Source organism: Andrena cerasifolii, chromosome 8, assembly GCF_050908995.1.
Source record: "Andrena cerasifolii isolate SP2316 chromosome 8, iyAndCera1_principal, whole genome shotgun sequence".
Lineage (NCBI taxonomy): Eukaryota > Metazoa > Arthropoda > Insecta > Hymenoptera > Andrenidae > Andrena > Andrena cerasifolii.
In genome coordinates, this window is record NC_135125.1 from 3,221,941 (window position 1) to 3,273,995 (window position 52,055).

The 52,055-nt window shown below is 38.0% G+C and overlaps 3 protein-coding genes and 1 long non-coding RNA gene across 6 annotated transcripts; 3 read left to right on the forward strand and 1 right to left on the reverse strand.

The window, feature by feature from the left end:
* The first annotated feature begins 10,759 nt into the window (after window positions 1-10,759).
* On the forward strand, window positions 10,760-15,918 carry LOC143372287 (uncharacterized). Its single transcript, XR_013086264.1, has 2 exons — window positions 10,760-13,927; window positions 14,871-15,918. It is a non-coding gene; the product is annotated as an uncharacterized LOC143372287 (long non-coding RNA).
* Window positions 15,919-19,371: 3,453 nt separating this feature from the next.
* LOC143372041 (uncharacterized) lies at window positions 19,372-23,666 on the reverse strand. Its single transcript, XM_076817845.1, has 2 exons — window positions 23,167-23,666; window positions 19,372-21,075 (listed from the first exon to the last, which is right to left on the reverse strand). Exons 1-2 carry the CDS (start codon window positions 23,539-23,541, stop codon window positions 20,599-20,601), a joined length of 852 nt encoding a protein of 283 aa, XP_076673960.1. The 5' UTR covers window positions 23,542-23,666; the 3' UTR covers window positions 19,372-20,598.
* Window positions 23,667-29,038: 5,372 nt separating this feature from the next.
* LOC143372273 (uncharacterized) lies at window positions 29,039-34,161 on the forward strand. Its single transcript, XM_076818326.1, has 19 exons — window positions 29,039-29,218; window positions 29,343-29,545; window positions 29,647-29,811; window positions 29,879-30,131; window positions 30,203-30,336; window positions 30,402-30,671; window positions 30,748-30,872; window positions 30,937-31,034; window positions 31,108-31,238; window positions 31,312-31,564; window positions 31,700-31,899; window positions 32,037-32,195; window positions 32,262-32,523; window positions 32,594-32,721; window positions 32,779-33,048; window positions 33,123-33,247; window positions 33,304-33,401; window positions 33,475-33,605; window positions 33,680-34,161. Exons 1-19 carry the CDS (start codon window positions 29,128-29,130, stop codon window positions 33,821-33,823), a joined length of 3,240 nt encoding a protein of 1,079 aa, XP_076674441.1. The 5' UTR covers window positions 29,039-29,127; the 3' UTR covers window positions 33,824-34,161.
* A 3,561-nt stretch (window positions 34,162-37,722) lies between these two features.
* LOC143372179 (uncharacterized) lies at window positions 37,723-41,211 on the forward strand. 3 transcript variants are annotated; one of them, XM_076818153.1, is made up of 3 exons: window positions 37,723-37,862; window positions 38,882-38,944; window positions 39,079-41,211. In XM_076818153.1, the coding sequence occupies exons 1-3, from the start codon at window positions 37,847-37,849 to the stop codon at window positions 40,935-40,937; spliced, it is 1,938 nt and encodes a 645-aa protein (XP_076674268.1). In that variant the 5' UTR covers window positions 37,723-37,846; the 3' UTR covers window positions 40,938-41,211. The 3 variants fall into 3 exon arrangements, with proteins under 3 accessions (XP_076674268.1, XP_076674267.1, XP_076674269.1); XM_076818154.1 differs by lacking the exon at window positions 37,723-37,862 and adding an exon at window positions 38,005-38,324; XM_076818152.1 differs by lacking the exon at window positions 37,723-37,862 and having other exon boundaries at window positions 38,000-38,944.
* The last annotated feature ends 10,844 nt before the right edge of the window (window positions 41,212-52,055 follow it).

Genomic DNA, 52,055 nt, shown 5'->3' on the forward strand with positions numbered 1-52,055 from the left:
TGCAGACATGACTATATTTCCAAATTTTTTTTACAGTTGTGTTTGCTTAATCAAAAGACAACTATCCCGCACCCAGGCCAACTGAAATTTCAAATTTAAATTTTCGCCTATATAGTATGATTATATAATCATTTTTAGGAGAAAAAGGAATCTGCAGACATGACTATATTTCCAAAAAAAAATTACTGTTGTGTTTAGTTAATCAAAAGACAACTATCCCGCACCCAGGCCAACTGAAATTTCAAATTTAAATTTTCGCCTATATAGTATGATTATATAAACATTTTTAGGAGAAAAAGGAATCTGCAGACATGACTATATTTCCAAAAAAAAATTACTGTTGTGTTTGGTTAATCAAAAGACAACTATCCCGCACCCAGGCCAACTGAAAATTCAAATTTAATTTTTCGCCTATATAGTATGATTATATAATCATTTTTAGAAGAAAAAGGAACCTCCAGACATGACTATTTTTCCAAAATTTTTTTACAGTTGTGTTTGGTTAATCAAAAGACAACTATCCCGCACCCAGGCCAACTGAAAATTCAAATTTAAATTTTCGCCTATACAGTATGATTATATAATCATTTTTAGGAGAAAAAGGAACCTGCAGACATGACTATATTTCCAAAAAAAATTTACTGTTGTGTTTGGTTAATCAAAAGACAACTATCCCGCACCCAGGCCAACTGAAAATTTAAATTTAAATTTTCGCCTATATAGTATGATTATATAGCCATTTTTAGGAGCAAAAGGAACCTGCAGACATGACTATATTTCCAAATTTTTTTTACAGTTGTGTTTGCTTAATCAAAAGACAACTATCCCGCACCCAGGCCAACTGAAATTTCAAATTTAAATTTTCGCCTATATAGTATGATTATATAATCATTTTTAGGAGAAAAAGGAATCTGCAGACATGACTATATTTCCAAAAAAAAATTACTGTTGTGTTTGGTTAATCAAAAGACAACTATCCCGCACCCAGGCCAACTGAAAATTCAAATTTAATTTTTCGCCTTATATAGTATCGCTCCGCCCTAATATGGTTGGCGAAGAATTGTTGATACTGGTCTCATGTGATAACAATTTCGTGGTTTTTTGGTTCTGATTAACATTAATCCTGCATCGAATTGCGTGCAAATTTCCTAAATAATTGTTTCACAGATAAATCATCATGCGAAAAAACTAGGGACGAAATATGGCAAGTGAGCTATGATCACGATTCCATTCCTTCATTTATATGGGTTTGTTATAATTTCCTCAACATTTCTAGGGTAAATAATTACATAGGCCTACGATGAAAAGTCTTTTTCAATATTTTAGCTGTTTTTAAATTTTTTTTTGGGCGCTGAATTCGAAAAACATGATAAAAATTTCGTACCACGTGTCATAAAGCAAGTTGTGGAAAAAGTGTACGTAGTGGACCAAAGCTTCATGAGTTTGTCATATGGAAGTCCAAATTCCTATAAAAGCAGCATACATTTTTAAAAAAGTTTTAAAATCCCTCAATTTTGCAGGCCTTGTGTAATTAGTTTCTGATTCCTTGAACATACAAAATTATAATATGAAATAACGTTTCTGTTCCGATGACTTTCAAAATATACTATTTTCTACCGTTGCCCTTGCATTAGACACCTGGTGTTACACTCGAATAGCATTTGTGAAAGAAACGGACTTACGACGAAACATCGCGAACCCAAAAATTCAAAAAATTCTGAAACTTTGTGAATATGTAGGGACTTTCCTCCTGATTCCACCGCAATTCTTCTTTGCTGCCCAAATTCACTCTAAGGGGGGTTTAATTTGCCCCTGAAAATCCGGTTATTTTCCGATTTCGTGTCATAACTCGTGAACTGTAAAATAATTTTTTTTAGCAAATAATAGATCTAATTAACCGAAGTAACTTTTGTCTTAAACCTTTTTTTCCATCTCTTACAGCTTTTCCATCTCTGAAAATAGCCGAATTTTCAGGGGTTAATTTCACCCCCTTCTAGCGAATTTGGGCAGCAAACAAAAATTGCGTTGTAATCAGGAGGAAATCCCCTACATATTCACAAAGTTTCAGAAATTTTCGGGTTCGGGATCTTGGCTTGTCAGACCCTCACAAGGACCACTATACGATTTTCTAGGAAGAAATCAGCACGAAGAAGTTCCCAACCAGACTAAGGAGCAAAAATGATACAGCAAATACCGATATGGCATGATTGAATTCATCCTGTAAAGCCAATTGTGCAGTTGCTTTGTTTGCAAGGTTTCGCTAATACGAGAACTCCCCAAATGTCGCTTTGCCTCTTGTAACTCTAACGATAAGGATTGACTCATACAGGATAAATCGATACTTATTCCAAGACATCCTGTCCCGCGGTATAATGCATGTTTCATATGATACGTCAAAAGCATATCTATCCCGCTGTGCGGTAGGGTGTTCTGTGCCTGTGTGTCTCCCCCTTTTCTTTTCCATGCTTCCGTGCAGCGTTGTTGACTGGCGATCGATGTCAAATGATTCGTATACAGGGCAGCGCACTAAGCCACTATAATTTACAAATACTATAGGCAACATCACAACAGATCACGTATATTATGGCGGGCAAAGCTCATGCGGAACGCGTAACTTCTCCAGCACACGCAATTATGCCTCTCATTTACCTCTGGCGTGTTTCATACTCCATTAGAGTTGTTGAAACTGTTCCTGATCAAGCATTACTGTTTACTTAAACAATAAATGCTACAAGATTCACAATGCAAATACTATAATCGGGTATTGCTGTGAAGTCACTGACAACAGTACGGCAAATTCGGCGGATAGAACTATTCACCCTTTCAGCGCTGATATTCAAACGCTCAGCGTACGTCGTGTGCGGAAATGCTCCAGTCGTGTTTGTTTGCCATGCTCACTGAACGCCTATAGGCGTTCTACGCACGGACTGCATACACTGTGTTTAGTAGAGTTTCTTAATTTTTTACTTTTTGTGGGTTTCAACGGTACTGTTGTATCTCGCACAGTTCAGGTTGTCTTCGCGATCGGTTTCATATGATAGAACAAATATAGCGTTCTGTTTAAAAAATTAAAAGTCACCGTCGGGGGTCGAAATATGTGGCAAATTTAAATAATTGATGTGACCAGTCGTGTTGCTTATAAAGGGTAGTGAAACATTTTCCTGCTTCATGTTTTTAAATGTATATTTGCCATTTGCGAGGAATACACCGGGTAGCAGTAACGCGAACACCCTGTATATGGGTTCATAGCGCTGAAAGAGTTAATGTAAAATTTGACACCAAAGAAAACATAAACACACAATGACCAATACGATATACAGAGGTAAACAAAAGCACGTACGAGGCTTCAATTTATTCTGAACGGGACTAATTTAGGGGCAAGGTAGTATGTACACAAAGATAAAGGAGGAAAACATTCTATCAAATAATACATTTCTCATTTTATTGAAAGAGTTAGCTAAATTGAATTAATATTTAAATTTTCGAACTGTGTAATATCCAAATAGATTGTTTCGCGGAAGACTACTTTCGTAAAAACGATTTGAATATTTTCCTATTTAGTGTTCAGATTAATTAGCAGTAACAAATACAGGGTGCGCCATCTTTTTTGTCGGTATGTGAATATTGAATAACTTTTTAAAAAAAAACAACCGATTTCCATATATGAGGTATTTTTATTTAATTTGGTATTTTACAATTTATTTGGACTAGTTTTTGAATACAACATCAATCAAGTGGCCGCCTTTATTGGCCAAAGCAAAATGTGCCCTTTTTGCTGCGTTGTCCATCACTTTTTTGAGCATCTCGAGCGGTATAGCGATGATTTCGGCACGAATGTTTGCCTTTCAAATAACCTCACTTTGCTTTTCAAATAACCTCACAAAAAGAAGTCCGGAGGTGTCAAATCTGGAGATCTGGGTGGCTAGTCAAAGTCGCCTTTTTTTGACACCACACGTCCAGGGAATTTTCGTTGCAGAAACTGCATTGTTTTATTTGCAGTGTGGCATGGCGCGCCGTCTTGTTGAAACCAGTAACCGTTCAGATCTTTTTCACACATTTGTGGGCAGACATAATGAGCCAACATCCACCGTTATCAATTCCCATCGACTGTTTCGCCTTCTCTGAAGAAAAACGGCCCAATGATGGTTTTGGCGCAAATGCCGGCCCAAGCAGTCACTTTTTGGTCGTGCAATGGTGTTTCATGGATCTCGTGTGGATTCTCCGTTCCCCAAATGCGGCAATTTTGCTTGTTAACGGCGCCAGAGAGTGTGAAATGGGCCTCGTCAGTCATCCAAATTTGCTTCCAAAAATCAGGTTCAGCGTCAACCATTCGAGCGAATGTTTGGCCGTATTTCAAGCGACGTGGACGGTCTGTCGGCAATATTCTTTGAGTCAATTGCACTTTATACGGAAACAAATGCAAATCATCCTTCAAAATGCGCCGCAAGGTGGCTCCACTGACGCCAAAATGCTGAGCGTGACGATACGACACATGTGGGTTCTCGGCAACACTCTCTCTTACCGCTTCAACCAGTTCATTGGAACGTGTTGGGCATTGATGAACAGCATGTCGACGATCTCCCACTGTCCCGTGCTCAAGAATATTCGACAGCAAACGACGAATAGTGTTGTCAGACGGTGCTTCTTGGCCACGATATTTTCGACGATATGCACGTTGAGTTAACACAACTGAACGACTATTTTCAATGTACAGCGTCACTATTTCGGCGCGTTGTTTCGGTGTGAAGCGATTCATGGTTAAAATTGTACTGAATTGACGTTTCAAAAACGTGTTTGCTCAAGTCAATCCGTTGATAAATGTTAAAGTTATTCAATGTTTACATACCGACATAAAAGATGGCGCACCTTGTAGAAGTTGCAAAAAGCCCCGAAATCGCTGTTAGTTTGAATTTGATCATTTTAGTTGAGTTCGCTATACGGGGTGTATCATAAAATCGCGAAAAAAGTTTATATACATGTGTACCGCATCTGACCTTGTTCCTGGGGAATCACCATTTTTGTATTACACTAATGTGCATCTGCTTATTTTTATAGATAGTACACAAAATGGCCATCTTCCGCCTGAACGCAAGCCAGCAGTTGTGGAGTTGTAGAGTTTCTAAAAAAATACGACACATGCGACGTGCGACATAAAATGGGACTTCGTCCAATAGTTCACTCAATTGATTACTTAAAAAATTTACAGGAAATTGACTTGTTAATTTTCCATTTTAAAAAAAACGGGTCCAATTACAAAAAAAAAATGTACAAACGGTTTAGTACAGGGTTGACTAACTGGTGGCTCGCGAGCCACCGGGGGAACCTCCGCCTAGCTACCACGCTGAACGACCCCCCTCCATACCTCCCAGAGTCTGACGATCGCAGTCGATTCCTCCTTCTTTGCTTCTCTTTTTGACTGCGACCGTCAGTGTGTGGGAGGTATGGAGGGGGCCGTTTAGCGTGGCAGCAAGGCGGCGGTGCCCACGGTGGCTCGCGAGCCACCAGTTAGTCAACCCTGGTTTAGTAGATTGAGTTATACATACTATACAGTTCTATTTGTCTTTAAGCGGTTACATTCACCTAGAGGTCCAGCAACAGCATACAAGTTCAGGAATTTTTTGGGGGAAAAGTATAAGCGAAAATCATACACAATGCTTTTCTACTAAAAGATACATTTTTTAACTATATTATTCTAAATTTTCATGAGATATTATTATTAACTAAAGGAGATATCGGCTTGGATGTGAGATGCGTTTTTTTAAGCATTAGTTGGTGGACATTCCCTAGGCCAAACGATGCATGTGAAAGCAATAATTCAAATAGATTTTAAAAATAAATAACTTTCAGAAGTACCTGAAGTTCTCATATTTTTAAATTTTGCTTTCAATTTTGCAATAATGGAAATACTTGCAAAATAGTCTTGAAAAAAAGAAATATTTTTCCACGAAATTCGATATTTCAATTTCAAACGGTCGTCCCTTTTTACTAAAATACAATATTAAAATTCGGAGACCGTCAAGTACTTCTGTAAGTTATTTATTTTTAAAATCTATTTGAATTTTTGCTTTCAGATGCATCGTTTAGCCTAGGGAATGCTCACCAACTAATGCTTAAAAAAACGCGTCTCATATCCAAGCCGATATCTCCTTTAGTTAATAATAATATCCCATGAAAATTTAGAATAATATAGTTAAAAGATGTAGCTTTTAGTAAAAAAAAACATTGTGTATGATTTTCACTTATACTTTTCCCCAAAATACTAAAATATAAAAATGGCTATAACACTGGAACAAGGTCAAACACAGCACATGTTTACATGAACTTTTTCCCATTATTCTTATGTCCCCCGTCCACCACTGAAGTGGGTCCTATATGCTATGATACACCCTACATGTACAATTATTAACAAATCCATTTTCGAACAATTAATATCGTTGGTATACGTGTTTGATTAAAAAATTAGAACTGTTACTTTTTGACCCGTCGGGTACCCAGGTACCTGCCCTATTATCATTTCTAGTTGGCCCATAGTATTCCCAATTTGGGAATTAGTTGGCCATCGAAATGCCAACAATAAATGCTACTAGGGTGGACATTACCCAGAATAACTTCAAGCAATTGAATATAGTATTGTCTGTGATTGTCTGTGGTATAGTCTGATGTTAGCCGAAAATAATCGAACAATACCACATCCAATGGCTTGAAGTTGTTCCGGGTAGCCGGGTCCTATTGACCTATAAAAATACCTGGAGAGTAAACAGGGCAATGGCAGCCGGTCCGAGAAAGAGGGAAGATAACGGGTGAACCTATCTCTGTCTTACAACATACATACACAACACAGATAGTACAGATAGAGAGGGAAAATACGAAAAAGAAGGTTAGGTTCACCCGTTATCTTCTGTTTCCCTCGGACCGCTGTCGCCTCTACTTCTTCCCACTGCTCTTCATTCTCCAGGTATTTTATAGCCCAAAGGACGGGTCAAAAAGTAATAACTCTATTCAAAATGTTGCGAACAAAGCGCACAACCAGCGGCCATGGCCGTGATGGACACACCGGTTCTCGTAAGATCACCGAAGTTAAACATCACGGGGCGGCGCACTGGGGAAAGATGGGTGACCACCACCTGTCTTTCCCGGTGCGCCGCTGCTGCTGGGCCCCGAAGGAGAGAGGAGGGGAAAAGGAATGACTAAAAAAATGAAAATGTTTGTTGGGCAATATAAGCAAAATGCTTGAAATGCCATCCTGTATAAATAACACAGGAAAAACAAAATACAAATAATACAAATACAAAGCGCGCAACATTCAAGGCGTCCGTCAAACGAACGTGATACTACCACCTACACTTCACGTTTAAAGTCGTATAGTTTAAGAAAAAAGTTTCTATCAGTGCTCAAACACAACAATCGACCAAAGTCTCAATACGTATAACACATCCTGTTACACAAAATGGCAATGACTTCGAGAACACTCTTACGTGAATCGTTCGACTTTTCGTTTAAAACTCAAGCAACGACTGAACGAAAATATATTCCTTAAACGTGAACGTTAAATAATCCTGCTAATTTTCAAACTCTCTTTTCTGATACTAAATTTTTAGAAATCATTCGCCATTGCGTGCACTCCATGTCTGCAGTTATGTTTATTATTTGTGTTGTTAATTAAAAGATTTGCCTTTGCGTACAAAAACTTACGCAATAATCACGCAATCGTCACCTTCTGTAAACATTCAGTTGCTTGGAAAAAATTTACAGAATTGTATTTTCCGCCAACATTGTCAGACAAAATTGTGAAACAGATAATATTGTACGATCAATGTTTCTACTAGTCATCCATGGAATTTCAGATTTTTGTCAAGAATTAATGAAGAATTGAGAGGGTAAAACGGTAATAAGGAGAGTTCGGAGTTTGCGCGATTATTATCACTTGTCGAGGCTCATTATTACGCGGGCACAATAGATTGTGAAATATGTGCGACAGATTCAAGTACTTGTCCAGATTACCTCGGATATGGAAAATCGAGAGCTTGTCAACTATACAGTTCAGTAGTGAAATTTAATTCAGATTTTTTATCAGTATATAATCATCTATTAGATTGGACCAATCAGTACGATAAGAAAGGGGCCATAATTCCATTATACCAACGTTGAATTTTTGCAATATTAAAGTATTTATTGCGTAAAAATATTATTCCATGTGATCGAAAATAAAATGTTATTACGTTGACGATATACTATTTAAGTAACCCTCTCAGATTTAATAAAAATTCGATGCAACTAAATTTTTATTTAAACATTACAAAAGTTTTGCCTTCGAATGCAGCTGATTTTGGTTTAAGCCGTACATAAAATAATACTTTAATTTTTCAGTGTCAATGATTTTTCTGTCACATGCTCTCAATTATTGTTGTCTACTTCGATAATAGAGGAAATATAAAGCTCTCAAATTTCAGGGACCAAATAACTCGTTATGAAGATGCAGCAACTAATTTACTAGCTTCAACCTTACATACATATTTTTTAACCATTTCTAGAGAAACCATATTGCCCTTTTTTTCTTTGTTCATCTTTGAACAATTTCATTATCGCCTTGATAATAATATTAGTACGAATAAAGGGCAAAAAATAGCAAAGCGATTTTTTCGAATCGATTATATTTTTTACTGATATCATCGTTTATGTACTAATGCACCCTCAAGTTACTTACTTATAAATATATTAGAATATCATACATTATATATCACATACAACATTAAATTAACAGAATATCATAAACGTCGAATTGAAATAGAAATTATTTTTTCAGAATTAACAATCCCTAACGATTCCGAATATCTGACATCCGTGTAAAAATTACAAGTATAATTCGTATGTATTGCAAGTTTAAGAGTATCTCTTGCAATGATTTCGTGTTGCTCGAAGTATTTGCCAGAACAGCAAAAACAAGAACGTTGTAGGTACTGGCAATTATGTACTGCAATACGTTCAAGTATGTAACAAGTTTATATTTGAACACTTGTAATCTTTTAGTTGTTGAATCATCTAAAAATATTCAGGTATCTACGAGAAATAATTATTTAAATAGACAGAAAAATATATACAGTGGTTCACAGCCATAATCGTACATTCTTTAAAATCGCATAACTTTTTTAAAATTAATCCAAACGATTTGTGTTTTTTTAGAAGGTACAAGGATTAGTTTGCTAAGTGAGGTGATTCGTCGTTTTGAAAAAAATGCACTTGGTCGAAATAGCAGAAAAAAAATAGAAAAGGTCGTTTTTTCAACTTTTTTTTATGAGCCTGTAATGAAAATTCAAAAAACCCGTTTGTAAATTGAAGTGAGTAGTATACGTGTCTAAAATTTCATGAAAATCGCTTAGAAACGCTTAAAGATCGCAGAATAAGGTCGAGAATAGCTGATTTTGGGAATTTCCGTGATAAAAAAAAGTTGAAAAAACGACCTTTTCTATTTTTTTTTGCTATTCCAACCAAGTGCATTTTTTTCAAACCGACGAATCACGTCACTTAGCAAACTAATCCTTCTAGCTTCTAAAAAAACTCAAGTCGTTTGGATTAATTTTAAAAAAGTTATGCGATGTTAAAGAGTGTACGATTACGGCTACGAGCCACTGTAGTTATGAATTAAGCAGCAACTGCTTATAATTATTTGAGAATAGCAATTATTTGTATCGTTTCTCATTTCCATCATCAGAGAGCACACAACACGCGGGTTGCAAAGCTTTCAATTCCTATGTGGCAAGTGTCCAACTACAAATACTGTCGTACATAGTAATCGGAGTTCAGTATGCGACTAAGTAGTAGGCGACGTATGTACGTAACGACGTATTACACCATCCAGACAAGCGAATCGATAATACAACCTTAGCTCTTACGATCACCACAGTTCTCGTACATTTTCATCGTTCGCTGATTGATCCAATGCGAGCCCCAACCACATCCTTGCATATGTTTCTGCTGAAACAGCCGTCTAAATATTCATAATGAATGTAACGTGTTATGACGACAATGAAATCAGAGCACGAACAATTATTCCAACTTCCTGTAATTCAACGAGATTGGAAGACGATGGCTTAATTCTTTGCTCGATCGAGAGCCTTGAAATGTGTCCAATTACTCAGGGTTGCCAGGCGGCCCAGTACGCTGTACTGGCATGTATGACGTCACTTGGCTCGGATTGGCTTAGCGTTGGTATGATGTCACGGCGTCACCAATCAGATATAAGTGTTCCGCTTCTCCTACTCCGTACGACCAAAGCGAAGATATGTACGACGTCATATGCGCCTGCACACCGCCATTTATCCACCTACGCCTGGCAACCCTGCAGTTACTCGAGCACGATGCTCGTACGACCGATTATTTCAATTAATTGGTATTAATGTAACGGAAGAGAGAGAGGCAGAATGAAACAAATAACTAGGTAATGGTTTAAAAAAAAGGTGATTTTTAGCCACAATACTGTTTTTTTTCTTGTTTAAGAAGATTGTTGTCTCCCTTCTGAAACAAGAAAAAAAATTAGTATTGTGGCTAACAATCTTGTTGTCTCCCTCCTTAAACAAGAAAAAAAAACAGTATAATAAATTTAATTAACCATACGCCTCTGTAATTTTTCCTTATCTAAGGAAATTTTCCTTATCTAAGATAATTTTTCCTTATCTAAGGAAATTTTCCTTATCTAAGGTAATTTTTCCTTATCTAAGGAAATTTTCCTTATCTAAGGTAATTTTTCCTTATCTAAGGAAATTTTCCTTATCTAAGGTAATTTTTCCTTATCTACTTGTTAATAATTAATCTAACATCTTTTACTACTGATCTACTAATAGTCTCATAATTTTTTAATAAATTTCATTAAACATACGCCTCTGTAATTTTTCCTTAGATAAGGAATATTAAAAAATTATGAGACTATTAGTAGATCAGTAGTAAAAGATGTTAGATTAATTATTAACAAGTATGACTTTCCGTACAATGAGAAATATTTCTGGATAAGGGATCATAAGATAACGAACGTCGCATAAAGAATAGCTATTGGCAAGCTCGATACTGTCGAGCAGAAAATTAAGCGATATGTAACACAATTTGTGAAATTAACGAAGACTTATATACCCATATTCATATGCGACTATAAATCGTGCGTAAATCGTTGTAAAAATTTAATCAATAGCCGGACAAATGATAATATTTTTATTGTTATATGTACAGAAATATCAAATCTGCGTGAAAAGATGCTTAAACGTGAGTTGTATTGCTAACGCAGGGCTCATGCTGACATCAATTTATCGATGGGTCAAGAACCTTATTTAATTAAGCACTTCGGCTAATTCGTGCAAACAACGAACCAATAAAAAAAGGCAACGATGTATCGTAATTCGTTTTCCGACATGCTGTGAAAATGATTATATGAAATACGGCCAATTATCCTACAACTCTGTAAGATTGCGTCTCACTTACTCTGTGAAATTACAAATTTCCAAAAGACACAATTACGGTTCCTTTAATTAGTACATTTTCTCAAATGTGCGTGGAGATATTCACTGTCACGACGCTTTCCGCACTCTATGCGCCGAATTCCATTCTGTTTTAATACATGATGTTATCGTTAACGCCGTTGCTCAATGTTATTAATGTTGTTACCATCGTTAATGAGCTTCGTACACTTTTCTTTTCCACTGCGCAAATCAACATAATATTTCGCGTACACAATGTCCAAAACTGATACAACGAAAGTATGCATTGTAAACTCTATGGGTAACGGTCAGTATCAAAATTTCACCATTTGTAAATAATCAGCACATGACTCCTGGACTAAGAACGTGTAGCAGCATGAGACCTGTGGCGAATCAAGAAGAATTCCGCAATCTTTAATAATTATAGCTATAACAAAGAGACCAAATATGTAAAGATGAGTTCATATTCTCTTACAAAGAATCAATCTTAAGAAATCCCCAATTATGCGATTTTTGTAAGGAACAAAAGGTAGAGGCGTGTTTTAAATCGACTGTAGTATTTATGTACATACATATACGTATAGGTTTACTTAGGCAACAGCTCTGATCCTATTGATCTAACCCAGATCACTGTTTTATTAAACGACCATTTGATCGACGACGCTCGTACCGAGTTGCGTAAATTTTCTATTCATTATCTGCAAATTCACGTAGAAACTAAGTGCGTGAGAATGTGCGTCACACGGTTATAGGATAGATTAATACTTGCAAGAGTTAGCGCATAAGTTAACGAGCTGCGAAATTACGTGTGTATCAAAGCGACGACGTCGAGTATTGGAGGGATTAAAATTTGATTGTTCATCTTGCTGTATTGCTTATTAAAAAAACGGCGGAACAAACGAAATAGGTAGGTAATTAAGTTACAAGAATGTATGTGGAAATTGAATGTAATCCTTAACATATTATACATAATTACGAGAATATAAATTTGTAATAGAATCATGAATAGACGAAGTTTTCGTTTCTTGGTGAATTAAAAGATAAGCTTACATGAATGAATGGATAAAATTGAATGAGCTTTAACCCTTTCATATATATATATATATATATATATCCTACGTATAAGCATATGATTTTACTAATGACGTCATTCAAGGGCGGATCCAGAGGGGGGTGATCACCCCCCCCCTCCTCCCAAGAGTAATAAAATAGAAAAATATTATGACATTGTGTATTATTCTGTATAAATAATTAATGTGAATTTAATTATTTAGGCTATAGTATCAGATAGAGATATTAAAATATAAGTTACAAGCAAATTTTCAATCCTGTAAAAGAGGGTTCAAAAATGTACTAAATGTACTTTTACATATTTCGCCCCCTCCAAGGAAGGCTCCTGAATCCGCCACTGACGTCATTACGTAATAGCTATAATAACGAACATTACTTTCGTTGTCAATTAAAAATAATTTAAGTGTTATATTTTCCATCGAATTGAACAACCTACTGATAATGAACAGTACATTTATAGTACATACGTATGAAAAGAACGATAATGATTCTGATATAATTTCAATGAACGATGTAAATAGATGGCGTAACTTATATAACAATTCTCAATTGCTTTCCGTACATATAAGTAACTATTTAAAGTATATTTAAAGGACATGAAAAATATACAATTTATATTATTATATAAATACGTGAATATGAACATATAGATTAAAAAGAAATGATAAAATCATTGAAAGGGTTAATGCAACTTGAAATAAATGTTATCTGTGATTTACTCAGACCAAATTATGGATATTTCCAATTTTAATGAGAAATTGTTCTCTGTATTGTTCGAGAACATTTAATTTTTAAACATATCCAGTCAAACCCACGTTTGGACGATCAGTTAAGGTGGGTACCCACTTGCTACGTATCCTCGTATCGTATCGCCGTCGCGTGGGAGTCTGGACTGGCAGTATTCCACCGCCGCGTATCAAAATTTAATGCAAAGATACGCAACGGCATCAGTGATGATGCGGGAAAAAGTCACACACCGTTGCACCGTATCGTATCACTGGATGACACGCAATGGCGATAATATACGAGGATACGTAACAAGTGGATATCCATCTTTACAAGTATACAACACAGGCATCTGTGACACGACCGCATTGCAAGCAAAAAAAGCGGAAATACTAAGCGGAGATTACGACAGTGAGGAGGCACGCATATGTATGTAAACATAAGAAAGAGCAGAAATCTATATGCTGGGTGTCCCACGCAACTGGGCCAAACCATAACCTTAAAACGGTAGAAGGTGGAACAACTTTCGTTGGGCAAAATTAAATGGTTTCGAATAGTGGATCGCGTGGTTCGTGTGTTTGCTCCGGAGGTGGAGGCGTTTCAGAGATTTCACGGTCACAAATATTTTTTTATTTGTTATAAGTACACCAATTGATACATATAAAAGAGTATCCCTGATAGCCAGATCTGGGCAGCAGAATCTGACGTCAGAACTGCAGCAGTCTGTGTCCGCATCAGGGGGACCAAGCCGTCTTTGTTTGGCTGAAGTTTTCCCGTTTAGTTAGCACCGCATTGGTAGGAGACGCTAGGTACATCACACACACATACCTACGTGTATCAGTGAGCACGACACACAACCTTTCGACGTTGGTGAAATGTTACCATGACGACCGTCGTCATTTAGAAATGTTTGGCGCAGACACGAGGAAGTGTCCTCACTTTCCCTGGTTTACCCTTTCTAATGCCGTCTGACCATGGATTGTCGCGTCAGTGACGCGTATGCAGCAGATAGAAGGATATACAAAGAAATTGAATATATTTTCTTTTCCTAAGAAAAGAAGAAATATTCAATTTCAATGTTTATCCTTCTATCTGCTGCATACGTGTCGCTGGCGCGACGATCCGTGGACAGGTTTTAAAATAAACGGTGCATTACACGTATACACATACACATACGTCCCGATTCACACCAATTCACACCTTCACAGTTTAGTACGCACCTCATTGGTAGGAGGCGCTACAAACTCTGCTTCAACTTTCGTAAGAGGGAAGCTTGGCCCCCCTGGTCCGCATTTGGCTGCGTTCTGATGTGCAGAGCCTGAGGTGCAGTGCCTGATGTCAGATGGACAGCAGATCGACAACAGATTTCGCCCTCTGCTAGGCACAGCAACAGCGCCATCTGTAGGCAATTGCTTGGTAATTCTGGACCTCAGATGGCGCTGTTGCTGTGCCTAGCAGACGGCGAAATCTGCTGTCGATCTGCTGTCGATCTGCTGTCCATCTGACATCAGGCACTGCACCTCAGGCTCTTCACATCAGAACGCAACCAAATGCGGACACAGACTGCTGCAGTTCTGACGTCAGATTCTGCTGCCCAGATCTGGCTATCAGGGATGAAGGTACTTATGCCGGGAATTAATTTAGTACAGAAGAGTGTATAGAAGGAAAAGGGTAATTATGCATTATGCTTCACCTTGACATATGTTGTCAAGGACACGACCCTGAGTAACTTTGCCTTATAACTTAATCGGACGGTCCCTTACAGTTTTTGAGATATACTTGTGCATATGTAGTGTGGGTCCCAAATATAAAATTTTAGTTTCGGATATTTATTAGCTTCCGAGATATTAATAAAAAATTGTTGTTAATTATTTTCTTACAAACTATTTTAAACTACATGCACATAGCTGCGAGGCCCCCGTTAGGTGGCCCCCTCCCAATCTGTTCACAAACCTATACCAATATCTCGGAAACGATCAACGCAGGTATACCTGATTCCGAGTAAATACCAAAATATTTATATGAATTGTATCTCGAAAACTGAAGCCGAGCGGCAGTAACAAGTATAGAGAAAAGTTGTTCAGAATGATGACCTTGACAACATATTTCAATGTCATAAAAATTGGCGAAGTGTGCACTTTGTGAATCTGCTTTTTCTAATAACTTTTTAATAAACAATGACCACCGATTAAGTTACAGGGAACAGTTGTTCAAAAGGATGACCTTGATGACATATGTCAAGCTCAAGGTCATCGAAGTCGCCTCCCCTATACTGCACGATTATCTTAATGCTTGATTATAGAAAATACAAAAATACAGCCATTCGTTTTTAAAATAATGTATAGTCTTCGTCCTTGAAATCTTTAAAACCCCTCCACCTCCGGAGGAAACACATGAACCACGTGATGCACCATTAGAAACCATTTAATATTGCCTAATGAAATGTTTTCTACCTTCTACCGTTTTGAAGCTATGACTTGTTCCAGTTGCATGGGACACCCTGTATTATATCTTCAAATCTTTGTAATTTCTCTTCTTATAGGTGGCGCGAGCGAAACTATTCGTTTTATCCGATAAATTATGTTATACATACTGTACTGATTTCATTTGTGGTAATTAAAAGTAAAAATCGAAAAAAATATAAATTTATAAATACCAATCTCGATGTATTTATTTATGCCCTTGATGTATCTATTTTTAGAATGCCATGTTACGAGCCGAGGCTGAGGGCAATGAGTTTGGCGGCTGCGAGGCCGAGGATTGAGTTTGTTAGTAGCGAACGAACCGGGGTCTGGTATTCCCGGGAGCCGCTATTGGGAAATAGTGTGAGAGCGCCATCTACTAAAGTAAGCTCTGTAATCGGGTCAATCGCGTTACAGCACTGGTGTCACACAAGTATTGAAACGGTGCAATAATGTTTTTGTCATTAAATAGTCTGTTAAATTTTACAAAATCGATCATCAAACAGTCGAAATTCCCAATACTGCCAATTATATGTGACAGCTAACCCGATTAGACTGTTTTAATTTTCGTCACCAGATTGCGTAGCGGAAATAAGAAAATGCCAAGAAGGAGCCCTGATAGCCAGATCTAGGCAGCAGAATCTGACGTCAGAACTGCAGCAGTCTGTGTCCGCATTTGGCTGCGTTCTGATGTGCAGAGCCTGAAGTGCAGTGCCTGATGTCAGATGGACAGCAGATCGACAGCAGATCGACAGCAGATTTCGCCGTCTGCTAGGCACAGCAACAGCGCCATCTGAGGTCCAGAATTACCAAGCAATTGCCTACAGATGGCGCTGTTGCTGTGCCTAGCAGACGGTGAAATCTGCTGTCGATCTGCTGTCCATCTGACATCAGGCACTGCACCTCAGGCTCTGCACATCAGAACGCAGCCAAATGCGGACACAGACTGCTGCAGTTCTGACGTCAGATTCTGCTGTCCAGATCTGGCTATCAGGGAGGTTGGTTGTCGTGAACGAACCGGGGTCTGGTATCCCCGGGAGCCATTAGGAAGGTAAGTTTCACGGACGAACCTGGGTCTGGTATCCCCGGGAGCCATTAGGAAGGTAAGTTTCACGGACGATATATTAACCCTTTCGCTACTACAGGCGACCATAGTCGCCCTCCACAAAACGCCATGTACATACGACGGGCGACTATACTCGCTCGCTACAAGACCCATGTACATATACCGGGCGACTATAGTCGCTCTCTACAAGACCCATGTACATATACCGGGCGACTATAGTCGCTCTCGAGAAAACTCTTTTACTTTCTCAATCTCTTCAACACTCAATGACGTTCCGTGATCCATAGTAATACAATAGTAATAATAATACAAAATATATTGGTTATAAGACTTTCAGTTCGAACTGTAGAGCTATTTTTGGACGATTGTAGCTTCACTTACTGGAGATAATTGTTAACTGAGTGTCATTAAACAAGTGAAAATACGTTTATGCAGAATGTATAAATATCTTGTTTTAAAGAAAAGTCCCTTTTCTTCCAAAAGCATGTCAAGGTGGCTTTGGTCAGGCGTAAGACATAAACCTAAACGCCGAAAACTGTCCACGCGCAATGCGTTCACTTTTGGCGCGAGGTCCCGTTCAGTGAGGGTGCTCCGGCGGAGCAGGCCGCCGTAGCGAAAGGGTTACAGGCCTTGAACGGACGAAAAATATAGGAAAAAAGTGATTTCAGACTTCAAGTATCGTTATTTTCTCAAAAAGTGTCATTTTTTGTCATTTTTTCTGGTAAGTCCACTAGCGAGTTTCATGCCCTTTAATAACCTGGCATTGTTTTTTATTTCGGACCAATGGTTTAGATCCTATAGGTTCCACCGTTTTGGATGAATTTTTTGACGCCTCGACTTTAACAACTCCCCAGTGCCGTCTACAATGATTAATTATAAAACAAAAAAAATATTTCTGTAGCTTAAGACATCCTTAATACAATTTAGAAAGTCCCATTAAATTACACGTAGTAGTTTTCCTTCAATTAATTCCTAAAGATCACCTATTTTATGGGCTCTAGCCCGGAACATCCCCTTAATAGGAATTAAAATTCAATTCCATATTTAAATGATTTTATTTAGCTTCACTCCTCTCTTCGTTTGATTGTCTGTTTCATTCAAATTTTGTAACTCAATTTTAACCCACTTCCATCAATTGAATAGATTTGAAACTTTGCACGTGTACATAGTTATTGACACTACTAAATTTAAAAAAAAAAAACACTCGAGGGGGTAAAAAATTGCATCCCCTACGAAATCAGCCTCTCGCGTTCTTCTCGAAAACGACAAAAACTCGCTGCGTGGCCTAATAGCACATTCGGCAACCTGCACTAGTGCGCACTGCGTGCGAACTCCTTCGCTTCCAATTGGCTAAAATTCGCACTCAGTGCACACCAGTGCGACCGTCCGAATTCGCTATAATAGTATCACGATTTCCATAAATACACAATTTATCGAGAAATGGTCAAGTACAAATAATTCAATTTTTCAAGTCGGTCAAGTTTGTTGTATAAATTAAGTGTCGTTAATAAAAAAATAAATTAAATAATATTTAAAACTGCCCCGGACGGAATGAGAAACTACCGACCAGACTAAAGATCAAAATTAGTTGCAAAACATGAACACTAAAAAGTAAATAATAAAAAATTTAAGGTACCCAATTTCATTTAACTTGATCAAGAATGCACTAAAAACAAAAAAATAGATTATCTTCTTGTACTACACTCTATGCCAGTATCCTCACATTTTTAACCTAAAATAAAACGCATGCGGCGTCGGCCGCGATCCTCATTATTTCAAAGTGCTGCCGTAATAGATTGGGTTTATCTAGTGTAATATATAATGGGTGTTCCTGAAAAAAAGGAAAGGGTGGGTTTCGGAGGAGGCGCTTATACAATTTTAATCGAACTTCACTTGGCAAGTTCGTTCAATTATACAATTATATTTAGCGCCTCCTCCTCAAGATCACATCGTAGATGTTTAAAGTGTCATTACGGCGATCCAACTGGAAATACTAACTGAAGAGTTAGTCTGAACAATTTTTGTACGGCAAGGTTAAAAGCGACTGTATTGCGTTCTTCTCCAACGTCTTAATACGATTTTAGCTAATAAAAAATATTTTATTTGCGGGATACAGATTGTAATGTGGCAGACTTATTTTCCACTTCCCAACCGATACTACAACGTCCGATTGGTCGAATATAATTTATTGGCGCCCCTGTTATAAAATATCCTGGGATCTACGGGATACCCTCTACAAAATTATTGTTAAATTAGTGTTAATATACGTAGTGTATATGTAACATAAAAGTAGTAATAGATTGGTATCAACATTAAAGAATAACGGTTCTTCATAACTGTTTCAAGAAGCGAAACTGATATCATAACTGTTTTCGACCCCTGTTAATAAGTAAGCATTTTTAAACACAACATTCGATCATATGAGATGCATAAGAAATAGTTAAGATCGACGCTTAAATTCGATAAATCATTCCGCAGATATTTATTATAAAAAATTTGTCTATTGTTTGTCTATTTTAAAAGAACGCAGGAATAAAAATATAAAAATAAAAAAATATTTGTATCCAGAATATTCAAATGAATATATATCATAGTTGCATATATTTATGTACAATATTTCTCTTATACAGATTGCTCATACAATTGTTGTTTGAAACATTCATTATATGCCTTACATGATTATATCGTAACTTAGAAAGAAATCTGAATTTCTTAAATTATAAAAATTTTTGTACCAGATCGTCATTTGTACATTAAGTTAGCATGTTAATCGAACATGTGGGACGCTTTTATTAGTTTCTATAAACCATTGCTCGCTAAAACATGCTATAAAAATGTGTAAAGATAAAAAAAAAAGCAAATCTTCCTATATTACTTCTGGAATAACAATTATACAAATTTAGTACCACGCTACTCTGCTATTTTAGTTCTACAAATTAACTATACTCCATTTTTCTATGTTATTCCAGTTTCAAATATTACTCGAAGAATTTTAACAAAGATATAAAATTTTCGTTTAAATCAGAAATGCCATCTATATAAAGATAGGTATTGCTATTCCTACAATTAACTCAGATTTGAAATTAGTGTAACGTATATTTGCACTTGATTAATTTCATTTAATTGTATATTCATGTGCGCAATAACGCATTTATCTATACACATGACACAATATTAATACACATTATATATCTTTATGCTGTTGTGACAAGGAGTATATATAGACATATAGATTGAGGGACTAATATTAACAATGGGCGTTCAACAATATTTTGAGATGCTTGTCTCGTACAATTACTAGAAAAGATCGAGTAAATGTAAACTGAACTTGTGAATCTTATTCGTATTATTATAGCATTGCAGCTTTATTTTCAAGACTTAATTTAGTGCTGAGAAATTGGTGTTTACTGTTCCCTCGTATCTAGAAGTACATACTTTTCTTAGTACATATTAAAGAATTGCACATATACAGCGTTTTTTTTTATATGTAAACTACGATCATCTCTTTTCACAGCCTTGTTGTGAAAATATAATTTCAAAAATAATTTTAATACCATGTAATTTGCATGCATATCAGATATGCTTCCGTAATAGAGCTACCCTCGAAAAGAAAAAATCACATTATTGAGAACTTCTTACTTCTTTCATCCATATGCTAGAATATTACTCCAGAAATCTGACATAAATGTTTAATGGCTTTCACAATACCTATGTACAAATCAGAGTCTATATATACAATATATAATATATTAGTGCACCGTATTAGAAAGTGATTCTTTTCCTCAACAGCGCACTTTGCTCTTTGTCACTGTTATATAAGGGCTTGAATTGCGCCTGTTTCTGCACCATAAGAACAGTGGACATTATCGACCTCGTGAACATCCTCGCAAGCACTGTCGTCGTTACTACAAGAGCTTCCGTTTTTCGATTCTCGACTAAACGTCACGCCATCAAGTTTTAAATCTATCGAGCTTTCTGTGCGTGAAACATCGCTAATATCTGTATCATCCAACCCCAATTTTGCACGTATAGAAGAATCGTTTCCAGATTCTTGACTAAAACAAGACTCGTCGATATCTATTCCAGATTTAGTTTCAAAATCTGCTTTAGAATATACGCGAATGGATTGGGATGAGAGCGACTGTTCACGTTTGGGCGACTTCTCCCCATTCGTATCTTCCGGTGTGTTTAATTTTTTTACCAATTCCGCCCAAGGATCTTCCAAAAATGATTTCATATCTACGTAACTTGATATGTTAATACGTTTACGTACGTCCCTTCGGTAACCCTGAATGTGAAAGAATACATTCGATGCTATTGAAAAATACACATTAGCGATCCTAATCGTAAAGTATTAACCCTTTTAATGCCAGCTGGTCGATAAACTGGCTTACATATTACAAACAGAAACTGATATTGATGCTGCTACTCTTCTTTGAAATAAGTATTGCAAAAAGCAGACGTAAACCAAAGTAATAAACTATTAATGAAAGAATAAAAAAAATACGGTTCAGAAAAATTAACACTTTACTTGCTGGCACTTTGCATCTATCAATGGCAGCAAAAGTTTTCGGAGCAAAAGTATTTGAAACTATTGGGAAATTCCATCCGAACTCGGACAGATTTCGGAGTAAGTTTTCATAGATTGCTGAAATTTGAATATGTTATAGTTTTTAGAGATATTTAAACGTACCTCAAAGGATTTTTCAAAATTTTGAAAAATGCCAATTTTACAGCTGTTTGAAGTTAAGTGCTAACTTTTTTTCAATACATTATAGCTGTGGAAGTAGTAAACAGATGGGGATGAGCTTTACGGTGCTTATAGAGAAGACATTGAAGTTTTAGGAAAAAATTATTTCAGTTTAAAAAAAAAAATTTTAACCATTTTTGTGCAATTATTTTAAACAAATGCAGGTTTTTAACATCGGGCGTGATTTTAAAAATCTGAAAAAAGGGGAATATAGTCCTACCCTTTCCCTTGATGGACAAATTTTCGAAAATATTGACATTTTAAAATTGGCCCTGTAAAAATTGCCGAAAGTTGACGCTGCGTCGCCCAGCAGCGGCCAAGCGGCTATACCTGATATTCTTATACAGGATTCTCGAAAATGGTAAGTATTTGAAAAAAAAACTGAAGGAGGAAAACTCTTACTGTTTTTTATATCCAATATAATACGGTACCTCAAATTTTGGTGTCCGCAATGCTATATATTTGATTATCCAATATGAAAGCGTCTGTCAAGACAAATTCAATCATGTGGTACTCTATGACCTTCAAGGCCACACAAGGTTAGGAATGAAAGGAAGAAACTCAATCTACTAGATAGATAGTTCAATATATTTACTTCATACCTAACCAGCATTCCATTTAAAAAACTGAAAGTCACCCTCGTTTCCAGGATAATATTGCGAACACCAAAAATTCAGATAACGTATTATGTTGGATATAAAAAACAGTAAGAGTTTTCCTCCTTCAGTATTTTTGAAATACTTACCATTTTCGAGAATCCTATATAAGAATATCAGATATAGCCGCTTGGTCGCTGCGAGTACCGCGGTGCTGAGCGACGCAGCGTCAACTTTCGACAATTTTTACAGGGCCAAATTTAAAATGTGCATATTTTTTAAAATTTGTCCATCAAGGGGAAGGATAGAACTATATTCTCCTTTTTTCAGATCTGTAAAATCACGCCCGATGTTAAAAACCTGCATTTGTTTAAAATAATTGCACAAAAATGGTTAAAATTTTTTTTTTAAACTGAAATAATTTTTTCCTAAAACTTCAATGTCTTCTCTATAAGCACCGTAAAGCTCATCCCCATCTGTTTACTACTTCCACAGCTATAATGTATTGAAAAAAAGTTAGCACTTAACTTCAAACAGCTGTAAAATTGGCATTTTTCAAAATTTTGAAAAATCCTTTGAGGTACGTTTAAATATCTCTAAAAACTATAACATATTCAAATTTCAGCAATCTATGAAAATTTACTCCGAAATGTGTCCAAGTTTGCATGGACTGACTCTATTTTCTTGTATCTCGCAGATTTACTCAAGATTGTTATTTGCATCGACAGAAACTCATGCGGAGCAACGTCAGTGACTAGTCGTGACAATTAAAATTAGAGTAACGTAACGAAACATTTGACGATCGCTGCATGCCTATCGAAATTTGAAATACGAAAAATACGGTAACTCGTAATTGACCAATGACATTGAAGATTTTACGACCCGCAGGTAAAGTGTTGATTCGAGACAGGTAGATTTAATGAAATTGTACCTTTAATTTTCTAAGAGAATGGCTTGATTGTCTCAGAAAACGCTGCCCTAAGTCGACTGGCAATAAAAGGGTTAAACCTACTACAAATTTATTTAAAATTACCTTCTTCTGGCCATAAGATTGTTTGCCAGAGTGTTTATAAGGAGAATACGAATTATTGAAATTTGATTTTGGGGTTGCATGATAATTGTTTTTGTAATGGTTGTATCCACTGCCACCTGAATTACGATAACAACGACCACCTCCAGAACCATGCCAATTACCGCTGAACCGTTTTTGTTCTGGTACTGGTGTACTAACGTTTAACGGAATAAAGTCGTTTCCACAATCCGTTTGACCCCCATTTGGCGACGTACACTGATAACTATCACTTTTATTGTAATTATAACCTGTCCTATTTTTATGGTCGTGTGACTTCCAGTTATAACTTTCATTTCTTCTGCTGCCGCTTGGCGTACTTAACGGAGACTTTTTCATTTTCAAATCGTTGTCTACACTAATGCTGATTCATAAATTCTACAAATATTTACAATTAATGCTGCCTATAAAACACAATACTAATCCGACAGCATACTATTTACGTTACGCGAACAGTCGATCACAGTCGATATCTCGAAACAATAGCGTCCCTCACATATCGATATATCGATAGTTTTAAAATCGATGCATAGTTCAAGCGATTTGAAATTTTCATTTGCGTGCGACACAGTGGTGAGTAAAGACACGAATTTTTTATTTTATACGCGACGCGTGTCTTAAATGTCATAAATGTCGTAAATGTGTCATAAATGACGTAGGTATATCTGGAATGAAAATAACTAGGAACATTAGACCTCTGGTGGCGCTGGTGGACACTACGTCACGATCCCGTGGTGCGGCCGGGACGTCACAAACCTATAAAACATTTTTCGTATAGGGTATGAAGAAATGCCAATTTATTAATAATTATAATTCTGACTAAAAAAATTAAATTAAATTACGTTACACTGACGAAAAATGGATATTGAAAGGTTAGTAAAAGAAATGCATATAGAATAATAAATACAATTTGTTTAAATTATATTTATTGGATGCCAATATTGGGATTGGCTAAGCTGCGATACGCTACCTGGTGGCAAAAATCAGAACCTGAAGGAGTAGGTCGCCACCAGGTAGCGTATCGCAGCTTTGCCAATCCCAAAAGTTTTCGACATAATCGCCGTATTTTACAGTACTCTACAGTACTCGCATGCAACCAACACGCGAGTCAGAAAAAACTACATTTTTCCAACACTTTAATTGTTGAAATCTTGAAATAATGAATATTTCTATTTACTACATTTGCAACAAATGACACGTATGAAATTGGCTTAAAAACGACATTTATACGTACATTTGCGTCATGTCGTAAATGCATTTGCGACGCGGTGTAAAATACCGACCCACCACTGCGACAGGGAATCTATCGGCGAATTCGGTACAAAAAATGACTTGGATTGGTTGATTCTTATAGAGATATCTTCGTTTCTATCAGAAACAACCAACCCAAGTCATTTTCTGGCACCAGTGCAGAGTCAAAGCGAGGTATCAAATTCACTACATGGGTGCGTTCCCATTCACGCATATTGCGCAGGAAGTGCAGAGACAACCATTCCGTTTTAAGGTGCGTTTTGACGTAACACCAAAGTCATGACATTCGCTGTTGTGACACTGTATTACAGCGTGAATCAAATGTTACAACATAGTGACATCTATAAACCGTGACGATGTTGTAACATTTGATTTATTGCGAGTAGTGATTCTCTAGGTAGTGATCGGAAAATGTGTTCCGCGTTTTCTATTGGTCGACGCTTTTGGGGTTTAAATCGGAAGTAGAGAAAGCAAGAAACTGTAAAAAAAATAAAGAGACAGAAATACTGATAGAAAGAGACAGAAATACTCACAGAAAGAGAGAGAAATACTGATAGAAAGAGATAAAGACACGTTGAGGTTATGTTATTTCCGGTTTTGCTCCAAAATGGCTGCGGTTATACCGATCACTCCCTAGAGGATCACTAGTTGCGAGTTGCGATCCTCGCCCTAGCGGCGTTTAGCGCAAGTTCTGTATGCGCGAAGTTTGAACTTTAAAGAGTAAAGGATGAAGTTTATTGCATTAGAAATTTGTATTCGCCTCCTTCCTTATCGCTCGGAAAACAATGTATTGATTTAAAGAGAGGAACGAACGTACGAAGAAGCCTGTTTCTTCTTGAAGGATGCCGCATGCTTAAGCATTTACTTAAGAATAAGTAGCGACTGAGAATACCGCCCTAGGCGCCAGAATCGGCTTCCCTTCAGAAATTTGGCAACGTTGCACTAGAACCGCTGAGTTATGCCTAGTGACATGCAACGTTGCCAAATTTCCGAAGGGAAGCCGTTTTGACGCTTAGGGTAGATATCCCAATTACCGTGCCCTGTCCCAATTAGCGTGCCCTGTTCCAATTACCGTGCCTTTATGCATAAAGAAGCCGTACAAAAAAATCTCGCATACATAAATAAGGAAAGAATTTTTTTTAATCAAGTTAAACTATTAATGTGTGTTACAAACGAGATGGTTGCATTTTTAAACAATTAAAGTATAGTAAAAAAAAATTTAAAAATGCATATGAAGATTTCGATGGATTTACCTAAATCCTTACCGGAGATGGTAAGGAAGACGTACTTTACAGAAGTGAATAAATTGATAATTATCATGATTTGCACTTATGTAAAGTGTTTATTATATCTTAAAAGGTTTAAATTTTATGAAAAAATAGCAAAATGAGCACTTTTGAAACGTTTTCGTATTTTTAAAGTGAATCCGGTAATTGGGACAGGAAATTAACGCTTGTCCCTATTACCGTGCCCCTCGAATCCAACTGGCTCCCTCTGTAACTGCTAAACCTAACCTTACTTTCGTTTCTCAGAACGGGTGAACAGAAATTTATATTTGCATATTTTGCTTTTGTAATGAAAAGGTCATATTAAAATTACATAAAAACGCCTCTCGTAGAGCAAAAAAATGTTTTGAACAGTTCAAAGTTCAAAGACATAACCTAACCGCAGGAACGCTATTAAAGAAAGGGCACGGGAATAGGGACAACGCATTTTTCAGGGCACGGTAAATGGGACAAAAACATGTATTTTTATATCAATTGAAAAAAATATGAAAAATTAACATTTTCAACACGAAAAATGCCATAATAAAGAAAAAAGTTGAAAACACCTATAAAATTTTTTGCCACGCAAAATTAAAGTGAGAGAAGTCAGTAATTAATTCCTTCGCGAACAAGTCGGCGTCAAAGCACGGTAATTGGGACACCCACCCTATAATCCAGGCAACGCCGGGAACTTTAAGCTAGTATAATATATATGCTAATACGACTGTACATACCAAGACAGGATTCCCCCTCTACTACTAACAATCACATGAGGTGTTTTTCTGGCCACCCTGCTCCCGCAGTACCCCCACTATGGAGCTCAGGTTGACTCGCGCGAGCCGCTGCGGGAAGACGTTCAAAACAAAACAAGAATTGACAAAATATGTGGCGTGATGCTTATGAAACGGTTCAGCGAAGATCCTTCATATTTTAGTGCTTTCTAGAACCATAAATTGGATCTTTAAGATGAAGATTTCAAATTTAATGAACTGGCCAATCTTAAGTATGCTTGAGCCAGAATCTATTTCAAACATCGATATGGTTGTTGTACATGGTAAAATTTATTTTTAACTGTTTTCTTTTTTTTATTATTCCTTAGCAAAGTTTAATGTATATTTATATACTTGAGAAAAAGTACTTCAAAATTTAAACAATACATTCTAATGTTGGACTTTACTTAATATAGGCATTTTGGGTACAGAAGCTTTAATAGTGACATGTGATAGAATGGTATATGCCCTAGGACGTAACAAAGATGGGGGTTTTGGACTTGGGGAAACTCAGTGTTTACTCACTCCAAGAAAAGTTGATATATTATGCGAAAAGAATATTAAAACTTTTGCACATGGCATCAACTCGCATGTTGTGCGGACTGCCACACATTTTGATTATTTCTCTCGAATAAAATTTGTAAACATTATTACACATCGTCGAGCTTGACCACATAGACTCGTGGTACGAGCCTACATGGACGCACACTCATGCAGTTCTCCCGCAGCTCTCGCAACGGGTAACACTGGAACAGTCCCACGCTCGGCTGTTGCCTGGGTCCCAGAACTTCGGGAGGTATTTGCACCATAAAGGGCAGGCCTGACGTAGAATAAGATCGCATAAAATTCGTTTTGTACCATTTACATTTTCCCACTGTTAATTTTGTATACCTACGCGTGTTAAGATTCTAATTTCCTCAAAACCACACATGAAAACACTAAATTCCCAATAAATCGGTTGTAACCGTTACAAATGACCTACGAACCTGACCGCTCTTGTTTGCTCTTGTTAGAATGATGAACTTGTCTGGACTTGTCAAAACAGCGAACTGTAGACAAAGGCGCCGGTATATTACGTCATTTGTTTTCTACGCACGTTTCGTTTGTGATTTCATTTTACTCACAATTTTAACAGTAACTATACAGTTTTACTGTTAACTATGGTTGCTCTACGAAGAAGCTTAGAATTACAGATTGTAAAATAATAAACAAATAAACAAGTTACCCCACTTTTCTCGGTGTGACTTATTACACGGAATTGTACTTGCCGCCAATAAACTGCTTTGAATTGTTACTTTTCAATTAATTTATGTGCTTTGGGGATTACATTTTAACATATGGACCCGTGCCAATTTTCTGCGTGATATTTGTGGTGATTTTGTCCATAATCAATTAGTTAAGTAATAATAGTTATTTAGCAACAGAAATGCTGAACAAAGGATGACGGTTTACTAAATGCGAAACGTAACACCACATATGTAAGACGAACTCCCGTAAGAAATAAAATCTAGGTATCCTATACGTCTGGGCTTGCCACTCGTACTTTAACATAAAGTATTTTCGTTATTATACGTAAATTTACTCTATACTTTTCAATAACAATAAAGTATGGGAAAATAATTTATTTCACCAAATGATATTATACGTGAAATGTAACACAATATTATTCTACGTAATTTCCAACGTACGCGGGATGAAACAAACAAGGCCTCTCTTAATTTAATAAAAAACGAATTATTTATATATTTTAATATGAATATTGAGATGCAATAATGCCATTGAGTTATTTAATAATGATAAAAAGTTGCTCTGTAATGCTAAAAGCAATACAAAATATGTTTACAAGAAATAAAAACTAATAAGATTAAAATGTAGTTTTAGTTTTTTCAAACGTACTACTTTTTTTATAGGTATTCCACGAAAGCTAATTTACGTTATTTTCCAATAAAAAAGGTGGTAACCTTACAACTACCCCATCTATCCTATCTGGGTAGTATTTTGTATTAGTTAGTATTAAAATATATATTTAAAATACTATTTCTTTAGATAACTACTATTTCTTTTGGTAACTACTATTTCAAAGAAAAGTGTAGTTATCAAATCCTGTATCATTCGGAAAAAAAATTATTTCTATTTATCTATTTCAAAAACTTATTCGCCTTCTGCTCGCGGACTCCAAGCGGCTGGTATTTCAATTTTTCAGTCTCCTCGCGAAATCCCGAATTACCCCCACTATGGAGCTCAGGGTGACCCGCAACGGGAAGACGCCAGACGGACAAAACAAAAATCGTGGTGTGCCGCGTGTAGGGATCGGCGGGCTTAAGCTACGCTGATGGAGAGGGAAACACCTACGGGAGCGGTGCGAAACCGACTCCATGACCAACCAGCGTCACCGGGAAATATGTTGTCGATGCTGGTTGGCCGCGGCGTCACTCACTTGTCTCTGGCGTTGGTTCGTCTCCAATCGTGGCGTCACATGCATATATTACCACCGCCCCTGTAGGTGTTTCCCCCTCCATCAGCGTAGCATAAGCCCGCCGATCCCTGGCCGCGTGTGCGCTTATGTAACAATTGGAAACGGTTTAGCGAAGATCTTTCAAATTTTAGTGCTTTCTAGAACCGCATATTGGAATTTTACGATGGAGATTTCAAAGAGTTTAATGAACTGGCCAATCTTAAGTATGCTAGAGCCAGAATTTATTTCAAACATCGATATGGTTGTTGTACACGGTAAGATTTATTTTTTACTTCTTTCTTCATTCCTGAGCAAAGATTAATCTATATTTATATACTTGGGAAAAGGTACTTCAAAATTTAAACAATACATTCTAATGTTGGACTTTACTTAATGTAGGTATTTTGGGTACAGAAGCTTTAATAGTGACACGTGATAAAATGGTGTATGCCCTAGGACGTAACAAAGATGGGGGTTTTGGACTTGGGGAAACTCAGTGTTTATTCACTCCAAGAAAAGTTGATATATTATGCGAAAAGAGTATTAAAACTTTTGCACATGGCAGCAGCTCGCATGTTTTAGCCCTTACAGATGATGGAAAGGTATTTGAAGATCACATGCAACAATATATATTAAATTAGTGCCGCAATGTTTAATGGAGTTTTTAATGTTACACTAATTAATAAAATGAATCATATAAAAGGTATATTCCTGGGGAAACAATAGTCAGTATCAACTAGGAAATAAAGCAGACAATACGAATTTTAGTGCAACACCGGCTCTTGTGCAAGGGAATCTAAGTCACACATTTGTGGTTGATATAGCTTGTGGACACTTTCACTCTCTGGCACTAACAGGCGATGGTCAGGTAAAGAGATAAAAACATGGACTTAAGAGCGATGAATTCTCTGTAATAATCTGAATAATATGTTTAGGTATATGAATGGGGTATATACAGGGATAAACAATGCTTCGGGTCATATATAATGACACCCAGGAAAGTGCAGTCTACATTTGATGGCAAAAGAATTGTTTGTATTAGCTGTGGAGGCTCATACAGCATGGCTGTCACTGCTGATGGAGAGGTTTATGGTTGGGGTGATAATGAATTTGGCCAATTAGGAATTGGAAATTACAATTATCAAGAACAGCCTTGTAAAGTCACAGAACTTACTGGAATTGTGATAGGTAATATTGAATTTTTGTTAAAGAAAGTTAAGTACTACAAAAGTAGTGATAATATTTACTTGTATTCACAGAGAAAGTTATGTGTGGTTCTGAGCATACTCTGGCACTAAGCAACGCGGGAATCCTTTATACTTGGGGAGCAAACACTTATGGGCAACTGGGTTGTAGTGCAGAGACTTTGCAGAAAGTTTACAATCCAATACAGGTAACTTTTGTACTGCATGCATCCTGATAATTGGCTCAATTATTAACCGATAGAGGTGCTTCCAGATAGAAATTCCCTTACTAGGGAGAGTATTGGATATGGCAGCTTCTCATTATAATCATATAAGCGTAGTTATGGAGGAAGGCAATCGTGTATTTGTGTGGGGCCATGTTCTATGCGAAAATATCATCAGCCCAACGTTTACCCCATACAGATGCTTGTATGATGCTCTAGCATGTTATGCAGTACACGGTGTCATGCATAAACCGTTCCTTCTTCATGTTAAAGGAATGCTAAATCTAACAGATTGCCTGAAAGGAGCATTTGACGATCCAGTAGGTAGTCTTTGTATGTAATAATAAACATTAATTTTTTGCTATTCAGTGGAATTACATATATTATATAATATAGACTAACAGTGATCTCGCTATACAAGTGGAAGAATGTCCTATTCATGTTCACAAAGCTATTTTGAAGATACGTTGCCAGCACTTCAGAACAATGTCTCAAGAACACTGGGCAGAGAATAACCAAAGGTGGGTCGGTTAATCCGATATATGTATATGTATAAGGGGTTTGCTAATCAAGTGTTGTTTGTAGCGTCATAGAACATGAACAATTTTCTTACGACGTATATAGAGCATTTTTGGAATATTTGTACACAGATGAGATCAATCTACCTATAGAATATGCACTAGGTAAATATTTAAATATGCATTTGTTATGATGTTCTGGAACATATTATGCAATCCATAATTTGTTTCCGAAAAGAATTCTTAGATTTAACGAACTCCTACTCTGAGAGCAATCTGCGGAGTCACTGGATACGATTGATAAAGAAAGATATTACTATTATGAACGCGATACGTTTGTATAACGCAGCTATTCAATATAACGCTAAGGTAAGTATCATTTCAGGTATGTTCTTTCAAGTTTGAGTACTACTGTAGTGCCTATGATATTATGCGTTTCTAGGAATTGGAGGAGTACTGCTTCCAGTTCGCCGTAAACCACTTGACTGCGGTGGCACGAAGACCGAGTTTTTTCAAACTAGATCAACTTACGAAAGAGACTTTCACAATTACAGCTACTAATGCGGGTGCCTCTAAAACTCTAGTTGCAAAATCATATCAGAACTTCAAGACGACTACGCGCAATTTGATGGCATGGAAAATTATCAGATTACTAGAGCCAATGTTCATTTTGGACATCCATATGGTTATTGTATGTACGTAATGTCACTCTGTTAATTCTTTTTCTTATGCCCGAGTTCTCTTCTTACATTGTCAGATGAAATGCCGCTTCTACTTGTACCTCACTCGTAACAGAATTGTTCGTTCTAACGCTCTGTATTATGAAACAGTCAATTTCGGCTGTGCAGCTCTAATTGTAACGAAGGATGGAACAGTATATGGAATAGGAAAAAATAATACCGGCTGCCTTGGAACTGGTGATACTTATAATACTTCCAGTCCAAGAGAAATTACAGCATTGTCTGGTAAAGGTATTAAAACGTTTGCATATTGGAACGATCAAAGTTTGGCCCTTACAGAGAATGGAGAGGTATTTACTACATACTTACAGTAATATATATAAATAGTAGACATATGAGTACAAGACAGTAGTATATGTAAATAGTGCAACATTTTCAAAGTACTCTTCGATACTACCATATTTAATAAGGGTGAATTATGTGAAAGGTATATGTATGGGGATGCCCTTATGATAATATAAAACGGTATAAACCAACTTCTCAAAATTTAACACCTACTCTTGTGGAAGGATATCCAAGAGAGACATTTATGGTTGATCTAGCCTGTGGAAAATATCACTCCCTAGCACTCACAAGCGATGGGAAGGTAAAGAGAAAACTTAGAATTAAAAGCAGTGTAATTCTCAGTAACAATCAGAGATCACATGTTTAGGTATATGCATGGGGAAAGAATACCTATGGACAAGTAGATGGTATCAAGCCCTTAAGTGAAGAAGTATGTGGGATGGTGGGTCTTACATTGCCTGGCAAAAAGATTGTTAATATCGGTTGCTGTTCCGCATCGAGTATGGCAGTCACAGATGGAGGCGAGGTTTATAGTTGGGGTTATAACACCAATGGTGAATTGGGACAAGGAGATTGCAACAAATCGGATGGTGTACATAAAGTTCAGATACCTACCAAAGTTGTAATAGGTATTATTGAATCTCTGTTTTGTCACATGCATTCCAACTTGTTCCAAATACTGACAATGTATACTTGCAGAGAAAGTAGCCTGTGGTCAGTCACACACTCTTGCACTGAGCAACAAGGGAGTCCTCTATGTCTGGGGTGCTAACACTTACGGACAACTGGGTCTTGGCCATACAAATAATGCCTGCACTCCAGTTAAGGTAAAAGAACGTGTTGCAAATATACTGATGAATTCAAAGTTATAAATACGTTTTCAGCTGCAAGTAGGAGAAATGAGAAGAGTATTGGATGTGGCAGCTTCCCCCTTCAGTGACATAAGTGTCGCTATGTGTAAACACAATCGGGTATTTGTGTGGGGTCAATGCCTACAATATATCCTTGTAGTACCATCACCTACTGCGTTTGAATGTTTGCATGATCCTTTTGCGCATTTCACATTGCCTAGTTTCATGCATCAACCGCTAATTGTTTATAGCGAAGAAGAAAGGGGCATAACGGATCATCTGAGACATGCATTCGATGATGTCGTACGTATTTCTCGCGTATGATGGTATACGTACGTTTAACTGTTTTTGTAGTCCATTTTGTCCGTCTGTTCAAGGCAACTAGTGATCTGACTATAAATGTGAAGGGCAACTCTATTTATGTACATAAGGCTATTTTGAAGTTACGTTCCAACTACTTCAGAAGCATGTTTCAAGAACAGGGTGCAGATAATAATCAGAGGTAGGTCGGTTAATCCAATATGTATGCGGAGTTTGCTGATCAACTATTATTTGTAGTGTCATAGAACATGAACAATTTAGTTACAACGTGTATAAAGCATATTTGGAATATTTGTACACAGACCAGATCTATCTAGGTGCAGAGAATATCCACGGTACTTATTTAATGGTATTTTTCATAGTGTTAGGAAACATGTTTTACAAACTGACATTTGTTTTTTCTTTAAGAACTTCTAGATTTAGCGGTCGCTTATTCCGACAGTGCATTAAGAGATCGTTGCATACCGTTGGTAAAGAGTGCCATCAAAGTTGACAACGTAGTTTCAATTTACAGTATTGTTAATAAACATGACCTTCAAGTAAGTAACACTCCGTTTGATGTATCCCAAACATTGAAGATTGTTAAAATATCTACAATGTTATACGTTTCTAGGAGTTGAAGCAGATTTGCTTCAATTTTACCATGAATAACATGACTACAGTGGTACAAACATCTGGTTTCTCCACACTAGATGCATCCACGACACAGTCTCTGATTGAAGCTGCCGAAGCTTTTAAAAAACAACTTGTAACATAAAATGTACATGGTGTTTGATTCTTAACAACTCTGAAAATTCTCTAGTTTCTCTGTAATCGTTATATGCATGTATGCGCACCACGAAAGTGAAAGATAATTTTGATCGTTAAAATCGAGATGAAAGTCAATTCAATTTTCTCGCTATTCATGTCATGAAGGTTCCTTTAATTAAGTGTCTCATTCCTATTACAGTGCATTTAGTCGTTAACATGTTATATTAAGTTAGATATGTAAGAACATACTTATCCATTTGATCCGACCAAATTTCTTAATCATTGCTTATCGTCCGATACGTCGCGTTTCCTTTATACACAGTTTTGAATATAATTATTTTGAATCTCTGTGATTGCCTTCTTCCTTTCATCTACTGACTATTTTCTTGCTAAGAGAATATACGGTCAACAGACTTTATAACACCATCGCTTGTACATTATTTTTATTACGACATTCTCAATATGTTGCAAATCTTACAAATGCATACAGAATATAGAAGATACATGTGGAATGTAATAGATATTCCAGACGAAGCAATATCTTGTGCAATTTTTATATATCTGAATACAGTCCAAAATGCAGTCAGTGATCGCATTTAACGCCTTTTATGTAAAAATTCCTTACCTGTGACGCAGACATGTACACCATTAATAATCGCTCTACTTACAATATGTATTACAATTTACATCATGAAACTGGTTAAAACTACAGGCAAGGTATAGAATAGACCAATAATCCTTATGTTCCATGTAAATTTGTCAACAAGTATTGGCAGTATTGGCACATTGACAGTTAAATAGCCCCCTTACCATTTCCATGTTGCATGTAACATTATACACAAAGAATTATCTGGGTGAAAACAATTGCACAGTGATTTACAGAATCTTTACAAAAGGCTTAATCGCGGATTGTAAATAACTAAAAAATTAGATAAAAAATGAAGTGAAAAATAAAGAGATTGTTACGAGCCGGGCTGCGGCAATGCGAGAGGCCGGCGAGAGGGATATTTCCCATGGAATACGGTTTATGAGTTTGTTAATTAGGGGTGCGGACGAACCTGATGCGAAATCGGGGAGTCACTAGGATAAAATTCACAGACGAACTTGACGCGTAGTCGAGGAGGTGCTAGCAGGTTGGATTATTCACAGACGAACCTGGCGCGAAACCAGGGAGCTGTTCGGAAGGTGGTAGATTTACAGCCGAACTTGATGCGAAGTCAGGTAGCTGTCGGATACGGACGAACCTGATGCGACATCAGGGAGTCGCGGGAAATGTTATTGAGGCCTCGTAACTCTTCATTAAAGTTTGATACAACTCGCGCGGTAAAGTTGTATTGGTGGGTATGTACTGCTAATATTATAAGGATCGCTGGGTAAAAGATGGGTTTAACGAATCTACTCAATTTACACGTGAACACCATTCGTATATCGAATAATCAATTATGGTATAAATGTAATAGCGAATTCGGTATCTCGCACTGACTCTGTGCGGTTGCCAGAAAATGAGTTGGATTGGTTGTTTCCGATAGAGACGAAGATAACTCTATAGGAATCAACCAATTCAAATCATTTTCTGGCACCAACTCAGAATCAGTGCGAGATTCCGAATTCGCTATAAGTGTCGCGGTTAATTAAATAAATAGTGTAAGTTACCACTAGTTTGCACTGTGTTGATACACTGGCTATGCAGAGCGTAAAAGTAGCTATTTGAATATGCCAAATAGAGTATTATTCGAATTTGCGGATTCTATAAGGGTAACTGTTGATTCGGAAGGGGATTCGAGCCCGATTTTACTGGATATAACCAACTCTGTACGAGCGTGACTCTACGCGTGGCTGTGTAGCTTGCACCCTGATAGCCAGATCTGGGCAGCAGAATCTGACATCAGAACCGTAGTCGTCTGTGTCCGCAGATGGCTGCGTTCTGAGGTGCAGAGCCTGATGTCAGTGCCTGATGTCAGATCGGCAGCAGATTCTGCCGTCTTCTACGGTTCTAACGTCAGACCCTGTACTCTCATGCCAGAGCCAGACCCTGCTACCAATCTGATGTCAGACTGGAGACAGATGGTTATCAGGGCAGTAGCTTTGAACCAAAGAGGGTTGAAACCAAAGGGTTTATGTTTATATAGTCCCAATATGCGTGGGGACTAGCTAGAAATCTCCGTATATATAAGGAAATTCTTAGGAGTCGTCGTCGTGTCACTCCCGTTTCCACAGTTGCTATTCAGCTGGTCGAGATCATGACCCCCATTACTGGTGTGTGATAAGCGAAAGGATTTTAGGGCGTTTCCCTTCGCAAACGCGAGCTCGAAAAACGGTTGAGAGCGCCGTATGAGAAAATTCCACATAAGTAACAAAATAGATTATCTAATATTGATTTATGTACTTTTATAGTTTCATTTCGAAGGATAAAAAAAGTAGGTGCGATGATGTACCTACTGATAATATAAAGTGTCAGCTGTTAAAATGAACGAGACAAGAGAAATGTTTTATCCTTTTATCGCCCTTTGTGCCATACTGAATTTATTGCAACTTAAGCGTACATAGTTATAGGTAATTTATATATATATATATATATATATATATATAATATTTTATAAAATATATATATAATATATATAATATATATACGACTGTGTACCACCATGCGAGGTTTCCCCCTCTACTACTAAGTTAGTAGCACTAACTATACGTCACATGAGGTGCTTTTCTGCATGGTCATAGGAATATAGGGACGGTGGGTACGTCTAGCTTATGGAGGAGGGGCTCAAAGCCTAATTGAGGGACGGGCCTCCACCCAAAGCAACCCAGGGGTACCTGGAGGTGATTGGTTGCATTGCTGCGCGTGCTCTGTACCGCTAATTATGAAAAGCTATTAACCACAGATTAATGCAAATGTCTAAGTTAATACTAAAAAGTGATCATTTATGAATCTGAATTTTGAATATAACGAAAATTGAAGAGAAATATACATCTTCAATTATTAGAAGATATAAAATGAATTAAAACAGAGATACTGATTCAAAATAATTTATTATTTGTATGAAATTAAACATTACACATTAACAATACATACTTATTACTATACTTATTATTAAATACATGTAATTTGATACATTTATTTCACTCACCCCTAAAAAGTGTCATTTTATTTAAAAAATGTCGTTGGCTATTAGATTTATCTATCCTACTTAACCCAATATAGTGTAGTCTTATTTTAATATATTTTTTTATTATAGCACAAAACACTTTATTAAACTAAGTTTAAATTATATTTATTATATTAGCAACTATAGTCTAATTTTCGAGAGTTGAGACCTGAGGCGGGTCTCTCGGACGGAGCGTGGTTAAGAAGGAACCAAATGGTACGCTACGCTGCACGCAATCCATAGCGTATCATTGGTTCCTCGTTAATCACGCTCCGTGGGACCCGGCTCAGGTCTCAACTCTTGAAAATCAGACTATAACACCATGGATGCTATCAGAACTCAAAACGCTATGAACGCTATGGCAACGGTACATATGGTAGTATTACGCTTCCGCCGGACAGTGGCCAATGAGAATGAGGCACCCTTTACCTCGTCCCCGTCACGTAACGGGTCCCCCATCAAACCGAAGTGGTAGTTAGCCCCGTGCTTTTCTAGTAATCCTGCTCCCGCGGTATCCCCACTATGGAGCTCATGGTCTGTTCCGTTTCGCGCATTGCGGGCGGTATTCTCAGTCGCTACTTATTCTTAAGCAAATGCTTAAGCATTCGGCATCCTTTACTAGCTACTAGGTTAGTAGAGGATGCCGCATGCTTAAGCATTTGCTTATGAATAAGTAGCAACTGAGAATACCGCCCTTAGTGCTCTAGCCAAGCCAAGCGACGCCAACGCCAACCAAGCCAAGTGACGCCAACGCGAACCCAACCCAAGTGACGCCACTCTTTCGAATCTTCCCTACCGTACTTCTGTAATGTTTTTGTAGAAACAGTGCGAATTGAATTGGGCAAATTTTTTGTTTTTTATTGCGTTATTAAAGTTGCAACATGAATAAGAAATCAGGCAAGACAAATATTTAATACTTTTGCATCAGTATAATTTTTTAAAAAATTTAAGTATCTTTTTTAATAAAAACATGGGTCATTCATGGTAACATTTTGAATTTTACTGAAACTTGAATATATTGTAGCCTTTCATGAACTATCAACGTATCTCGAAGGATTTTTCAAAAATTTAAAAATTGTTTATCTTACAGCTCTTTGAAATATAAATTGCAAAGTAAATGATCAAAAATTTGTTTTCCTTAACTGAAATAATTTTCATTAGGTATTTACCAATATATTTACTGTAAGCACCTAAAAGCTCCTTTTTATCAGTTTGTTAGGTTAACAGTTATAACTTATTGAAAAAAGGTCAACACTATATTTGAAAGAGCTGTAAAATCAATAATTTAAAAAATTTGTAATAATTCTTCAAGATACGTTCATGCAGGGTGTTTATAAATTTGTGGGACAATACTTCAAGGTTAGTTCTACTCATCAAAATGATAAGAAAAGTTGGAATACGCATGTGTCGATAATGCTTAGTTTTGAAGCTGTAAGGATTTTTATATTCCGTAAAATACCGGCCCAAAATGTTGAGTAAAGGGCAACCTTCATGCTTGTAAAAAACAAAGGTGAAATAATAATCAATATATCGATCCACGGAAAACACAGCTGGACTTCGTTGAATGCCACTTTAGTAGCAGTTTCGGACCCGTGTTTTACAAAATACAAAATTGCTTATAACTGCAAAACTAAGCATTATCAGACATATGCGTATACCAACTTTGCTTATCATCTTAATGAGTAGAACCGCCCCTGAAATGTTGTCCCACGTAATTATAAACAGCCTGTATATCACTACAAGATATCCAAGTTTCAGCAAAATCCGAAATGTTACTTCAAAATTTTGTTCAATTTCGCATGGAATGACCCATGTGCTAAACATCAGTTTCATCTTTTGATACTTATTCCTCTGAATTTTTTTAGTATGTATTGTTACAACAAGAAATTTATTAATAATGGATATTTTATACATAGGTATTGGCACCAGCATTGCTGGACCTAGTTCAGCAATTACAAGCCGTATAAAGAGTGATTCAAGTAAGTTGCGACTTTAATTTAAGAGTTTTTTTAATTCTAGAATTATAAACTGAACATAGTTTCTTATTTCAATGATTATTTTCTTGAAGTTGCTTTTAACAGTTTATGGATAAAATTTATTATTTTATGAATAGGCAATGATAGCGGCTTGTTGTCCGACCCTCCAAGGAAAAGACATCGGAAACAAAAAGAGGTTCATAAACAGGAATCATCAATGAGAAATTTGGAACCTAGTGCAAAGGTGGCAGAAATAAGGTTGTGCATAGATATAATAGAGCATAGTAAATTTTTTAAACCACTCACACATTTTAGTAAAAATATTGCGAAAAGCATGCCTCTTACAAGAGGCAAAATTACAGCAATTATTGAAAACGTTGTAAATAAATATCTCATTTCAGAAACCATTGAAATATTACAGGGGAAATATTTTTCTGTTTTAATACACGAAACTAGCGTTAATACAGAAAAGTGTAATACAAAAATATTATGTTTATTAATTCGATATGTCCACGAGAAACAGATATGTATCCATTTATTAGATATAATTAGAATTAAGGAATGTTCGCCAGAAAACGTATACAAATGTTTTCTACATTCTTTAAAAAAGAATGATTTATCTGTAAATAATATGATTGGCGTATGCGTTGACAATGCGAACGCAATGCTGGGAAAACAGAATTCATTGATTTCTCATTTATTAAGAGACAATAAAGAAATGTCTGTATTCCCATGCATTTGCTATTCGATGTACTTGGTCGCGTGCCGTGCGAGCGATCACTTGCCATTGCAAATACAGCAATTGTTTACTTTCATTTATACATGTCTTACAGTAAGTGAAAAGCAACAGAACGTTTTAGAAGACCTGCAAGATTTTATGGACGATGAAAGGGAAACAATTTTGCAGCTATCTCTGATCAGATGGGTTGCACTACCGGAAACGGTAGAAAGAATATTAAGTCAGTGGACAGATTTATTTGCTGTCTTTGAGAAGGCTGCAGCAGAACTCAAATGTTCCGAAAGACCAAAGCAAATATATCGAATTTTATGTTGCCCTTATACTAAGGCTTATCTGCAATTTTTAAATTACGCGTTAAACATATTCACAAGATTCAACACAGTGTTTCAGAGTTCGGAAGTTCTGGTCCATTGCCTGCTGCCTGAATGTTTTAGATTGTTAAGATCATTGGGAGGCAATTTTATAAAGCGTGAGTATATTGTAGCACCCAATTTACATGAAATAGACGTGTATAATGAAGGTAATTTACTGCCACTGCAATCAATTTTTATTGGAGAGGAATCTGTGGCAACCATTAATGAAATTAGAAGTAGTAATTCAGAAAATAGCCAAGGAATTATAGACTTTTATGAAAATATAAGAAAATATTACCAGTCTGCCTTCATTCATACTGTTAGGAGATTGCCTTTTAATGAGAAATTTTTAAATTCGTTAAAATTTTTAAGCCCGCGCGTAGCTTTGGATGCGAGACATCAGAAAGACCAATTGAACTGTGTTTTAAGTAAATTTAAATCTAAATTAAATTTTGTGGGTGTAGTAAATGAGTGGCACTTAATGCCACTTTATTTTTCACGGGAGGAAAAACAAACATTACAGGTACTGAGTATAACTCAATTCTGGGACAAAATTAGAAACATTACAGACTTTTCCGGGAAATATGTATTCGAAAACGTAACGAAAGTAGCGCAGTTGTGCTTGTCATTGCCTCATTCGAACGCTGACGTCGAACGATTTCTTTACACAATCTCAGAAATAACAAACGAGAGTAATGTATTGAAACCAAAAACGATAGCCGCATTAGGTAGGATTAAATTAGACTTATACAATAAAAATGCAAGCAGTTCCAATTACATAATCACAGATAAGATGCTAGATTTATTTAATAACAATATGTATAAGAAAGAATCAATACCGAAAGAATTCGTTGGAATTTTATTGTCAGATGAGACAGATGAAAGTGATAGCGAAAATAGCTAGAATAGCGAGTATTAGAAAAGATATTTATAAAAAGGTATTATACATAGTTGTTAATATGTATATATTTATGTTCGTATGTAGTATTCTAATACTATCTTTTGTACTTCAAGTCATATATTTCATGTATATATTTTGTAATATAATTTATGTATATTTTTTAAATACTAAATAGAGAAATCCGTTTGTTACCTCAGACGTATAGTATATTGTAATTGGATACAATACATACTTTAAGTTAGCAAAGGAAGTGCATAAATAAATACAGTCTGCATTATTATTTTGTGTTTCTTTTTAAATCTTATCAATATTACATATATTTCAGTTCATTTTAATATAAACAGGGAAGTAGAGGGCCTTATTTTTAAACTGAAGCGTCCCACGTGTTTACACGTAATTACCGATTAGTATCACAATTCATCGCATGGCGTGCACAACTCGTATTAGTGCATCTGCATTCCACTTAAGAGTAGACTCGTTCCGCGCAGGGAAATGTACTGTTGATTGGTCCGAAACCGGCAGATCCGTGGGATCTGCGCAGATCAGTCGCAAATCGGTAGGGGCGTAGGTCCGCTCTTATATGGAATGGAGTGTAGAAACAATATGGTCAGGTCTCGTATCTGTGTCAATGATGTCATTTAATCTGCAAAAGAGTTTTACTAACCCACTCTTAGCCAATGACACTCTTTTCATGTTACATAATCAGGTTTATACATATCAGTTTGTTTACTCGTTGACCCAGTCAGCCACGTCCGTTTTGCAGATTTTCTCAACGCCTGAGTACAAGTGTTTGTAACAGAAAGACTACAGATTTGATACAGGAATTGTTATATTCGATGATGAAAGCAGAAAACCAACAGATTGTACTGCCTTAACCTGTGAGCAGATTGGCGGCAGAGTCGGCTGATACAATTTAATGGTAGAAATCGGTCAGATTCTGTGCAACACGATTTGGAGGCAGATAGGCAGCAGGATCTGCTCGGTATCTGCCGCCAATCTGTTGTCAGATCCTGTCTACAGAATCATAGTTAAATACGGACATAGTAGGCCCCGAATCTGACGCAGGATCTACTCGAATCTGTTGCCAATCTGCTGCCACACTGCGGTCAGTTTGTTTACTGGGTTTCGAAGCTCTGGCATCACTGCTGTCCAACGGTCGCTGGCAGCCCTCCGAACTCCGGGCTGGTGAATGGTTGTAGTGGAATGCGTCCGTGATGCGGTGTTGCCATTTTCGTCTGTTCGCGCACGCGTAGGTTGCAGTTTTAACGGATGACCCTGTACAGTGTACAGGGTGTCGAACATGTGCTTGGCGTCGAGACGCTACCGCGTCTCTAGATTATACCCATTGTAAGCGGTTAGAAGGAAATCGGCATCAAATAAAAATTCTCATAAAATAGAAAATTTCATAGAAATTGTATACTTTGGTGTCAATGCTCAACCTGAAGATAAAGTCCGAAAAATCCTTTCAAACCCAGATTATGAACCAACTTTTGACACCTACATCAATACTGTATCTCAAAAAAAATATTTTTGCTCCACCCTTAACGTACTGTCTTGCTTGAATAATTGAAAGCTGTCTAAACTTTATATAAATAATACTAATATTATAAGGATCGCTGGGTAAAAGATGGGTTTAACGAATCTACTCGATTTAGACGTGAACACCATTCGTGTATTCAATAACTAATTATTGTACAAATGTAAGTGTCGCGATTAAATAGTATAGTAAAAGTGTGTAAGTTACCACTAATTTGCACGGTGTTGACGCACTGGCGATGCGGGGCGTAAGAGTGGCTATTTCAAAGTGCCAAATAGAATATAAACCGAACTTGCGGATTCTATGAGGTTAACTATGATTCTGACGGAGACTTTAGCTCGATCTTACTGAATATAACCAACTCTGTACGAGCGTGACACGACGTTACTCTACACGTGACTGTACTGCTTTGAACCAAAGAGGGTAGAAACCAAAGGGTTTATATCGTCCCAAAATGAGTATGGATTCGTTAGGAATCTCCATATAAGGAAATCCTTCGGGGTCGTCGTCGTGTCACTCCCGTTCCCATGGTCGTGATCCAGATGGTCGAGATCATGACCTCCATTAATGGTGTGTGATAAGCAGAAGGATTTTAGGGCGTTTTCCCTTCGCAGACGCGAGCTCGAAAAATGGTTGAGAGCGGCGTATGGGAAAATTCCACATACGTAACATCTCCCCTCTAAGATAAAACATCGCGATTCTCGTGATGCTTTTCAAAAGAAGGAAAAACGCCCCACAAATCCTTTTATAAACAAAAGTGTAAAAGAGAGTTGTCGGGTGTAGTGTGATTAGTGTACTTATTGCTAAGTGTTGCAGGGTGTAAGAGTTTTAGTTGTCGCTGAGCACCACGTAGCCGATCTGCAACCAGTGCTCGATGGCGTCCAATGATGGTTGTCCAAGTAGCCGGTCGAGGGTCAGCGTGGCTGTGAGGCCGTCCAGCGTTGACTGGATGTTGGCGAGGAGGCCCTTCCTTCTCGCCATAACCACCTCTGCGATCTGCGTCGTCCTCTCGAGCGGTCGGCGGGAACGTAACTTGACGCCCCTCAGACGAATCCTCACTATCTGCCAGGGGAAGGCATGGAACCGGGGTGGCAAGGATCGCAATTCCGCGACAGGGCAGTCCATAGCGATCCTATAGTCGCCAAGGAAGATGGTGCAGGTGGTCCCATTTACCGCGGTCACCTCGCCGCGAAGCCACCCCTTCCTGGGAAACCTTACGGTCACGAATCGTCCTGGCATGATGCTATGCATTGCTGGCAGGCATAGGTGTTGTCTGGACGACATGTATATGTTTAGTTCGCGTAGCATGACCTTCGCTGCCTCGCCGTACTTATCCAGGGAGACCCAGAATGTGGTGGGGTCCTCTACATACATGACTAGGCAGCGGGAAGTGTTCCCGAGGTCACGCGCTGAGATGATCTTCATTTCTTGCGTTTTTTCACAAGGATCGGTTCTCCTGGGGTCCAATCACGAACGTTGTCGTCAGTTATTTCTTGGAGCACCAGCCAGTCCGGTATGCGTCGATGAGGCTTATATTCCGATGTTTGGATTCCCACCGTTTTGATGCTGGTCTTTCTAGTGGAAGAACTTCGGCCCTTCATGATGATTCCTCCAGTGCTGCTGTGATACGGCCTTGGTGTAAGTGTGCTACCCACTCGAGAAGAAGTTTCCCAAGATCCGTGGTGTCCTGTCTGCACGGCTGTGGTTCTTGTACCTTCGTCTGATGACGTCTGTGTGGAGATGCCCTTGGACATGTGGAAACTGAACTTGTGCTGAGTTGAGGGGCCTGATGCCCAGCTTTTATAGGGAAGAAACCCTTATCTCGCCCCCCATCCTGAAACTATACGTGTCCCAGAGGAGGGATTCTCGTGGGAGTGGTTTCATCCCCTTAGAAAACTGTGGCGCACGGGCTGTGGTTTTCGGATGTACTTGGTATATTTATTGTTATATCTTGGTTCTCTTTAGGAGATTCTGTTTTGGCCTGACGAGGTTTGCATTTCATGACCAATATCGTGTTTACAATGATCAGTATTATTACGATGCCTCCAATGGAGGGAAAGGTTGCGATCTGTACTTGCCGAATGGATGTCTGGTGGGTTGCGAAATTCCTAGCTCGTTGTTCTATTTCGGTAAGTGATAATGCTGTCGGAAGGTCCTCCCATTTTGTATGTTTCTGCTCATTCACTTTCAAGGCCTCGAAGTGATACTCGGTAATCCCTGGTATAATTACTGATAGATTATAAGGTTTAGAGGGGTAATATTCAATGTGTTGCGAGGTATCGATGGTTTCCAATGATTTTAGTTGTACCGAGTCTATTGTTGCTTGGCAACCGGGTTGTAATTTAAAGATTCCGATAGCAGTGATATTTCGTGTTATCGGTTTCTTTCCCTTGCAGTAAATTTATGCCTTTTTATTTTCTGGCATGAAATAAAACCATGAAGTTGGTGTATTTAAAGTTTGCCAGTACGATTTCACTTGTGTGGTCAATTTAATGGTACAAGAGTTCCAATTTATCGAAGTGGGGTTCAATAAAAGAGTAGATTCACAAGTTGGTTGTCGATCTGCTTGGTATACTAGTAGAGTAGCTGGTCCCAAAAATTGGTTGTGGTGAAACCGGCAAGTCTTCAAGCATTCTTCCGTTGGAGAAAAATATTGTTGTTCATCTGGTGAGACTGCAATAAACTGGATTTGCGGCTGGATATATGAGATTACTCTTTTTGTTCCAAGATTGTGTGTTGATGGGCAGGAGTATATTTTGTATAAATTGTAGGTTTTTCGCTCTAAAAGAGGTGTCGTGAGTTCACAGAGTATCCTTCCTCTCGTGAAGATTACGTTTAAATTTGTTATTTTTTCAACTTGTTCCGTGAGTAATTCTTCGGACGTTAGAAGAAATTCGTATACTAGTGTTTCCTTAATTTTCTGAGCTGATCTCAATAATTGATCTGGTGAAAGAATAGCGGGGTGAAAAATTCCTTGTTCCGCTAGTAATATTGCGTCTATTAGCAGCAGTAGGTTGGTGTTATAATCGTCTAAACCTCTTTCGATTTCAATTACGGAGTCTCTGATGATTGCTTCGAAGCGTAGTTTGCTGATGTCCGATTGCGTCTCTTGTAATGCTTCGGAGTGCACGACCATTGTTTTTGTTAGTTGAGACATGGTTTGAGTTAGATTAACTAACCTTGCATGCGTGATTGAAAATTCTCCCTTTATGATATGCGTCTGGTTTGCTATGATTTCGGTAAATTCACGCTGATCCTTGTAGATTTTGTTTAATTTGCGGTTACGGTATTCTGCATCTTCCTGTGATAAGGTTCCAAATACGATTTTACTGAGAGTGCCGATGAATCCAAAAGGTGCGCTACGCCGTGGGGATGGTGTTTTAAGATGTAAGGTATCACCTATCGCGGTGCGTATCAGGTTGCTATAATGTACGGTGTTTTCTTCTTTCTTGATTAATCGAGGTCCTAGTTCTTTGCTGAGACAGTTAATGGAATCATGACGATTGTAGAGCTGATTCATCGTTGAGATGTAATGCTTGACATGTGGAGCATAGCTAAGGTACCGAGTGACGTCTAGAGATGTGACTAGGCGCCATTGTGATTGGAAGGTCCTTATGTCGGGTAATTTCTCGTAGAAGAGTCCGTTGTCTCCTTCGAGCGGTGTTATAATTTGGCCGTTGCTAATGACAGCGAGAGGTAGCAGGAGCAAATATGCGAAAATCATGGTTGATTTTCAACTGTGGACGGAGAGTAGGCAGGTTTTAGTTCATCCTGATGCTTGGTGATTAATTTATTCTGCGTTCGTAACACTACGTTCTTAAGGTCTGTCACGTCTACTATCTGGTACGGTCCAATGCAATGTGGATCAAATTTACTGATGCGTGGTTCCTTGAGAACGTAAACAAAATCATCTACGTTAAACGTTGCTGGTTTTGCACGGACATCATAGTAACTTTTCGAACGGATTTTTGCTTTGTTTAAATTATCGCAGGCTATATTACGAATATTAGTCATGAGCGTTATCAATTCTATTAAGTAGTCTCCGTATGACTTTAGTTTTTCACCGGTTGGGAAAGAGCTTGGTTCTCGAGCTGGTTTTCCAAAGATTAATTCGTGTGGGGTGAAATTTGTTGCTTCGTGAACGGGTGTATTGTAAGAGAACATTCCGAATGGTGTTGAATAAATCCCAGTTTTCATAATTATCCATCTAAGATTTTTTGTATTCTATCTTCGCGTGTTTTGAATTTTTACGGGTGTTCTGCAGCTGGGTAAAAATCTTCGTCTGACGACCCGAAGATATCGAATGGCTCTGATGTTTGTGGCTCTATCTTTACCGTTAGGGGTACATCGCTGGTATTTGTTGCCATAACGTAGCACTTCCCTTTATTATTCCTCACAACTGCTTCCCCTATGTAGAGATGTTCCAGGGTCTTGATGCGTGGTAAATATCCTTCCTTAATATTCGGGTTTGCTATTGTTATAGCAATCTGCTGCGACGTCCTAGGTTCGATATGATGTTTGGTGGACGTCGGTAGTTCTTTTGTTTGAGGTAGGTCTTGATAATTTGAAAAACGTAGAGGTCGGGTTGGTTTGTTCTTTAACACCAAAGCCTCATGATAATAGGAAATTTCGGCCTCCTCCTGTTTTAAAAATGGGCTTCCTATAAGTCCGTCTGCTTCTATTGCAAGCTCTTTTACCACATAGAAAAGTGCGGGAGCTTCGTGGATATGAAGAATTGTTGTTCCTAAAGTATGAATTGGATTAGTGGTAATTCCGGTTAACTCGATTTCTTCCCGAGAGTTTATCGTACCTTTTTCTCCCACGGCGTTAATTACTACCAGATTAATGGATGCTCCACCGTCAATTAGGAATTCTCCCGTTCCTGACTCCAGTTCTGGAACCTTGATGTTGATGCGTGGGGCAGGTGCTTCCTTGACGAGGTTTCCTCTTCGAAGCGGACTGTCCTTTGGCGAGCTTCTTTGGTTCCGCTCATCGTTTCGCCTATACGTTGAGCGCGATCGAAGTTTAAAGACTTGTTAGATTCGGCAGACGAATCTCGCGAGTCTCGTTGATATCTCGGACTACGCGGATGTTTCCTATAGGATTTTCCGTTATGTCCGGCTGTACCGCAATGCCAGCAATATAAACTCGGCTTGCGATTTTTATCGTGATTTTTTAAAATGGAATATTGTTTTTCTCCATCATCTGGATACGATGAGTCGGAGCGATAAGAAGGGGATTTCGAGGGACTCCGGTGACGTAAGGTCCAGACCGTCGTGTGGGTCCGTCCTTCTCGTTCCTCTTCAAAACCAGATGTTCTAAGAGACCGATCCCTGTTCTGGTCATATCTACTCGGTGAGTGTGGGTACGACACTTCGCGGTTGTGGTGGCGAGAATCTTCGGTGTAATGGTCTCGCCGAGACCACCTAAGCTTCAAGTGTTTTGATGTCTTGAGTCTGAGCCGACACTTCCCAGGAAATTCGATCCGGTAAACCATCAATGAAGTTTTCCTTAACGTCTTTTTCCATTTCTTTGACGAAGTCTTCAGCGTGATCCAGATACCTTTCCCGAATAGCTCCGCGCGCACAATAAACGAGATGGCTAGTTCTGTCGACGTACTGTCGCAGACTCTCTCCCTCGCGAATGCTTAGTTTCGCGATTTCAACTTGAAAATATTACAGACTTCTACCCGGCGCGAATCTCTTTTTCAAATGTTGGACTAATGTCTTAACAGAGTTGAATTTGTGTTCTAACGTGCACAGTTGATCAGTTTCGTTAATATTATCGCAAGATACTCGGCTTCCGTACCCTCAGGAATCAAAGTTAACCCGTCTTCCACATTTTGTGCAAAGCGCGTCAAGGGTGGACTTTCTCCGTCGAAGGTTGGAATTGACATAGTAATGTTCTGTATACATGTCCGTTGCGTCAAGAATGACATTGAGTTTGCAATTGAAACTGTCAGATTCATAATGTCGTTAGAAGAGACGTTCGCTTGTGCGTTTATCATTTTGAAAGTTACTAAGTGACTTGACTAGAGAAAACTAGCATATTGTCGATAATAAATTAAGAGTGATTTTACTGTATTTAAAAACCCAAACTTTTACGGCGATTCTAATGCAGTAGCATCCCACCGCTGTCACCAGTTCTGTTACGAGCCGGGGCTGCGGCAACGCGAGAGGCCGGCGAGAAGGGTATTTCCCAAGGAATACGGTTTATGAGTTTATTAGTTAGGTGCGCGGACGAACCTGATGCGAAATCAGGGAGCTACTAGGATTATTGACGGCGAGGACGAACCTGATGCGAAATCAGGGAGCCTCTAGGAATGGAGTCACACGCGGACGAACCTGATGCGAAACCAGGGAGCCGCAGGAAGGGGGAGATTTCGTGGACGAACTCGATGCAAAATCGGGGAGCCACTGGGTTGGTAAAGATTCCTTGTTTTGGATGAAAGGTTGCGAACGAACCTGATGCGAAACCAAGGAGCCGCAGAAAGGGGGAGGTTTCGTGGACGAACCCGATGCAAAATCGGGGAGCCACTGGGTTGGTAAAGATTCCTTGTGTTGGATGAAAGGTTGCGAACGAACCTGATGCTAGATCAGAGAGTCGCGGGAAATGTTAGTAATGCCTCGTAACTCTTAATTTATGTTCGATACAACTCGAGCGGCAAAGCTGTATCAGTGGGTGAGTATTACTAATATTATAAGGATCGCTGGGTAAAAGATGCGTTTAACGAATCTACTCGATTTAGACGTGAACACCATTCGTGTATTCAATAACTAATTATTGTACAAATGTAAGTGTCGCTGTGAGAACTCGAATGGCGGTTAACCCGGCAGAGCACACGTGACTTCTGAAACATAAGTACCCACGTGGGGTGCTCATGGACCCCCAGTAAAATATAACATTTATTGATTACGATATATAAAAATCTGTGTGTTTTATGACTGTTTATTGAAACTGAAACAGTATACATCTAAATAAACGTTAACACTAATCTATGATCCGACTCAGAATCCGATTTTTCACTGTCAATGATTTCGTCGTCTGTGGATACATCTTGAAAGAGTTGTTTTACTCTAATTTGTTTCTTTTCAAAAGCATTCATTCTCCTCAGATATTATGTAACCGCCTAACAAGACAAACTATATTTACGTGTACACAATCTATAATTTTTGAAAAGTAAAACAAAATAATCAAACATAAAAGAAACTCTCACCAAAATAAGGAAAATAAGACAAGAATTTTATATTAAACTCCAAAACATAAGCTTTAACTGCTCATATACGATAATTCGACACTGTAAAGAAATCGTTTCTGTGAAGAAATCTCAAGAAGAACTGAAATACTGAATGCTAACAATGTATCTAGAAGCTAGACAGAGCGTCAACAGTATTGCTGCAGAAACAGTAGATGGCGATAACGTTATATATGGGTGGGGGTCTGCCAGACCACCACGTTTGCTCTGCCGGGTTAAGTAAAATGTGAGGAACGAGAGGGCGTGAGCGTCGCGAGTTAGAGTAGTAGGCGAAGAGAGAGAGTCACGTGGTAAGACACTTATTTTTCGGAAGAAAGGAATAAAGGTTGTTGCGTCGAAATATCCGAGAAAGCGAGTGTTTGTTTGCAATCATTTTACCCCCCGTTCCTATTTGTAATAGTCGCGATTTAATAGTATAGTAAAAGTGTGTAAGTTACCACTAATTTGCACGGTGTTGACGCACTGGCGATGCGGGGCGTACGAGTGGCTATTTCAAAGTACCAAATAGAATATAAACCGAACTCGCGGATTCTATGAGGTTAACTATGATTCTGACGTCGACTTTAGCTCGATCTTACTAAATTTAACCAACTCTGTACGAGCGTGACACGACGTTACTCTACACGTGACTGTACTGCTTTGAACCAAAGAGGGTAGAAACCAAAGTGTTTATATAGACCCAAAAATGAGTGGGGATGCGTTAGAAATGTCCATATAACGAAATACTTTGGGGTCGTCGTCGTGTCACTCCCGTTCCCATGGTCGTGATCCAGATGGTCAAGAGAATGATTCCTCCATTAGTGGTGTGTGATAAGCAAAAGGATTTTAGGGCGTTTTCCCTTCGCAGACGCGAGCTCGAAAAATTCCACATAGGTAACAATGCATACCCCCTTCCAAACATGGAAGAGATTTTAGACCAGTTAGGCCAAGCTAGGTATTTCAGCGCATTCGATCTTGCCAGCGGATTTCATCAGATATCAATGGCCGAACAAGACAAGGAGAAGACGGCATTTTCGACGCCTCGAGGACACTTCGAGTACAATAGGATGCCGTTCGGATTAAAAAAATGCACCGGCTACGTTCCAAGGAGTGATGTGTAAAGCTCTAAGAGGACTGATTGGTAATATATGCTTTGTCTATTTGGATGACATTGTGGTATTTGGGGAAACACTTAAACAGCACAATGAGAAACTGGTTATACTATTTGAACGATTAAGAGAAACTGGGTTAAAGTTGCAACAAGACAAGTGCGAGTATCTGAAGCCAGAACTCGCATACCTGGGACACATAATAACAGAACACGGAGTCAAACCGAATCCATAAAAAAATTAGAGCTGTTAACGAATTTCCAACACCCAAGAATGTAAAAGACGTTAAACAATTTCTAGGGCTTGCAGGCTATTACAGACGTTTCATCAAGAACTTTAGTTCCAAAGCGAAACCATTGACCGAGCTATTAAAGAAAGACCGAGAATTTCAATGGAGCACCAAAGAGGATAAAAGCTTTACTATTTTAAAGGAAGGGCTCTGCAGTGATAACGTCTTAAAATTTCCAGATATGAATCAAGAATTTATTCTAACAACCGACGCAAGCAATGATGCACTGGGAGCCATATTAGCACAAAAGGACGGAACACAAGAGTGACCAATAGCCTACGCCAGCAGGACTCTAAACTCAGCAGAACGCAACTACAGCACCACCGAGAAAGAGCTCCTCGCAATAGTGTGGGGCGTGAAACACTTCCGCCCGTATCTGATGGTAAGAAATTTATAATTTTAACTGATCACCAACCGTTAAAAGGGTTATTTAACCTAAAGGATCCAAATTCGCGACTAATGAGATGGCGAATAGCTTTGGGAGAATACGAGTACGAGATACTGTATAAGAAGGGTAGTCTGAATTGTAACGCAGACGCTCTAAGTCGTAACCCAGTTTTAATCGCGCAAATAAATAAACCAGGTTGGAGGAAACACTTAAAATTCGTAAACGAACCCTCCGCAGATTCGTTTCCAGTACATTTTAGGAGGGGAAACAACTTACAACTGCACGTAGTCGAGGATGCAGAGGACAGCAAGAAACCCATAGCCGTGTGGGCTGAAGCAACAAGGTTCGATAAGGATTCCCTGAACAGGCTACTAGAAGAATTGTTAAACATCCTCGTCGCTGAACGAATCAATAGAATAGGTATTGATTACTTCAAGCTCGAAAGTCTAGCGTCAAACACAAGGAAGGAGATAAAGGAAACACTAACGAAGTGGTTCAACGATCCCCTAATTGAAGTAGAACTTAATACACATCCATACCCTTCACCTGAAAACGTAGACGAGA

Bases quoted from the DNA above. Each gene is read 5' to 3' on its own strand.
- LOC143372273 (XM_076818326.1), top strand. From the start codon at position 29,128: ATGGAGATTTCAAAGAGTTTAATGAACTGGCCAATCTTAAGTATGCTA. The intron at 29,812-29,878 runs GTAAAGAGATAA...TAATATGTTTAG, and splicing joins CACTAACAGGCGATGGTCAG to GTATATGAATGGGGTATATA. The intron at 31,900-32,036 runs GTATTTACTACA...ATTATGTGAAAG, and splicing joins CCCTTACAGAGAATGGAGAG to GTATATGTATGGGGATGCCC.
- LOC143372179 (XM_076818152.1), top strand. From the start codon at position 38,863: ATGGATATTTTATACATAGGTATTGGCACCAGCATTGCTGGACCTAGT. The intron at 38,945-39,078 runs GTAAGTTGCGAC...TTTTATGAATAG, and splicing joins CCGTATAAAGAGTGATTCAA to GCAATGATAGCGGCTTGTTG.
- LOC143372041 (XM_076817845.1), bottom strand. From the start codon at position 23,541: ATGAAAAAGTCTCCGTTAAGTACGCCAAGCGGCAGCAGAAGAAATGAA. The intron at 21,076-23,166 runs GTAATTTTAAAT...TTTCACATTCAG, and splicing joins AATCTTATGGCCAGAAGAAG to GGTTACCGAAGGGACGTACG.